Here is a 72,089-nt window from a genome sequence, read left to right on the forward strand (position 1 = left end):
CTATAGTGCATATTATATAGTGAAATATTATTCATCAATAAAGCTAAGTGAGCTTAAATGCATATTGCTAAGGGAGAGAGGTCAATCTTCAAAGGCTACATATCGTATGTTTCCAACTTTCTAACATTATTGGAAAGGAAAGATGATGGTAACAATGAAAAGGTCAGTCATTGCCAGAGTTTAGAAGGGAAGGAGGCAGAAACACATGGAATATAGGGTATATTTAGAGCAATGATGCTATCCTGTATTATACTGTAATTGCGGGTGGCTATCATACCATTGTGTTTTTGTCAAGATCCATAGAATATACAACACTAAGTGTGAACTCTAATGTAAACTATTGAATTTAGTTAATAATAAAGTATTAAAATTTCCACATTGATACAAGAAGTTAATAAAGGGACAACTGTGTGGCATGGGTGAGGAAGTATATGAGAACTCCCTGTACTTCTTGCTCAATTTTTAAATAAAACGAAAAACGTTCATAAATCAAAATGATCTTAAAAAGCAGTCTATTCATTTAAAGTATAACATAATGCAACGATTAAACTCACACAGCACATCTGCCATGATTTTAATGTGGCAAACTTACAAACAAGTGTTACTGATTACCCACTACAGTCATAGAAACTTCCACAAAGGGACTATGGAGCACTCAATTTGGAGTAAAAGCAAAACAGTATCATTTCTTGAAGAATCACTCTCTCTCTCTCTCTCTCTCTCTATATATATATATATACACATATATATATATATTCCAATCTAGCAAAATACACAGTTGTGCTGTATAAGGCTCTTATTCATAAAGCACTTAATTGTTGGAAGATGTCTAATAGAAATAATGGTTTGGGTTTGGAGGTAGCTGATCTAAAACCATTATCATTGACAGTAATTAGATAGTAGAGTCAGTGTCTATTGAAGCCATTCTGATTTTTCTGCGATGAAACCAAATCATCTGCATATAGAATGATGTTTGTTCTTCTCTTTTTATGACAGGGTTCATGAATCCAAATTTTCCGAAGTGGTATCCAGTTATTAAGATACAATATAAAAAGAAAGGAGAACCAAAACACATGTCACTACACTCTGCTCAAAATTATTATGTATCTGTGAAAAAAAACCTGTTTTTTCCTGACTCCTGACTTTGTCAGAGGTACTGCAGGAGAAGTTCAGTATAAAGATCTCTAGCCAGGGTTCCATACTGTGTTCAGACATTTTAATGCATGCAATTTACTTCTATGCATAACATACCAAATAATGATCAATAAGAGACACAAACACTTTGATACTTTCTCAATGCATAAATGCATGATAGGAATATAAAATTTGTTGTAAGTGTATTGCCATTCCGAGACCCTCTCTCTTGTGAAACATTTCCCTGAGAATTTCAGATGTGGATCTCGTCAAAAAGGAGGCTGGCATGCATTATTGATGAATTGTGAATAAGGCCCATCATTTCGGAGGAGTAATGAAGCTTCCCTTCTAAAATAATTTAATAGCTTATATAAGAATAGCTTATATTCTGCGTTCAAAGAAATGAGACTCTAGTGGTACAATTATAAGGGTAAACAAATTGCAAGTACTTGAAACCTTTATTTAACATAATATTTAGTTTGGAGTGAAGAATCTTTATTTAATCAGAGCAATAAAATTTTTATAGACATAAAATAATGTTGCTATATGGGGTGAATTAAGAGGATTCAAGAATCAAAAATCCAGGACAAATTTACAGCTATACACCAGAGCAAACTGAATGGGCTGTGAACAGGTTCTGCTCACTTTTTTAACCAACACAGGTAAAATTAGATAAGCAAATAATCAGCTGTTTTGTTTGCCTTTAAGGTGATGAGAACACACCATACCTCCCGGTTTCCTCCACTATAGACTCACAGATTCATCATGGGGATAATCTTGCTGTAAAAGACAGGTTTTACCTAGTTCGAGATGCTCCATTAAAAATTACTGACAGTTTTAACTCAATATGGCTAGGTATGGAAGTCTTTGCACTTCCCTATAGAGAAATAAATCCATAAGTTGATCACAGTAATGAAAATTATGGGACCCATAACTGTGATCAGGAAGCTGAGCTCAAGATCAGAAAGTCACAAATGCACAGGATGAAGCTACTAGCAAGAGGATGTCAGAAAAGAAGTTCACCACTTTGAACTTACAGAAGAGCTAAGATAGTGCACTTGATGTTGTTATTGAAACACACATTCTCTCCTGGGATCAAGTAGTCAGTAGTGAACAGAAAACTTAGTTACTGTGAGTGTGGGGTAGAGAATGAGTCACAAAATGACAGCATCATAATGATAGATCTTGGGGACAAAGGGCTAAAATTCTGTAGGAAAAAAACGAAAATATGCAAACAGAATTTTAGCACATATCAAAGCAGTGAGATAATCTTAAGTAGAAAAAAAATGCCTCCTGTCCTTCTTGGAAAAATTATGGAAGAATAATAGGAGTCTAGTAAGTGCAGGTAGGCAAGAAATGAGTATGTGGTAATGTGGAGTTTATGATTGTTGAAATCTTTACTTAATATATGCTAAACTGATCTTCTGTATACAAAGAGAATTGAAACCGAATCTTGATGTGAATGGAAGGGGAGAGGGAGCGGGAAAGGGGAGGGTTGCGGGTGGGAGGGAAGTTATGGGGGGGAAGCCATTGTAATCCATAAGCTGTACTTTGGAAATTTATATTCATTAAATAAAAGTTAAAAAAATGTGGAGTTTATGATTGACACCCATAGCAAAGATTAGTCTCTGAAAACACGTGGAAGAAAAGAAAAACAGGAGTTTCTACTGTTCAGGTACATTACAACAGAAATTCCTGAAAGCAGGAATTCACCAAAATTCTGTTACTACTTCCTATTAGATCAGGGTACTCTGTCAGATAGAAAATAATGTGGTTATCATTCTTACCAAAAACTATGAGATGAAAATTTAAGCTTTGAAATTTGCCAGGTGAAAATCTAATTCCTAGTTTTTGACCTTACAAGTGTGTGGCCAAGTTCAAAAATCTAAGTCATAGTTGTCTTATCCTCAGAATGAGATCATGTATGCAATGTTCTCTGAATATTGCCTGGCACATACTTGTTTCTCAATAATTGGTTGATAATCTCCTTAAGAGCAAGGCTGGACCCTATTAAAAAGGATGTGAGCTATCTTGCCTTCAGAGAGATTCCCAGAGAAGACACTCACATACCGATACACAAAATATTATAGATAAATGACACCAGAAATCACCATCAAGCACAATTTTACCAAGAATCCAGGTTGCAGCATAGTGAATCTTGCAAGGACTTTACGCTATGCAACTGGTGGTATTAACTACCCTGTGTTATTAGATCTTTAAGCCCTCTATGAACTTAAGAGGCAAAGTGCAATTGGAGACTCACAGAACAGCATTTAGAATCTCGGAGATTGTAGAACTGTTAAGTAATTGCTAACCCTAGGCAGTTAACTTCTCCACTGTGTTTATTCCATACCACTGGCTGTATCTACTGATTTCAAAAAATATTTTGATAAATGCATGTTGATATCTAGAGGGTCTCCCTGTGGTAATAGAGTAGCTCATCTCCCCTACTCCTATTGATTTGCATTCATACTGTGTTCAAGAAATATCTATTTTTTAAAGATTTGCTTATTTATTTGAAAAGCAGAGTTACAGAGAGGCAGAGGCAGAGGTAGAGAGATCTTTCACCCACTGATTCACTCCCCAAATGGCCACAACAGTTGGAGCTGAGCCAATCTGAAGCCAAGAGCCAGGAGCTTCTTCCAGATCTCCCACCTGGGTGCAGGGGCCAAAGCAATTGGACCATCTTCTACTGCTTTCCCAAGCCATAGCAGAGAGCTGGATCAGAAGAGGAGCAGCCGGGTTGAGAACCGGCACCCATATGGGATGCTGGCGCTGCAAGTGGCAGCTTTACCCACTACACCACAGCGCCGGTCCCATGACCATCTACTTTTATAAAGCACTTCTCCAGACATTGAGGTAAGTTCTAGGAAGAACAAGAAACTCTTCCCGCCTTCAAAGACCTGAGAACTAATCAGGAGAAGGGAAGACTTAAGTGCAAAGCTCACCAAGGCATAGTATAGAGTGGGGATGTTCTTTCTAAAAATGCTACAAAAGTGCAGAAGCTCAGCAGAGGTGAGAAAGGAAAAGGAAGGGATTAGGAAGGCTTTGAAGGGAGATAATGTTTGCATTGGTGATGATTTTAGAGGGGGCATTTCAGACATGAACAAAATCACAGCAGCAGCAAATTAGGGGACGTGTGTAGGGGGAAAAAAGGAAATCATCAGATAAGGCTGAACGATCAGGTGGGAAGAGATTCTACATGACAACTTGCCAGAGTTTTCTTATTATCATTTGTAAAAACATCATGGAGGGTCCCGAATAGCACATTGAAGGATTTGGACATGTGTTTGTAGGCAACAAGCAGCCAGTGAATATTTCCGGACAGAAAATGACAGAGATCTGTTTCACCAATGCTAGCAGAGTAAGGACATGTAGAGTGGCACAGGAGCCAGAAAGTCTGGAAGAAATAATAAACCAGAAAAACAAAATTGAAATGACCCGGCTGCTTCACTAGCCTGAAGACAGTTTACTAGACTGTGAACGAGGAGAACAGAAGTGAACAGAGAAAGGAGATGACAATATCAAGCAATGTTGAAGATGTATAATTGGCAGGCTTTGGCAATGGATGGGATGTGAGAAACATGAGAGATGATGGTGACAAATATGACTGACAATTTCAGCCTGGCTACCTGGGAAGATTGCACTGTCATTAACGGCAGCAAGGCACACAAAAAAAGAAGACAAGGTATGAGAGGTGTTAATGATGTGTTTGATTTTGCAGAGTAGCTCTGGAGCAGAGCACTTCTCAAACTTTTAGTACATGCGAATCATCCAAGGATTTTGCTAAAATGAAGATTGATTTTGTAGTTCAGGAGCTGGACATGAGATTCTACATTTGTAAGAAACTCAACAGAAAAGTCAATGGCACTGGCCCTCAGGCCACACTTTACAGCAGCAACACTGCAGAGGATGACAAGCCCAGCAGACAGAGAATTTGGGGAGAAAAAAAGCCAGCTCAGTACATGTATCAAGAACTAAGTTTGAGGACAGTATTAATTCAAAGATCTATGTAAAAGGAAAAACAACACAACTCAAGTTGACTGTGTTTTAAAATTAGCACATTTGCTTTTTAAAGTACTTTTAATATTTTTGTACTTATTAAAAGTGTCCAAATACACATACACATATGCACAGTTACACACAAACATATACAATTTTTGCTCATAACATTAATTGATTTTGGTCCAAAGTGAAACTTCTGTTAAACCACTTAAGTGTCCTGGCATTTATCAATATCTACAGTGTCATGGTAAGATGCAGAACTGAGAGATTCAAGTTCCTTCTAAAAGATCTGTAAACAAAGGATGTACATAATTAACTCCAAGTTGCTCTTTCTCCACCCTTGTCAGCTTCATGACGAATTTGATCATATAGACAAATAACTCTCCTTGTGATTCTCAGAGAGAATATGGAACCTTGTTACTAGTCAGTAAATGACCATTTCTATCATATGTATTGTAATGTAATCCAAATTAATTGTTCACCACTTTGCATCTACTCTAAATGATGTGGTGAATCTGATCCATGTGTGAATAGAGACAGATCTTATTAATGGGCTGGAAATATACAATGATACAACATGAACCCATGACCATGCACAACTTCTCAGGGAATGTATAAATTTTCTCTGAACCAAAAAGTTGTCTTCTCTGCTTTCCAAAAAAAGGACAACAAAACAGCCCAAACACCTGCTGCGGCAAAGTCTTTTTCATTGGCCTCTGAAATCTCTGCTTCACGCTGACTTTCATACGAAGTATCAAATCTTCCCTACTCCGTTGCCTGGGCAGTTAACATCGTAACTGCCCAGCACCCGCGTGACAAAAAAGCTGAAATCCAAGGACAAGAAGAGGCTGCATGTGGATAAGCCAGCAAGGGCAGTGGCAGCCTCATCGCAGACATGCATTGTGAGTGCGCAAGAAGAGTGCAGGGACTGGCAGGTGGCATTTCTCCTGGCCCTTAGTTTGCAGAAGGCTCCCTGCAAACTCACAGCAGAGAAAATGGCAGCAGTGATGAGCCAATTTCCAAAGCCCTTTCCAGCAACCCTCCAATTTCACCATTCAGATTGCACTTAAAAATATCAGTCAACTCACCAGTCTTTTCAGGAGCCTTCCAAATGGGTCACCTTTCAAAGACATAATTGGGGGCAGGCTGAGAAAACAGCAGGCCCTTGACAATGTTTCTATGAATGAATGAGTGAAGTGAATGAACGTGTGAGGAGGTGAATGAAAAACCTACAAACTTCTAGAGTCTAAATCTGTAAATGACCAGAAAAGTGCATTTCCTGAGGGACCCATTTCATCTCAGTTTGGGAATACTAATTGCTGATCTCAGAGAGTGCATATAGTATATTTTCTCATTCAGTCAATTCACATTTATAAAAGGAGAATTTTTAAGACAAAGCCCATTACAGTAAAAGGAGAAAAAACCGATAACATTTTCACATCCTACTCCTGAGATTTTGATTCTCATTGTTCAAATGAGATGCTTGGTCTTGCTGTCTTTTGTCAGCTGTTGGAGCTCCTGAAGGAAGTTCTAGCTGAATTAGACTTGTTCTCAGACCATTAAAACCCACAAAGCCTAAGGGTGCAGGAGGGGTACCCAAAATAGGAGAGACAACAAGTCCTCTTCTGCTGGTATCCAATCCCATTTTCCATGGTCAGTATAATTTTATAATAAGCCAATCATTCTCCTCTTTTTAACCTTTTCAGTGGGGAATATTATTTTATTTATGTTTTGAATACATTTAAGCTGTTCAACATGATACTTATATTTTATATGTGCTTATATAAAATAGGTAAAAAGTGAAATGATTACTATATGGACAAATTTACATAACCATCACTTGTTTAGTTATCCTTTTTGTGTGTGCACTACAAGCACCTAAAATCTACTCTCTCAGCAAATATTCTGTATACAACACAGTATGACTAAGTATATTCTCATGCTGCATATTAGGTTGCTACATGTATCCATCTTAGGTAATGGCAAATTCGAACCCTTTCACCTGCAACTTCTGGTTTCTATCCTCTCCTCCTCCTGGGGACCATCACTTGCTACTCTGTATCTATCCATTTGACTTTTTATATTCTGTGTCCCGAACTGTACATCTCCTCCGTTTCTTATTCCCACTCTTATATTTAACAGGGATCACTTTTCAGTTAAATTTAAACACCTAAGAATAATTGTGTGTTAATTAAAGAGTTCAACCAATAGTATTAAGTAGAACAAAAACTACTAAAAGAGATAAAGTTGTTCCTCGACAGTCAGGACAAGGGCTGATCAAGTCATTGTTTCTCATAGAGTCCATTTCACTTCAACAGGTTTCCTTTTTGGTACTCGGTTAGTTGTCACTGATCAGGGAGAACATATGATATTTGTCCCTTTGGGACTGGCTTATTTCACTCAGCACGATGTTTTCCAGATTCCTCCATTTGGTTGCAAATGACCAGATTTCATTGTATGTCATGAATTTTAATGTATTCAAATGCAAATGAGGAAGTTCCTAAGAAGACATTGGAAGTCCTCTATAATAATCATTTTTAATGATCTAGCTAGAACATCTGAAGCTGGAAAATAAAATAAACTGAAAATTTATATTTGTTGATGACATTTGAAAAATATGAAATGTGGGCTCAGATATGTCTTTGTTGAAAAATTGTTCATATTAACTTTTTAGGACAATAAATTGCAGCTAACTCCATAAGAAAGCATTACTGGAAAAAGTATATGAGATGAACAATTACCTCAAAATTAATGGAAATGCAGTGAATCAAAACATGTTAAGGTGCAAAGACCCTAAAGTGCAGAAACTACATAAACACTTATGAAAAGAATCCTAAGTAAAGGAACAGTTAAAATATATCATCCTAATATGAGATGCTAGTAACAGGAGTATAGGATAACTACATACTACTACTTCACAATTAAAATTATTATGATATGATGTGTTAAAAATTCCTAGAACATTCATTAAAAGTGATTATCTCCTAAATGCATGGAATGTGAGCCAGAGAGAAGGTTAAGGACAGCTTCCATCTTGTTATAAAGAGAAAGGCAGGAATTCCAGCTTAAAAAGCAGCACAAATGTACAGTGACAGTTGAAAAAAACAACAGGGTGTCCATGAAGGAAAATAAGGCCCTTAAGGGAGAAGGAGTTGGAAAAAGGATCCAAGGAAAGAAAATCCAAGTGATCAGCACCCCACAAGGGAGCCTTCTGACTCTGGGCAGGTGGCCATTGTCAGCTGGCTACCCACTGACCCCTGACCTGTCTCCCTGTCCATAGGCACAGGGTCTCTCTCTAGGGAAGCCTGCTCATGGTGGACAGTCTCCAGATGACATTCACTGCAGGGTAGACTCACGCCAGAGAGCTGGGACGCCTCGGAGTGGCTGGAGGAGGGGAGGGCAGGGATGAGGGGCTGAAGAGGAGGCAGTGGCTGGTGCGCATTGAGCAAGATCACAGCCGTGGACTCAGTTGATGGCGCTGGTACCTCCAGAAGAGGTGGAGGCAGGATGTCTGCCCTCAGTGCCTGCAGCCGGGTGGGGCTGTGCCTGGTGATGGCCGCTCTCAGAAAAATGTCTGGGTGCGAACAAGCGCCAATTTCCTTGCTGTGATAACAAGAGGGAAGTGACGCCGTGGACCCAGCAAGGAGGCTGTTTCTGTTCAATGTCTCTCTTCGACAACGGTAATTTGCCACATCAACTTACCTTCCCAGACACGAAGCAGCAGAGGATTAGCTATTAAAAGAAAGACATTTGCTCGCTCATTACAGCCTGCAATGTAAAACGTCCAGAGATGCAAGGAGCCCTGTTTTCACCATTAAAATAGAAATTATTTCCGGCGGCTTTGGGAGAAAATGCAATTATTGTCCTTCCTGTCACCGTGTTTCCACACTCACCTAGAGATGAGAGCACCCCATTAAAACGGACTTGTCTTCCTTGGAATGGTGCCAACGAGTGATCTGGCCCGTCCTGAGGGTGGGGGCTGGCCCCTGAGGCCTCAGCCCTTGGGACTCATGGTCAGCAAGGACAGAGGTAATTAGACAGCACTGAGTCACTGCCACTCTCATGCTCTCCACAGGAAGAGGAAACACTTTGCAGACAAGCAAGTGAAGGGCTGGGGCATTCATTGCCCAGCCCCTTTGGCCAAGGGCCAGACCCATTCCTGCCAAGTGGCTGCCTCTCGAGCCCGGCCATCTTTGAACACCCAGCCAGGGGTGGGCGTATGGCCTAGAGGTGAAATCACTCATTAGGATAGGCACTTGAGTCCCAGCCCCAGCGTCTATTCCAGCTTCCTGCTGAGGTGCATCCTGGGAGGCTGTGGTGATGGTTCACATAGTTGGGCCCCTGCTCTGTCCCCAGGAAACCTCACCTTTGCATCTGTCTGCACACAGGTCTTTTGCCACTTGCCTGCCCCCTCAGGGAAGGAGACACACCTGCAGTGCGCCTACACTGCTACTGGCCTCCTGGCTTTTGGAGGATCACTTAGCCCATGTGGCTGTTAAGCAACGTTGGGCAGGGTGGCGAGTGGCCTCCCTGCACTATGACCGAGGCTTTGTTCTGGCCACTGGGCTGGTTGCAGTCTCAGCTGCTCTCCCAGGCCCTCTTCGTCTCTGTCAACAAAGAGGAGCCCAGGGAGGTGGTGTCTACCTCTCAGTGCAATCTCATCCCTACAAATTCAGGATCAACCTCGTGATTGTGATTCATGCAGACCATCTGGCATCACAAACAATCATATCACCACCCAAGATGAGTGTCCAGAAGACATCCGTAAGCAGAGCCCATACGCATACATCTCACACTCTGATTTCGCTTTATTTTTATACTATAGTGCAAGGACACAATGTAACATTATAAGCATAGCAATAATTTTTCCTATTTCATATACTTAAAATAAAACTTCTGTATATTGTGGATATCATTTTAAAATATATAATGAAGATATTCAAAAATTTTATGGAAAATATGCATTTTGACAAATATGTTCTTAGATTCAAAAATTTTGTAGCAAAATGAGCTTTTATTTAATTCCATTTCCCCAAACACCTTGTGAAGTGTCCTTTTAGTAATGTTTATTTTTCTGTGGTTCTGTTTGGTTGCTTTGTATAATGTGCCATAGGTGCAACCACCGGTGGGAAAGCCTAGCAAATGAAATGGAAGTTAATAGTAAAGGAATGAATTCTGTGTTTTCATTATTTTTACTAAGTGTGCTTTTTTAAAATATGGTTGTTTCATATTGTATCTAATTTATAGCATTAGGTAGTTGTGTAATCTTTTTAAAATTATTTATTTATTAATTTGAGAGAAGGAGAGCTCCCATCCTCTGGTTCATTATCCAAATGTCTGCAATGCCAGAGGGGGCCAAAGTCAGAAGTTTGAACTCTATCCAGGTCCCTTGTGGGCACCAGGGAATCAACTACACGCATGCCACTATCATTCCCAGGGTGTACAGTAGCCAGAATTCCAATTAGGAGCTGGAAACAGGATTCAAACAGAGGCGCTTGAATGTGGTGGGCAGGCATCTTACCCAGTGACTTAACCTTTATGGCAAACATTCACCCCTGAGAGAGTGTTCAAAGGCAGTCATTATTCCGATGTATAAGAGTATTCCATGGATGAAATTTTGTGGCATAACCAGTTTCATAATTTTTAAGGTATGTTTCTAAAACCAATCCCTTCCCAAAGAAAAACTAGGAGGGAACAATGGGAACAAGAAAGGAAGAAGACTTTGGAAAAGATTATTTTAGGACTACTACTGTAAGAATGCTAACTTTTGGGCTAAGAACATGAGGGGAGAAATAAGCCGAGGGCTCACTAATTGAGCTGAGAACCTTGCCAGGGCCTACCATGACTCATGGAAAATGATATACCACAAACACCAACAATAAGAGAAGCAAGTATGATATTAAGTTTTGGAACATGTAGTTCTCACAAAATTAGATAACAAAGTGAGTTCAAAATCAAACATGACCAAATATGAGACAAGATCACACTCTGAGTAAGAGTTCGCAAACATTGGAAATAGACACTTAAGGACTGAAAATCCTGCCATCGATATCTTTTCCAATGTTTACTACTGTTGAGAACAATCACACTAACAGCTGACTTTGTAACAGATATAATGAAAGGCAGGGGATATCAAATGTTGGAAAAGCATAACTGTCAATATCAAATTATTACTCAGAAAAGTAATTTTTATTTATTTATTTATTTATTTGAGAGATAGTGTTGTAGAGAGAGGTAGAGCCAGAGAGAGAGAAAGGTCTTCCATCTACTGGTTCACTCCTCAAATAGCCACAACAGCCAAAGCTGGGCTTATCTGAAGCCAGGAGCCAGGAGCTTTTGGGTCTCCCACATAGGTGCAGGGGACCAAACACTTGGGCCATCTTCTACTGCTTTCCCAGGCCATAGCGGAGAGCTGGATTGGAAGAGGAGCAACCAGGACTAGAACTGACACCCATATGGGACACCAGTGCCACAGGTGCAGAATTAACCTACTGCACCACGGTGCCAGCCCCAAGAAAAGCAATTTTTTTAAATACAATGATAGGAGATTCCTAGATGGTGGGTTACAGAATGACATACTGAACTAGGCTAGGGATGAACAGTAAAAAGAACTTCAAAAAAGTGTAGGACGTGCACTCTGAGGGGAGAATAGGAGAGAAAACCATGCCAGAATTACTACAATAGGAATAGGAATGTCAAGGACCTGCATGGAAGGTGCGGACATGCAGCACGAACACGAACACAAGCGCAACTGCAGTAGGTGAGAGCCGGAGCAGGAGGCAGCATGGAGACAGAGGCGAGACTGGACGGTAGCACCCATGGTGATACAGCTGAGGGAGAGCGTGGTGTGAGCCCTACTGGAGCCCTGGGGGCTAGCAATTGCTAGTGGTTGCCCACGGACCAAGTGGAAGTAGAGGAGGCACGTCTATCTCACCCCGACTTTCCACACAACAGTGCCTGCTGCCTGGCTGAGAAAGGGCAGGTGCCATTTCCAATTAGGACAGGAGCTGCAGAAACTTTATGTCCCTGCACAGTAACTGGCTGAGTCAGGATACCATCTTCTCAGCAGGACTGGCAGTAGCTGCAGGGAGAAAACATCATTTGGCCAATGTTTCTTGTATACATGTCTGATCCAGAGAGTCTAGCAGAGGGAACAATCTGCCGTCCCCACTGACTTTGAGCTTGGCTGGGAGGTGGCTGGGCAACCATGTAGGATGGTGCAGCACCTGCAGCCTTCCAGGAGCAAGACATCTAGCTGTCTCTTGGAACATCTGCCTCTCTATTAACCAGACAGGCTGGTGGGGCAGAGAGAAACCTGTGCACACAGTGACTATGGGAGCCTTGTGTCCTGCGACAGTGGGGACTCTTTAGTTATGTAAGAATGAGCAGGGTGTAGCAGGGTCTCTGGGAAATCAGTGGGTGCAGCTCCACACACTCAGAGCTCCTTGGTTGCCTACAGCAGGTCATTAGAGTGGGAAATATGCTCACAGTCAAGACTGCACAAATCATTTGCACAGTTCATACAATGTTGCCAAACATACTGGGGGTTAACACTCTGGCGTTGAAGTCTACCATGCCCAACTTGGGTGTCAGCCTGGATGCTCATCCAAACCCTGACAACTGACCAGAGATCCCTGGACACACCTACCGACACACCACTTGGTATTCACTGAAAGTGCAGGCATTACACTAAGCCAAAGAGGCATAGCTCAAAATTGAGGTATAAAGACATAGAAAACCTAGACAGACGAATATCAAGACAGAAATTGAATCAGTAATAAAGATGCTCCCAACAAATAAAAACCCATGACTGAATGGCTTCACTGCTGAATTCTACCAGAATTTAAGGAATAAGTAATTCCAATTCTCCTCAAGCTATTCAAAACAATTGAAAGAGAGGGAATCTACCCAAACTCTTTCTATGAACCCTGTATCACCTTAATTCCTAAGCCAGAAAAAGATACCACAGAGAAGGAGAACTATAGATCAATATCATTCATGAACATAGATGCAGAAATCCTCAACAAAATATTAGCTAATCAAAGCCAGCAATACATCAGAAAGATCATTCACTTGGACCAAGTGGGATTTAAGCCTGGTATGTAGGCATGGTTCAACATTCAGGAATCAATCAATGTGACACATCACATTAACAAACTGAAGAACAAAAACCATTTGGTTATCTCAATAATTGAAGAGAGAGCATTTGATAAAATAGAACATCCTTTCATTATGAAAACCTTAAGCAAATTGGGTGCAAAATGAGCATTCCTCAACATATTCAAGGCTATTTATGACAAACCCATTGCAGGCATCCTATTGAATGGGGAAAATCTGGAATCTTTCTCCTTAAGATCTAGAACCAGACAAGGATGCCCACTCTGACCATTGCTAATTAATATACTCCTGAAGTATTAGCCAGAGCCATTAGGCATGAAAAAGAAATCAAAAGGATACAAATTGGAAAGGAGGAATTCAAGGTACCCCTATTTGTAAATGACATGATCCTATATGTAGGTGATCCAAAAGTCTCAACTAATAGACTATTGGAACTCATAGAAAAGTTTGGTAATGTGGCAGGGTATTAAATCAACACAGAAAAATCAATAGCCTTGATCATGGTTACAAAGGAACTGTCAAGATTGGTCCCATTCAAAATAGCTTCATAAATAATTAAATACCAAGGAATAAATCTAACTAAGGATGTCAAAGACCTTTATGATGAAAATTATAAAACACTAAAGAAAGAAATAGCAGAAGACATTGGAAAATGGAAAAATCGGGCCGGCGCCGCAGCTCACTAGGCTAAACCTCCACCTTGCGGCGCTGGCACACCAGGTTCTAGTCCCAGTCGGGTGCCGGATTCTGTCCTGGTTGCCCCTCTTCCAGGCCAGCTCTCTGCTGTGGCCAGGGAGTGCAGTGGAGGATGACCCAAGTGCTTGGGCCCTGCACCCCATGGGAAACCATGAGAAGTACCTGGCTCCTGCCATCAGATCAGCGTGGTGCGCCGGCTGCAGCACTCTGGCCACGGCAGCCATTGGAGGGTGAACCAACGGCAAAGGAAAACCTTTCTCTCAGTCTCTCTCTCTCACTGTCCACTATGCCTGTCAAAAAAATCTTCCATGTTCATGATTTGGAAGAATCAACATCATCAAAATGTTCTTACTTCTTCTCAGAGCTAGAAAAATGATGCTAACATTCATACAAAAACGCCAGAGACTGCCAAATAGCTAAAGCCATCTTACACAACAAAAACAAAGCCAGAACAATCACATTACCTGATTTCCAGAGATACTACAGGGCAGTTATAATCAAAAGAGCCTGGGACTGGCACAAAAAGAGACTTGTAGACCAATGGAGCAGAATAGAGAGTCCAGAAATCAATCCATTCATCTATCTATAACCAACTTATCTTTGATAAAGGAGCTAAAATCAATCCCCAGAGCAATGACAATCTCTTTAACAAATAGTGCTGGGGAAACTGAATCTCCATGTGCAGAAGTATGAAATTAGACCCATACCTTACACCTTACACAAAAAAATCACTCAAAATTAATCAAAGACCTAAATCTATGACTCAATACCCTCAAATTACTAGAGAACATTGGCATAGGCAAATTACTAGAAGACATTGAATAGGCAAAGACTTCTTGGAAAAGACCCCGGAAGCACAGGCAATCAAAACCAAAACTGATAAATGGGATTACGTCAAGCAGAGAAGCTTCTGCACTGCAAAAGAAACACAATTCAAAGTGAAGAGGAAACTGAATGAATGGGAGAACGTATTTTATTTTAACTTTTATTTAATGAATATAAATTTACAAAGTACAGCTTATGGAATACAATGGCTTCCCCACCCCCATAAATTCCCTCCCACCCGCAACCCTCCCCTTTCCCTCTCCCTCCCCCCTACCATTCACATCAAGATTCATTTTCAATTCTCTCTATATACAGATCAGTTTAGCATATATTAAGTAAAGACTTCAACAGTTTGCACCCACATAGAAACACAAAGTGAAAAATACTGTTTGAGAACTAGTTACAGCATTAAATCACAATGTACAGCACACTAAGGACAAAGCTCCTACATGAGGAGTAAGTGCACACTGACTCCTGTTGTTGACTTAACAAATTGACACTCTTGTTTATGGCATCAGTAATCAACCTAGGCTCTTGTCATGAGTTGCCAAGGCTATGGAAGCCTTTTGAGTTCACCGACTCTGATCATATTTAGACAAGGTTGTAGTCAAAGTGTGGAAGTTCTCTCCTCCCTTCAGAGAAAGGTACCTCCTTCTTTGATGACCTGTTCTTTCCACTGGGATCTCACTCGCGGAGATATTTCATTTGGATTTTTTTTTTTGCCAAAGTGTTTTGGCTTTCCATGCCTGTAATACTCTCATGGGCTTTTCAGCCAGATCCGCGTGCCTTAAGGGCTGATTCTGAGGCCAGAATGCTTGGGAGAACGTATTTATAAACTACACAACTGATAAAGGGTTAACATCCAGAATCTAGAAAGAGCTCACGAAATTCAACAACAACAAAACAAACAATGTATTGAAATACATTATTTCTCATATCAAAATTCAATTTCACACAGATATGACTTCGGAATGAAGAGCAAAGCTCATAAAATTTTAGATAAAATATAAGATAATATCTTTCTGATATAGAGGTAGAAAGAATTTAACATGTCAAAAACATTAACCATGCTATAATATATTAACACAAAAAGCTATAGCAAAAGTAAGAACTAAGGCTTATCTATAGATGACATAAAGATAAATCATAACTACAGAAGAGATATTTTAACACATCCAACCAATACAACATTGGTGTTAAAAATACACAAAAAGTCCCTCAAAATCATTAAGAAGAGACTAACAACCCAATAGTAAATGGACAAAAATTTTGGAAAAACATTTTATAGAAAATGAAATTGCCAAAAATATATAAAATTAGTTTTACACTTTAGATATATAAAATGTTTAAGGAAATGCAAATTGTGATCACAGTGACATATTATTTTGAACTGAAAATTTTAACAGTATGAGAATAATAAGTGTTAGAGAAAATATGATTGTAAATTGGCACAAATACTTTGGAAAACAGTTTGGCACTGTCACCTAAAGTTAAACATCCTTCTCTATGACTTAGCAATTGTATTTCTGAATGTACACCACAGAAAACACTTACACATCTACATGAGGATACATATATTACAACCGTTTATAAAATCAAAACTCTGCCACTTGCACATTGTATTAGCAGCAAATAGATAATTCACATAATCAGATAACAGAATATTATACAGTATCAAAAATGATTAAGAACACGTAATAATATGAATAAACCTTAAATGCATCATGTCAATGAAAAAAGAAAGTCACAAAAGATTATTTAGTGTGACATCAATTTTAGAAAACCTAGAAAGTAAGTTGAAGGTATGTCATTGTGAAAATTAGTGAAAAATAAGAAGAGGGGTGGGAGTTGAGGGAGGGAGGGTAGGGTGGGAAGTATGATTATGCTCTTAAAACTGTTGGTATGAAATTTGTTGTCTTTATATAATGTTTTTCCAGAAATCTTTTATTTAAGGTATACAAACATCATGCATTTCATAAATACAACTTTAGGGACATGGTGATTCTTCCCACCCTACCTACCCTCCCACCCTTTTTCCTCCTCCCACTCTTATTCCCATTCTTATTTTTTACTTCGTATACATAAGATTAACTCTATACTTAGAAAAGAGTTCAATAAATTATATGAAAAAAAACCTGTCCCTCAACAGTCGAGATAATGGCTGTTTAAAGTTATCACACCTCAAAGAGTGAATTTCACTTCTATAATTTATGAAGTAAAAAAGAAAGAACAAAGGGAAATAAAATGCCTATTTAGACATAGATTTATATGTGATAAAACTAAGTTTCAAAAAATCAAGGGGAATGATAATCATGTAATCTGAATACTGAAAAAATGAACTATCATAATCACTTTCCAAGCTACCATGAGCAAAATATTGTACTTTGTGAGTCAAATAATTTGATAACCTACTTTACCAGGACCTCAGACATCTGAACGCATAATTATACTTTTGTACATCAAGGAAAATGTGTTGATACTGTCATTCATGAAGAAATGCACATAAAAATCATATTCTGATTCCCGCTTAAGTGAGAAACGAAACTTAATTGCGATTGAAAGAGTTAAGGCAAAATATGCTGAATTTGTTTATTGATTATTTGAATTTAAAATCCTTTGAGGAACTGTCACTGCAGAGAGGGTCATTTGGCCTGCCTTTTCCTATATGCAGCAAGCCCATCATGATTCTGTGGAAGGGATGTCCTTCACTTGCCAAGGCTAGACACAAACCTTGATCAGTAGGGAATGGATAATGAGACTGCAGTGAACCCGAATAAACAAACTCTGTGAAGTAACACTTACCTCTTACTAGCTTCTGCATTTCTCTGACTTCCCATGCATCTCTTAGCAATATCTCTAGAATGTAGTACACTAGTCCAGAAATACATGTGCCCCAGCATTTCTACACAAATGGATTGTTCCTCATTTCAAAAGTTAAGAGAACCATGCTTTTGTCATTTCTTCAAATGTCACTTTCTTGTAGCGAACTCTAGAAATGATCCCTGAAAGTATAGTCTTAAACCTCACTTTCTTGTAAAGGTCCCTATGTATATGTAAAATTAATGAAACTTTTATGTGCTTCTCTTGTTAATCAACTATTAATTGGGCTCCTAGATCCAACCAAAGAGCACATATAAGAACTATGTGGGGCACAGGGGTATTCCTCTGTGTCTTGCACTATGATACCAAATAATTTAATAAAAAGTGGAAATCAATCAAATAATCGATTCTTTCATTTCCAGAATTATCAAGTAATGTATTAAAAGCAATGTGACTATTTTTGCTAGTGAGATACAATCAAACACAATTCAGTAACTCTTGTATAACAGTAAAAATAATTGTTATCACCAAGCCTTATCATTTAACTGGGTATTTAAACCAAAAGTGTTCATGTCAGTTGAACTGATTTGATAAACGTCCCCAAATCCTCACATCAGTTTTTAAAATTTTGGTAAATCAGGTCGCCTTTGTGTTGTATAGAAGTTGCTTTTTCCCATTCTGCTCACATTTATTTATGTGCTTAAATGACTTATTTCTCAACAGGCACAGGAGTAAAGTGTACAACATACCATAACCACCAGATGGAAAATGAAAATTCCATTACTAACACGCATGTAGCCCCATGTGGAACCAATCTGTTTCCTATTGACATTCAATCATTCAACATTCAAATATATTTAATGCATACAGTTTCTATTCTAGGGACTGTGCTTTGAATGTAATGGTGAATTGTGACCTGCAATCAGTTTTTTGAGGAGACCTTCACAAAAATATAACATTGCAGTACACTGTGTTATATATATAATGTTAGAGATGTGCAGAGAACAGAGGATAGCCAGCTCAGTTTGCAAGTAAAAGCTTAGAGTTAGAGAAACACATTTAAGTTGGTGGTACTTAAACTCAGTTTAGCGTGTGCATGGAGGAAGAAACAATATAAAAGAACACATTGGAATGAGATAACATACATTGTATGTGAGGGATGGGTGATAAAAATCGTTCAGTTTGTTGGAGTTCAAAGTGTGACACACTGACAGATAAAATTTGTGTCTGCAGGAGCCGGCGATGTGGCGCAGTGAGTTAAAGCCCAGGCCTGCAGTGCCGGCATCCCATATGGGCGCCAGTTCTAGTACCGGCTGCTCCTCTTCTGATCCAGCTCTCTGCTATGGCCTGGGAAAGCAGTAGAAGATGACCCAAGTTCTTGGGCCCCTGCACCTGTGTGGGAGACCCAGAGGAAGCTCCTGGCTCCTGCCTTCAGATCAGCTCATCTCTGGCTGTTTTGGTCATTTGGGGAGTGAACCAGCAATGGGAGACCTCTCTCTCGCTCTCTGACTCTACTTCTCTCTTTAACTCCATATTTCAAATAAATACAAATAAGTCTTTTTTAAAATGTGTGCCTGCAGAAATAATTAGAAGTATCTCTTGGAAGGCCTGGTGGGTAATATTGAGGAATTTAAAATTCATTTTGCTAATATTATGAATTATATTAATAGATTTCCTAATACTAAAGCAGAATTGTTTTCTGAGAATGAGCTCCACATGTGTTGATTCATTGTATTTGCTAAAAATTTTTGTAGGCTATTCACATTGATATTCATGGGTAAGATTGATCTAGTGGCTCATTATTTTTATATTGCAACATCTATGTCAGGCATTGATATTGGTGGTATGCCCACTTAGTAAGACACTGCAAATTTTCTTTTCCCATCTATGTCAGTAGTTCTCCAACTTGCACACCCATAAAGACTCATTTGTGAAGCTTATAAGAATGTAGATTCCCAGACCTTACTTTTAGAAGCTATAGGTTAACAATTCTGAATATAAAAAGCAATTTCAAATACCCCAGGTGCTCGTGAATTAGATGGTTTAGGAGTCAGACTTATTGAATAACAACATTATAAGCCCTTGACCAGTATAAATAACGTTGGAGTTACCTTTTTCTTATGTATTTCATAGAAATTTTTTGTCAAAGCAATCAGACATTTTAAGAGGTGAGCACTTTGATGGCTCAATGTTTTTCCAGGGTAATTTTTCTGTTTACATATCCCATGTCTTCTGGGATTAATTTTATTAATATATGTATTCCCCCAAATCATTCATTGCATTCAGGTTTCCTTCCTTCCTTCCTCCCTCTGTCTCTCCCTTTCTCCCTTTCTCCCTCCCTCCCTCCCTCTCTCTCCCTCTCTCTCTTTTCCTTCCTTCCTTCCTTCCTTCCTTCCTTCCTTCATTCCTTCCTTCCTTCCTTTTCTTCCTTCCTTCCCTTCCTTCCCTTCCTTCCTTCCTTCTTTCCTTCCTTTCATTTGATTCTCAACATCAAGCTGTATGACACACTACCATTTTTAGGTTTAGAAGCCAGCATTCTTTGTAGCTCTTATTTTGTGGTTAGGTGCTAACAATTTTTTAAAAGATTAATTTGTTTATTTGAAAGGCAGAGTGAGAGAGAGAGAGAGAGATTTTCCATCTGCTGGTTTACTCCCCAAATGGTTGCAATGCCAGTACCGGGCCAGGATGAAGCTAAGAGCCAGGAGTTCTTCCAGGTCTACCACATAGGCTCAAACACTTTGACCATCCTCCAGTGTTTTCACAGGTGCATTAGCACGGAGCTGGATTAGAAGTGGAACAGTTGGTCTCAGTGCCTACACTGGATGCCACTGCTGCAGGCCATGGCTTTAACCCTCTATGCAGCAGCACCAGCACCTGTTTTATTTTTCTAAAAATGAGTGTTAATAAAGAATTTAGATTTCATGAATTTCATAGGTACAATTCGAAGAAGTTAATCATATTTCCCCCACTTCCTCTCTTTGTCCCTCAATCCCCCTCCTTTCTTTTTTTAAAAATTTTTACAAAAATATAATTTGAATTCACTCTATAATCACATACTTAAAGCACCACTAATCATAATATTCAACATGAAAAACTAGAAAGATCACAGTTTCATAGGAGTATAAACAAGGGCTAAAAACAATCAAATCACAAGATGTCCATTTCATTCCTGTACATTTTTTTGCATCCTGTATTAGCTACCACATATCAGAGAAAACGTATGATGTTTGCCTTTTGGGGACTAGCTTATTTCACTAAGCATAATGGCTTCCAGTTGCACCAAATGTGTTTTCTGAGAGTTGAGCTAAGCATTGTTATTATTTGAATTTCATCTGTATTTGTTGTTACTTCTGCAGACTAGTTCCTAACTTGGTGTAATTTTATTACCATCTACTTCCAGATTTTATAAGATTTTGGTTTTTCTGCTTGAAGATATTTAAGAAGTTTATTTTTAAAGCTTGCTTACACTTTATAATTAAAAATGTTTACAAAGAGAAAAATTAAACACTTGTAAGTATACATTTTGATGAATTTTCACAAAGTGAATACACTTATTAACCTATTCTAGATCATGAAGTAGAATATTTGCATATCATAAAGGTTCATTTGTATACCTCCCCAAAGGTAATCACTGTTCTGACCTCAAACACCATATATGTGTCTACTCTTTTGTGACTGCCTTCTTGAAATTAACATTATACCTTAGATACTTATCCATATCCTCAAATATAGAAGTATTTCAATTCCCACTGCTATATATTATTTTATGAAATGTATCTTATTTCTGGGGCTGGTGCTGTGGAACAGTGGGTTAATGCCCTGGCCTGAAGTGCAGGCATCCCATGTGGGCGCCGGTTGGAGTCCTGGCTGCTCCTCTTCTGGTCCAGCTCTCTGCTATGGCCTGGGAGGGCAGTGGAGGATGGCCCAAGTCCTTGGGCCCTTGCACCCACATGGGAGACCCGGAAGAAGCTCCTGGCTCCTGGCTTCGGATCGATGCAGCTCCAGCCTTTGTGGCCATCTGGGGAGTGAACCATCAGACAGAAGACCTCTCTCTCTCTGCCTCTCCTCTCTCTCTCTGTGCAACTCTGACTTTCAAATAAATAAATAAATCTTTAAAAAAAAAAGAAATGCATCTTATTTCTATTGTCCAACTGAACATTTTTGCTTTTTGTTTTACTTTTAATGTTATCTTTCTCCAGTCAGAATAAGATTTGTATTTTTTCTACTATTTTGAATTTATTGACCTTTTCTTTGAAATGAGTTATTATAAATTTACCAAGCTGCCCAAAGGAAGTTATATTTTCTGTTTTCAGGATATGTACTTCAATGATTATTTTATTAAATTTGTTGAAAATATGTAAGTCCTCTGCATTATTACCTATTTTATATGTGATTTTTCCTAGGCTGAGGGAAATATGTTAAAAATTCCTAGAAATTAATATATTTCTATTTTACTTTATGTCTCATATAATTTTTGCTTTGTATATTCTGGAAGGGGGAATTAAAGGTTTGTGGGAAGGAGGGAAGTGTGGTTATCTTCTTAGAACTGTATCTAAAAAAAAGAATTGTGTTTATGAAATATGTGAAATCTGTTCTCTTTATATTAATAATTTTTTAAAGATTCATGAGAATTAGACCCACCTAGTCTTATTTATAGATTTCTGTCCTGAATTCAAACTTCTTTTTTTTATTTAGTAAATATAAATTTCCAAAGTACAGTTTATGGATTACAATGGCTTCCCCCCCATAACTTCCCTCCCACTCGCACCCCTCCCGAATTCAAACTTCTATGTTATTATGAAGATCCTCCCTTTTAAATTTACATTTGACTACTGTATTTTAGATCATCACTTTTAGTTTCTTTGTCATTTCTATCAGCTGTATTGAGGAATAATTGACATACTATAAACTGAATGTATTGAAGGAATTTAGGACATAATTTACTACACTAGTCCAGATATCCATTTATCCAACCATTCCACCACAAATGTGCTGTTCTTTGTTTAAAAAGTAAGTATAGTGCTTTGATCATTTCTTTGAACTTCACCCTGTGAGGATTTCTATGTATGTGTAAATTTAATAAAATCTGTGTGCTTTTCTCTAATTATTCAGATCACACATTAATTGAGTTCTCTGATCCAACCAAACACCCAAATATCAAGTAAGGAATGTAAGAGTTGAAATTTCTATCCCCTATAGTATTTCAAGTGTATCATTTCATAGTTTTGAAATAAATTTAAATGTGTATAAATGTATTTTTTACTGTCTGTGAAACCAGACAGGCAATGAAGATAATGCACATACCCATCATCCACAAAAGTTTTCTCACTTTAAGACATTTCCTCACAACAGCTTATGCACAGGAATAATTTTATGCAAATTGCAATGCAAATAATCACACATTAAATTTTTTGTACTCTATTGGTTAACACAGATCAGGGAAAACATGGTATTTCTCTTTTAGAGATTGCTTTATTTCACAAAGTATAATAGTTTATCTTATAACCACACAGAAAATATATAGATGTTACAATGTCTTTGGTTCTACTTCATTGAAAGAAATTATGAATGACTAATTGACCAAAAAACTGTATATGGGTGAAATGGTTATTTTTCCATTCAAATATTGTTTATAGCCATAGTGTTAAATAGGGTCCTATTCCTTTTTACCTGTTAAACTTCTACCCTTGATCTTAGCCAGAAGACCGAGAAGCAATTTCTTGTTAAATTTCTTATTTGGTGAAGTATTAAGCTTTTTTACTGTAATATAAATTTAAAATACATTGTCTCAAAATCCAAAAAAAAGGTAGAAGGAAGTAGGGCGTAAGGGAGGGAAAGAGGAATGGAGTATCATTATGTTCTTAGACTTGTATCCATATAGCATATTGAATCTGGTAAAATTTAATTAAAATTCGGGCCAGCCCTGAGGCATAGTAGGAAAAGTTGCCACCTGCAAAGCCACCATCCCATATAGGTGCTGGTTCATACCCCAGTTGTTCCATTTCTGATCCAGTTCCCTGCTAATGCACCTGGAAAAACAGCAGAGGCTAGCCCAAACATGTGGGCCCCGATACCCACGTAGGAGACCCAGAAGAAACTCCTGGCTCCTGGCTGCAGTTGTGGCCATTTGGGAAGTGAACCAGAGGATGGAGAACCTTTCTCTCTTGTCTCTCTGCCTCTGCTTCTCTGTAACTCTGCCTTTCAAATAAATAAATCAATTTTTTTAGAAAAGAAGTTTGTCTTGTAAAAATGAATTAAAATAAAAATAAAAATGAAAATGAAATAAAAAAGTTTTCTTCTACCCATTCACAATCTCTCCCTCTATTCTTAAGCCTTCCCTGACCTGTTTATTATTTATTATTCAGTAAAGAATAATATTTTGTAGAATTTTATGTAAATAGAATCATACACTATAGTTGACCCTCCATACCCATGTGCATGCTGATTTAACCAACTGTAAATCAAACCACTGGAAAAGAATTGCGTCAGTACTGAACACGTGCAGACTTTTACTTTTCCATAAACAATACAATGTGACAGCTATTTACATAGCACTTACATTGTGTTAGATGTTATACTTAACCTAAAGTTGATTTAAAATATACCAAAGAATGTGTATGATACATGCAAATAAATACTATACTATTTTATATAAGGAAAATGAGCACCCACACTTTCCGTGTCCCGGAGGTCCTGGAACCAGCCCTCATGGATACCTAGGACAACTGTGTGAATTCCTGGTTGTCTGGCTTCTTTCATTTAGTGTAATTATTGAGATTCATCCATGGTATTGCAAGCATCATTAGCTGCTTCCTTCATTCCTTTTGTATCGTTGAGTAACATTCCATTATGTAAATCCAACGTATTTTCTCCATGGATTCACTTGTTTATTGGACATTTATGTGTCTCTACCTTTTGTCCATTACAAAGGTGCTATATTAGTGTATGAGTATTCATATAGATATATGTTGTCATCCTTTCAGATAAATGTCTAGCAGTGAACAAATTTGCCAAAAGGAGTGCATTTACCTTAAAAAAAAAAAAAACACAAAAATCTGCCGAAGGTGACATTGTAGTGTAGTGGGTAAAGCCACTGCCTGCAGTGCCAGCATCCTATATGGGTGTGGGTTCAAGACCTAGCTGCTCCACTTCTGATTCAGCTCCCAGCTAATGAGCCTGGGAACACAATGATTGATGGCCCAAGTGCTTGAGCCCCTGCATCCACGTAGGAGACCAGGAAGAAGCACCTGGCTCCTGGCTTCGGATCAGTGCAGCGCTGGCTGCAGCAGCCATTTGGGGAGTGAACCAACTGAAGGAAGACTTTTCTCTCTCTCTGTCTCTCTCTCTCACTGTCTAACTCTGTCAAATAAATTAAAAAAAAAAAAGATCAAGTGTAAAAAAACTGCCAAACTCTTTTTCCAAATTTGCAAAGCATTGTACATCCCCAGCAGCAGTGGATATTACATTGCTTGAGGGGGGTGAATACTCTTGTACTACTGTAAATATTGTTTTGTACAGCTCAATATTTTATTTGCTATTTTTGAGATAATATATTTTTTAATTTTTATTACAATCAAACGCTCCACTAAATGAAGAGTTCAACAAATAAAAAGTAATATTTTGGGATATGGATAAGTTGCTTGGAAAGCTTAATCCTTTTCAGTCTTGCTTGTAAGTTTTGTAAGGCAAGGCAAGGACTGTAATTATGCTAGGTATTTATGCTAGGGCTAATTTTGCCACATGACGGAAGCAATTCCATTCTGAGTGCTCTACTCAAGGTCCTGTGAAATATGAGATTTTCCACTTTGGGCAAAGGGAACAGGAGTGGTTCCCAGCTCTGTCTGAACTCCAGATGTGATTTTCCCTTTCAGATGATTCTTTGCCTCCACCTGAGGACTTTCTTTATGGTCATGTGCCAATTAGTTCTCTTCTGAATATTCGAGAAAGACCTTGTGCGGTTCTCTGGAGTTCTCTCTGGGCAGCTAGCTCTCTCTTCTGTACTCTGTCCTCACTGTGGCTGTTTGGGTCTCCTAGGAGTACCAAGTCTATTCCCAGGGCAAGCGTCTGCAAGGTTCTGACTGAGTTCTACCCTCAAGGCAGAAAGCTAGGACAATTAGAGTTTATCTCATTTGTTTCTCATTTTTCAGAGATCACTGTCATTTGTGACCTGCTTTGGTCTGAAAAGTCGAATGTTTGTGATTCCCGCTGAATTCACATGATGAAACCTAATCCTCAATGTGAAGGTTTTTGGAAGTGACATCTTTAGGAAGGGATTTTTGTTGCGAGGGCAGAGCCTTCAAGAATGTAATTAGTGCCATCATAAAATGGTCTGAGTGATTGTTTGTTCTTATGAGAGAGACCCATAGGCTGCCTTGCACCTTCCACAACATGAGGACTCAGAGAGGGGGGGTGCTGTTTATGAACCACAATGGGCCCTCACCATACACTGAATGTGCTCCTGCCTTCATTTTGGACTTTCTAGCTTCCAGAACAACTGTGAAAAATAATTTTCTATTGTTTAACTATCATCCAAAATAAACTAAGACACTGCCCAAGATCCAATTCTAAAGAATCTTTAGAATCTAAAGATCTTTCTTTCCTTGGGAAAATTCTTATTCACATTTATTGATATGCTAATTTTAGCTTTATTTCCTTGATTTCAAGTTATGTTTTGTTCATAATGGTTGCTTTGTATTTTGTCTTTTCCTCTTTTATCCACTTTTTCTTTGTTTTAGCTCAATTGTGCTCTGCGAAGTTTATACAGGTTTAATTCCAAATATTACTCTAATAACTTGTTTTATACAGTAAATTTAAATCATGATTTTTTAAATTATCAACTGTAATAACACATTAGTGACTACCCACTATGGTAGATGAGAAAACTACTACATAATACTTTTTCCCACTTTAAAACCACACTCAGTTTCTGATTTTAGGGCTTATGTTCATATTCTTAGCCATTCTAATGGTTGCTTTTGTGTATATAAATATACAAAATAAAGTTATTTATGCAGCTTTTTAAGTAGCTCCTATGAAAGGTAAGAGAATCACATGCTTAAATATTGTCCCCACTTCTCTCCCTGTTTACACCCGCTGATTTAGATCAGAAAGAGTATCAACATTATTATTTCTGTATTTTGTGGCAGAAAGTGAATATGCATCAAATTCTTGCCCTCTCCTAGACAAATAGAAAGTGTACAGTGATTAAGTTACCTCTTGTGAGCAATTAAGCTAAAGGATTATGAACAGAAATGATGCATACAACTTCAAGATCTGGCCCTTGTGAAAGTTTCTCTCTCTCTCTCTCCCTCCCACTTCCCTCCATGCTTATTTGAAAATGAAGGATTTGTAATAAGCCATTGTAATCCATAAGTCGTACTTCGGAAATTTATATGCATTAAATAAAAGTTTAAAAAAAAAGTAATATAGCAGACTTGAAGCAACTAGAACTTTAAAGAAGCAATAAAAGGAATCCAGTGAGTGCTATTAATAGTAGATTGAACACAGCTTAAGGGAGGACTAATTGGGTTATATACAAGGGGACTTCAAAAAGTAAACAGAAAATGAAATTTAGAAGTTTATGTTGATGCAAAAATTTTTATTTCCATGCCTATGCAAAGTTTTCAAAAAGTTCACAGAAAATACACTGAAAAACTATGCACGGATTTCAAATTTATTTCACACCAGAATAAACTTTACAGTCCATGTTCCCATGATTTTTAAAAATCCACTTATACAAGAAGAAATGATAATAATTTATCATATAGAGATGCAAATATGGAAAATGTGGAGAGGAGGTAAAAAAAAAAAAAATGAAGGATTCCAAGACCGTGCAAGCACACACTGGACAGAGCCCTGCATTCTTGAGGCACTATGTGGATGTGGAGAGTATACAGACAGAGCAGCCACTTAAGGCAAGCATTTCACCTGCAGCAGACAGTGAGATGAGAAAGAAACAACGCTTTGGTTAGTTGAACTTCTGACTTTCTGATGTTGCCCCTTGTAGGAACAACCATTCTTCTAAATGACATAACTGTTTTTATATTTCGGTATGTAACCACATTCTATTTCTTTTTTTTTTTTTTTTTTTTTTTTTGACAGGCAGAGTGGACAGTGAGAGAAAGAGAGACAGAGAGAAAGGTCTTCCTTACCCCTCAATGGCTGCTAAGGCCGGCGTGCTGCCGCTGGCAGGCTGCGCCAATCTGAAGCCAGGAGCCAGGTGCTTCTCCTGGTCTCCCATGAGGGTGAAGGGCCCAAGCACTTGGGCCATCCTCCACTGCACTCCCGGGCCACAGCAGAGAGCTGGACTGGAAGAGGGGCAACTGGAACAGAATCCAGCGCCCCAACCGGGACTAGAACCCGGGGTGCTAGTGCCGCAAGCAGAGGATTAGCCAAGTGAGCCACGGCGCTGGCCCACCACATTCTATTTCAAAATGTATTGCATGTTTTTCACCCATATTTCTATTGATTTCTTCATGTGTATCTGAGTTTTCATAAAGAACACCTTAGAGATTTTTACTGCATACTTTAATAATGCAAACAATGTCCATTCCCAAAAAGTGTCCACCACCTAAGCCTTTTGTCCTTAGAATATGCTATATGAAATTGCAGGAGACACTCTCCTAATGAAGTTAAGGTTATTAATCAGCTGACATTAAGATAAGTAAGTTATCCTAGGTTATCCAGGAATGTCAAATGTAATCACATGAGTCTTGTGAGACTCTAAGTGAAAAACCAAGCCAAGATATGCTGCATCTAGACTTTGGCAGTATAGAAACTGGGATCATATATGTATTTGTTTCAAGGCTTAGAGTGTGTGGTAATTTGTTACAACAACAAAAAAAACAACTGTCATGTCTACACTCTCACACATACCTGTGATCATCATACTTGAATGAAAGTTTGGCTATTTTCAATTTCTATTTGGTCTCATTTTCTCTCTCTCTTAAGACATTTAAGACATTCAATCACTGTTTCCTAGCTTTTGCTATTATAGTGTAGAAGTCTGATGCTAGGTTGATATATTTGTCTTTATAATTAATTTGATGGGAGTAGGAGTCAATAAGGATGGTCTAGGAACTCATGACAACTTTTAAGTCTATAATTGAAAAGCAGTAGCTAGTAGACTATGCCTTGGTACGTATACATTATATGACACAAAAGCCCAAACCAAAGGGAAGATGAGGTTTTGTATGACTAAGAAACAATGAGCAGTTTGTACTCCATCCCAGGTGTATGTTATGAATTTGTGAAAGAAAGAGTGGAATTTGCAGACAGCATTTTTGCTGGACCTTAATTTTCAAGAAGCCTTCTGAAAATTCTCAGCCAAGACAGGCTTTTTACCTCATACACACAGGTTTTTATCTTCCTTTATTACTACTTTTTTTGTTTTTTTTTCTATTCTCTTCTTCAGAAGAGAATATTGATATTCAGAAATATCAATTAATCATGAGTTTCATGTCTATTTTCCATATTTATGACTTGCTGCCAAGGGTTTTTCAGTTTGCTGCTCTTTCATTTCTTTTTTTTTTTTTTTTTTTTTTTTTTTTTTTGCCAGAGTGTCTTGGCTTTCCATGCCTAAAATACTCTCATGGGCTTTTCAGCCAGATCCGTGTGCCTTAAGGGCTGATTCCGAGGCCACTGATGTGCATGAGTATACCATGACTCTTATGATATTGTCAGCAGTGCCTAGCTGCTCATTTCTGTTCTTCTTGTACTTTTGATTTCTTCCATATATTTTTATAATTCTCTCTTCTTCAATATCTTTCCAGAGCTCTACCAGTTCATTGGCTATTTCTGGTGTTTTTATTGGAATTTCTTCTTTGAATTTGTATAGGTCATCTTTGAAGTTCTATTTGAGAAATCTCATATTTTCTTTTAATTTATTTAATTTTATGGAAAAGTCTGTGTTCAATATTTTCTTCTGATTCATGCAATAGTACTTGTTAAAAATTCTCCACCTATCTCTCATTTATTATATTTCATTCTTCATATCCATTGTACTATCTTGACATACGTTACCTGCCTATTACTTTTTGCTTGTTATGCATCTGTTAATTGGGACTGATCTTTGGTTAAGAAAATACTTTGAAGACAGGTGCTTGAATAATGAACTTTGACAACTGGAAACTTGTTTATTTTTGAAAGAGAATGTTAATTTTATTTTAACAACCATTTATTGCAAACCCTATTTTGCATTACTTTGCCAGGGAACCAGTTGTTAAGAGGAATTGTTATATAAAATCAAATATTTATTCCCTGCTGATGATGGGCAGGTAATAGATGATGGCACAAGTGCTTGAGCCCTTGCCCCCACATGGGTGAACAGGTTGGTGTTTCTGGCTCTTGCCTTTGGTTTGGCTCAGACCTAGCTGTTGTGGCCATTCACGGAGAGAACCAGTAGATGGAAGTTTCTCTCTCTCTCTCTCTCTCTCTACCTTTCAGATAAAAAAAAGTTTATGGAAAAAGAATGAAATATTTGTACATGAGTTTTCCCTGTGATACACTGTGTCTTCTATTAAATTGCCTTAGAATTATGCAATCATGTGCCTAGACATGAGGGCAAGGGTTGTCTCTTCACATTAGACATGAGGATCCCAAAGCCTAAACATGTTACATGTTGTGTTCAGAATCAGTTTTAATGGCATGATTTGAATCAAATATCAAGACGCTTATTCTTTTTCCATTCTCAACCCATTATATTCTTTATAAATCCAAGGGATTTTCAAAAAATTCATGGAAAGTGCATATTATGAAAAGATTTCATGGATTTCAAAGATTTTTGTACCAAAATAAACTTATCATTTGATTCTATTTGCTTATAAATTTTTTAAAAAATTATTTGTTTATTCTATCTTACTGTATGATTATTTTAAGGAATTTATTAATACATAAAGAAGAACATAGAAAGAAAGGAAGAAAGAAGAAAAGTGAGAAAGAGAAGTATCATTACATTATTAGAATTGTATCCATGAACTACACTGAATCTGTTCTTTTTGTGTTACTATCACATTTACATGAGAATTGTGTTGTAGTAATTATGGATTCACTGAGACTTTGGGAATCTAATATATGGACTATGTTTTCTAAGAAATCTTTCTAATAGTCTGTATTGATGGGAAAATACCTGTTCTGAGGAAGCAGTGAATCTCCATAGTTCACATATTCTACATGTGATGATTTCATATACACTTTGTTTTCCATTGGCTTAGATGAAAAGCAACAGGGTAGATTGCAAACAAATCAATAAATGCATGCCATGTCCATCCTCTGCCCTGTGGTCCTTTCTGAATCCAAGGCTCTGGTAGTTCTGAGCATGAAGTTTTTCCAGGAATTTGCGAAAATACTTTTTTTCAATTTCCTTGTCCTTTCATTTTTGTTTTAAAAGATTTTATGTATTTGAATGGCAGCATGACAGAGAGTGAGAGGGAGAGACAAAGAGAAGGAGATCTTCCTTCTAATGGTTCACTCCCCAAAATGGCCACAATAGGAGGAGTTTGTCCAGGGTGAAGCCAGGAACCTGGAAATCCATCCAAGCCTCCCACATAGATGGCAGAAGCTCAAGTATTTGGGCTATCTTCTGCTGGTTTCCCAGGTGTATTATCAAGGAGCTGAATGAAAAGTAGAACAGCTGGAATTCCAAATCTGCACTCATGTGGGATACAGACATCAGAGGCAGGAACTTAACCTTCTGTGCCACAATGCCGCCCCTCAAATCTCTAAATAATACACGAAGATCCTTACCTCTTTTCACTTTCTTCATTAACACCAGCCCAGATATGGTATTTTCTGAAATGATCTTGAAATCATTTATTCTCTTAACACGTTTACTTCTAAAAAGCTTTATTCTCTTTCCCTTTGGTTAATGCAGATTTATTTCATTTACACAATTATGACTTTTGGACAGTATTTTTTTTTATCTTTTATTTAATGAATATAAATTTCCAAAGTACGACTCATGTGTTACAATGGCTTCCCCCCCCATACCGTCCCTCCCACCCACAACCCTCCCCTTTCCCACTCCCTCTCCCCTTCCATTCACATCAAGATTCATTTTCGATTATCTTAATATACAGAAGATCAGCTTAGTATACCTTAAGTAAGTATTTCAACAGTTTGCTCCCACACAGAAACATAAAGTGAAAAATAATAGATGATTTTTTTTAAATGATGATGAAATCAGATCAGACCTATTTGGACAGTATTTTTAAAATATAGTGAGGTTGGGGCCGGTGCTGTGGCGCAGCAGGTTAATGTCCTGGCCTGAAGTGCCGGCATCCCATATGGGCTCTGGGTTCTAGTCCCGGATGCTCCTGTAACAATCCAGCTCTCTGCTATGGCCTGGGAAAGCAGTAGAAGATGGCCCAAGTCTTTAGGCCCCTGCACCCACGTGGGAGACCTGGAAGAAGCTCCTGGCCCCTGGCTTTGGATCGGCCTAGCTCTGGCCATTGTGGCCTTCTGGGGAATCAACCATCAGATGGAAGACCTCTCTCTCGCCTCTCCTCTCTCTATGTGACTCTGAATTTCAAATAAATAAACAAATCTTAAAAAATATATAGTGAGGTATCATCAAGGACTCTATTTGGCTTTCTAATAGCAAAGATTCTTTATACATTTTTAAATAGATTCATTTATTTACTTGAAAGTAAGAGTTGCACAGAAAAAGAGACAGAGAGCTAGATCTTTCATCTGCTGCAATGGCTGGGACTGGGCCAATCTGAAGTCAGGAGCCAGGAGCTTCTTCTGGGTCTCCATGCGGGTGCAGAGACCCAAGCACTTGGGCCATCTTCCACTGCTTTCCCAGGCACGTTAGTAGGGAGCTGGATCAGAAATGGAGCAGCTGGGCCTCAAATCGGCACCCATACAGGATGCCAGCAACACAGGTGGTGATTTTACCCATGACGCCACAACACTGGCCCCTGTTCCTACATTTTTGAAATCATTTAGCTTACCTGACCCAGAGAAGTCTGTTAATACAGAGACAGAACTTTTTAATGGGATGGAAAGAGACATGACCACTCACAACTCCTCAGGAAACATAGATTTTCTCTGAACCAAAAAGTTGTCTTCTCTGCTTTCCAAAAAAAAAGGGACAACAAAACGGCCCAAACACCTGCTGCGGCAAAGTCTTTTTCATTGGCCTCTGAAATCTCTGCTTCAAGCAGACTTTCATACGAAGTATCAAATCTTCCCTACTCCGTTGCCTGGGCAGTTAATATCGTAACTGCCCAGCACCCGCGTGACAAAAAAGCTGAAATCCAAGGACAAGAAGAGGCTGCATGTGGATAAGCCAGCAAGGGCAGTGGCAGCCTCATCGCAGGCATGCATTGTGAGTTCGCAAGAAGAGTGCAGGGACTGGCAGGTGGCATTTCTCCTGGCCCTTAGTTTGCAGAAGGCTCCCTGCAAACTCACAGCAGAGAAAATGGCAGCAGTGATGAGCCAATTTCCAAAGCCCTTTCCAGCAACCCTCCAATTTCACGCATTCAGATTGCACTTAAAAATATCAGTCAACTCACCAGTCTTTTCAGGAGCCTTCCAAATGGGTCACCTTTCAAAGACATAATTGGGGGCAGGCTGAGAAAACAGCAGGCCCTTGACAATGTTTCTATGAATGAATGAGTGAGGTGAATGAACGTGTGAGGAGGTGAATGAAAAACCTACAAACTTCTAGAGTCTAAATCTGGAAATGACCAGAAAAGTGCATTTCCTGAGGGACCCATTTCATCTCAGTTTGGGAATACTAATTTCTGTTTTTAAGATTTATTTATTTGAGGGGCCGGCATTGTTGGCACAGCAGATAAACCCATCTCCTGCAACACCAGCACCCCATATGGCTGCTGGTTGCAGTTCCTGCTGCTCAACTTCTTATTTCGCTCCCTGTTCATGTCCTGGGAAAGCAGCAGATGATGGCCCATGTGCTTGGACCCGTGATACCCACGTGGAAGACCCAGAGGAAGGTCCTGGCTCCTGGCTCCTGGCTTCAGCCTGGCCTAGCGCTGGCCATTGCGGCCATTTGGGGAATGAACATCAAATGGAAGATCTCTCTGTCTCCCCTTCTTTCCTTGTCACTCTGCCTTTCAAATAAATGAATATATCTTTTAAAAAAAAGTCTTATTTTTTTGAAAGCCAGCATGTTAGAGAGAGAGAGAGAGAGAGAGAGAGAGAAATGAATTCATCTGCTCAGTACCCAAATGGCCTCAATTGCCAGGATTGAAGCCACGAGCGTGGAATCCCATCCAGATCTCCCACATGAGTTACAGGAGCCCATGACTTGGGTTATCTTTTTCTGCATTCCCAAGCACATGAGCAGGGAGTTGTATTTGAAATGGGCAGCCAGGACTCAAACTAGTGTACCTATATGAAATGCTGGCAATTACAGGCACTGGCTTAGCCTACTGGACCAAAATGTCGGCCCCAGGACACACTAATTGTGGACCTCAGAGCGTCTATGTAGTATATTGTCCCATCTCATCAGCTTATATTCTTTTTTTTTTAAGATTTCTTTATTTGAAAGTCAGATACACAGAGAAGGAGAGGCAGAGAGAGAGAGAGGTCTTCCAAACACTGGTTCACTCCCCAGATGACCGCAACAGCCAGAACTGCGCCGATCTGAAGCCAGGAGCCAGGAGCTTCTTCCCAGTCTCCCACATGGGTGCAGGGGTCCGAGGACTTGGGCCATCTTCTCCTGCTTTCGCAGGAGAGCTGGATTGGAAGTGGAGAAGCCAGGACTAGAACCAGTGTCCATATGGGATGCCAGCACTGCAGGTTGCAGCTTTACCCTCTATGCCACAGTGCCGGCCCCATAAGCTTATATTCTTAAAAATATCTTTACAGATAAAACTCATTATTGGAAAAGGTAAGAATTTGTAACTTTCCATGTTTGTGCCATATTGATGTTCAGTCTTTTGGGTAGAGCTTATATTCTTTTGTTTGTCTAGAAGAATTGTTTATACTGTTTCATAAGTTCCAAGTAGTGTTCTAGCCTGTTTAATCCTCACAAAAGCCTATGAACTACTATTTTTCCCTTTAACTTACAATGACACGACTGAAGCATAGAGAAGTTAAGGAGTATGTCCAAGATCACAAAGCTAATTCTCTCCTGATGATCTCATCTATCTCATTGCTTCAGTTAGCTTTTATGTAGCAATGGACCCTGCATTCATATAATCAGACCACCACTTGCTTTTGTACTCAAAATGTATGTATCTGAATCAGAGTTTCTATTAGACATGTTCACCCAACTATCTCTCAAAGTGAATACCTGCAAAACTGAAACATTATCTCTTCCTCCAAACTCCTTTTCCACTTACATTGTCTACTTTAGTGAACATAACCAGTCCCTTTCTCCTTCTATTTCACACTCCTTCCTCTATCTTTCTACCACTATTGTCACTCAAATCCATTGAATGACAAAGTTTGCCAGTTTTGTCTGGAAATATTTTTATCTGCTTCCTCATTTCTATCTTTACTGATATGTCTCGATTCAAGCCTCCTCTGAACTCCCTCAGAAGCTTTCCAATGAACCTCACTGTCTCCAAACGTAGCCCTCCCATTCCACCTTCCATATGCTTCCAGGGTGACCATTCTAAAACAAAAACTAACCTAATTAGTCTTCATCTTTAAACTGTGCCATGGTTTTTCATTACTTTTAAAACCATGTCCAAATAATCCTTAGTCTGGGAAACAAGGCTTTTCAATTCCTGACCCCTGCCTAACTCTGCAACCTAAGAACTTAAGTCAGTTTCTCTTACAGGGTAGGCTTAAGCTACACTGAGCTGCTTATGGTTTTCCAAACTAGGAACGAAGTCTCATATCTCTGGGCCTTAATACTCATTTCTCTGTAATATTCTTTTCTACTTCCCAAAATTCTTGCTGCTGAGCACCCTCTTACCTTAAAGACTGAACTCAAGTATTGCCTCCTCTATTACACTTGCCTGGCATCTTCTCAACCCCAGTAGAACTGACTGGTTCCCTTGTGTCTCTCACTATAGCTCATATTCCTATAAAAGCATCTCTTATACTTTTTTGCATTAACTTTTAAAAATGCCTGTATCTTCTTACTAAATGATAAGAACATTGATGTTAGGGATCTGGACTTGTTTATTTCTGAACATTGAACTCCTGTTATATTTCTGAAATCATAGTAGAGTCTATATCTGCTTGTGTATTTATTAACTGAACATATGACCAAATTAATAAATCAGTGTATCAAGTAATTTGAGTATTCATGAATAAATCAGTTGACAAATTAATCAACAGATTTAGTAACTTGAATTTTCTAAAAAGTTGACTTCTGCATGAAGTTCAATATCCCACCTTTCTATTAATTTTACTGAGTCCATAGGCTTTCCTCCTCAAGAGATTTTATTCTTAATTACCTGAATATATAAATTGCAATATAAAAAAGAATGTGCACAATATTAGCTATCATTTGTTGAATGTTCATTAAGCTACAGGCACATTGCCTATGACTTGCATATAAGTTACTTCCTTTCTTAAACCTGCTTCTTAATGTATAAAAGATGTTATTATCTATTCTATAGGTCCATTGTGAAATGAAGTTAGTTGGTGTACATAGATGCTATCCCCTACCCCAAGTCAGAGCAGGCACAGTGGGTCATATGTTCAACCCAAAATTTAGGCCTAATCCTAACTTCTATTGACCTTCTTTGTTTCCATCCGGACCCTGAGTTTAAAATAATCCCACGAACTGTATGAGAGTACTTCAAAAAGTTCAAGGGAAATGAAATTGAAAGATGAATAAAATTTTGAAATTCATGCACACAGAGGATGCTCAAAAAGTTCATGAAAATATATATTATGAAAAACTATGCTTGGATTTCAAAAATTTTGACCAAAATACATTTATCTTTTAATTACATTGTCCACTAAATTTATGTAGTACCCTCATCTCTTCAAGTGTCTCTTGCACTAAGTCTGTGACTGACTCCTCACAACAGCCATGTGCAGTATCTAAAACAAGGGTCCCTGCTACCTGCTTCTCAAATAGGAAGATGACTACTATAGGCACTCATATATTTGTGACAGAGTCCAAGACTAGAACTCCCCATAGGCCATATGTATTTTTATGTTTGAGGTCATCTGTGATAGACCCATATTCTAAATATGTATCATTTAGATGAGCACATGTGTTGCAATTCCCTTGTGTCAAACTCATACAAAGTTTTTGAAGTTAATTCCCACAGCTTGGCTTCTGTTTGCTTAAAACAATTTTTTTTTCATTGTTTTCGAGTCTTCAACGTTTATCTACTCTAACCTTAAGGAAGCATTCTACATTTCCCCTACTGTTTATAATTAGTGTGTCATTATGGGACTGGAAGTTTCAGGTAAAGTTCACTGCCAAGTTTGCCAACTTCTTAACAATGCCCAGTGTGGTATCTTTGGAGGTTTGCAAGAAATAGTTTTTAATTGCTCAACTTTGAGCACTACACTGAGGCTAATCATGTCCCTAGAGCCTAGAAGAATCTCTGAGATACAAAGCTATTAGAAGTATTCTGTTTATCTGAGACCCACCCAAAAGAACACAAGCAAGAAGAATGTTTATTCCAGCTCAGGCTGGGAACATCATTTTTGAATGTTGAGACAAAGTGCCTTAGACCTCTGTTTAAAGGCTAACAGGACATGTTTGACTGGTCATTCCTGTCTAGTACCTGATTTTCTTTTTTTTCATCTGGTCCATGCCTCCTAATCCATGGCTCAGGCCTATTTCATAACATAAGAGAGAGATGTCAGAGTCGCCACTTTCTATATTAGAATTAAGAATTCATACGTAACTCCAGACAAATACTCAAAGACAATGACAATGAATTGCCCCAGCTACAGTTAGACTTTTGGAATAGACTTCACATTGTTTCTTTTGCACATCTCTTTTGACTAAGCATTTTTGAGTGCATCAGAAACAGAGTTGATGAAGGGGGAGAGGACTTTCATTGGTCACAGTTTTTCCTAAGAAGCTAAAGATATTTCCATACACTTGGTCCCCAACTCCTACTTCTTTCCCTTTGCTCTCAATAACTCTTGTAATTCAGTGTCCTAAGGCATTTGCTTGACTTTTAGGATACCTCCCTACACCAAGCTACAGAACTCATTAGTATTCACTCCTCCTTTTATCTTAAGCCAGATCTTCCCTGGCACCTTTTTACTAGGCCTTAATGATAACTTCCTTAGTTGTCTTCCGTATGTAAGAAAAAATATTTATGACCTAATCTCAAAAGGAGTGCTTTGAATTGGAACCGGTTTTTTAGAACCAAGAATGTCATAAATGAAATCAGGTTCAAAGACAGTCTGTATAGTGAAACAAGCTAAGGCCCAGAAATTTGAAGTCACTCACCCAAAGCCAGATAGTTTGTGAGCTCTTCATTCTCCTTAGGTCTTTCCTTCTGGCCAACTTGAGAAATTACATATTAGGGATTCATTCAATAGCCACAAGGCTGACCAAAGATGAATTATTCTCAAAGGAACTCATGTGTTAATCTAAATATTACCATGCTATGATTGGCAATGAAACTAACCTCAGCTAAAGACGTATGTATTAACATGGTATACATTTGGTGTCACACTGTGTTATCCAAGGATCCAGACAAAATCTTGCTGAATACAAAGTCTGAGACATTTCTCTCAAAGCACACATCAAGCAAAAGACCACATGAGTAATTTCTCAAAAGGCACTGGTTTGAAAGTAAGAAAACCTGAGTTTTCTATCTCTTTTCTAATTGTGTGACCTTTCACCAAAAACTTGATTGCTCTAAGCCTCAGTTGTATCATCTACAAATTGAAAGTATCAATTTATATGAATCCATATGGAAAAGTAAATGCAGCTAACATGTTGGCACTGTTGACACCTATATGTGCTGGGCACTGTTCTAAACATTTTACATTCACAATTTACATACATATATATGGATATTTACTCATTACATAAACAAGCAAAATTAGGCTCAAATTCTTTGGATTACTTGGAAAAGTTCAAAACACAGCTAATAAAACCTGAGTACATAGCCTTAACCACCACCCCAACTACCTCCCACTGCCTTGTATTGTAGCTTCTACCAGAATCATCTGTCTTCAGGTGAAGAATCACATAACACAGAAACACACACACACACACACACACACAAACTGGTTGAGCCTTGAAACATACATTAAATAGATTTTGGATTTCCAAAATTAGCACTGTTGAAGGAGTGGGAGAAGACATGAGGGTATTTGTGGAGCAACAGGGAAACTAACCCGGGTGGAGAGGTTATTATTGTTATTGAGAAGGCATGGGGCACACAGGTGGCTGTGGCATCAATATCACATCCTATATTGAGGTCTATTCTGCTTGTATAGAACCTATCATAGGCCCACACTTATCTTTGGTTAGTATCAGTTTTCCACACAAAACTGCAAGATCCCTGAAAGTAGGAACACTATGTCTGGAGTTTTCGTGTGTGCCATTGTATCCTCAGTGCCACACATGTTGCCTGATGCACTGTGGACATTCATTAAATATTTGTGGAATCGATGTAGTCATGTATGAATAAATGAATGAGAAATAACTCAGTGGTTGACCTTTCATGTCAGATGAGGGCATACAGGCTTGAAAAGTTGAAAAAGGAGCCCACGGAGGCTGTTTGAACAGGCTGCAGTGCCAGCAGTGGGACTGGAAAAGCAAGCACAAGGGCTATTTCAACGTGCGGATCAATAACACACACATTGTCTGTTGTGCACTCTCCATCCCAGGTGTCCCCTAATAGACATTTCTCTACTAGCTGAAGGCTCGGTCAGGACACCAATTTTATACAGAAAAAATGTGAGGAAACTATGGACCAAACTAAAGAAAAATTATTTGTTAGTTCTCCGTAACCCAGCAGTGGTACACGAAAGTCCCATGGTCCCAGATGTCTCCTTTCGTTTTTCTTTCTTTGTTTTCCCTACACAAAATGCCACTTTGTTTTTTTTTTTCTTTCATCAAACAGCTCTGGTTTGGCAATATTTAATTGCATGTTTTGGATGAGGTCCCTGAAGCTCTTAGAAGTTAATTATTTCTTTCTGGTGAAGATCAGAAACTTTGAACTCTACTCGTGAGACAAATGGTCTGGTAGCACTTGGAACTTCAACTTATTTAAATTACTGAACAGCTCATCAGCTTACTCCCTGCATTTGCAATTGAATCTGGAAGAGAATCGGACCCCAGACACCATGTACAGGCCAAGGATGTGGGATTTATAGATTAAGTTCAGAGTAAAGCAATCTCCCAGAGATAGAGACTTGGTGATAGCTTCCAGATAAACTTGTAGATCAGTGGGGTTAAGCTTAGATGGAGAAGTGATATGGCACATTTACTGTAAACCAAACTGCTCAGTGAAAGGCAGATTCTGGTTAGTCATATTTTCTCCATTTTCTGGTTCTGGCAGGTACAATCAATACCATTAGACATTTTTGCTAACCAAGGCATGCGCAGGACCTTGGAGGTATCGGATTGTATGGCATTATTCTCCAGCAGTGAGAACAGATGATAGAGAAAGAGCCAGAAACCAAGTAAGCTATGTAGAGAGCACCTCTCCTGAAAGTCATTCAGTTTAATTTAGAATTCAGGATGAAGTATATTTTGTTAGTGTGTTATCATTTCCTGTTTTTAAAAATTAAGTGACACTTTGGTTTAGCAGGATTCTAGTTCATTGAGATAAGATAATAGATGGATAAATATTAACAGGCAAAAGATGGCTAAACCAGCAGGTTGCACATTGAAATAACCTAAAGGGAAGGTCTTGATGCAGAGCATTCAAATGACTCTTCTACATGTTGTAGCTTTTGCAGAGGAGACTGAATGAGGACATATGTGCATCAAACGTCAGTGCAAAAAATGTTTGCCTAAAAATATGAAAGGCTTTAATTAGCTCTCATCACCCAGGGTTGTAGATCAAAGGGTTTGTCAATTGAGATTTGACCTAACCTAAAATAATTTTCTTTCTTCAGAGATTTCCAGGATTTGGGGAGTTTGCTAAGCTGTAAAGGTTTTTGAAATCCTGTCAGGAGAGTTTGCAAGAAGATCACAGTTCTAAACCTGGAAATACTTGGAGACTTGTTCTTTTGGACAGTCCCATTCTGCTCCATCTACTAGTACTTGGAAAGGACTTCCAATGGTAAGTAGGTAACAAGAAAAAGCTCTAATTTATTTTCTTTTCCCCTGTTCTCCATTTTTGTGGGGGGGCGGGGTCGCTCTGCAGTCATCTAGTTGGCATGGAAAATCTCCAGAAAGGTGAGGGGGCAGCCATTAGGTAAAAGAAAGTTAGGCTTTGTCAGGATACTTCCAAAAGTTTGTGGGAAAAATGAATGAAAGTGTGAGTTTATTTTGGTGCAAATTTTTTGATAATGTGAAGAAAATATGTATTATGCAAAAGCCATGCATGGATTTCCAAAAAAAAAAAAAGATGCACCAAAATAAACTCACATTTGTACTTCTGTTTTTCAGCCAACTTTTTGAAGTGCCCTTGTATAAATAATTTCAGGTAACAGGACTGAGATGGAAAACATGCTGGACACAGTTTGCCAGGAATCTCTTAATGGTAATTCTGGGATGACACAATCAGCACTGTCGTTGGAGGGCGGGGCCCAGGCTAAATGCAAAACAAGTCTCTCAGTTTAAAAGCTCAGTAGCCTTTAAATGTGAGAAGGAAAATGTCATCAATTTTAGTTCTATGGAACCCAACAGTACTAATGGAAGCAAGGTCATGGGTTCAATCCCAATCTCTACCAGTGAACTTAACATAACTTCAAAACAAGTCTGTCTTATGGCCATAAACTGGTCACCAATTATTAGTCAAATGGCACAGCAATTTATTTTTCTAGGCTTGTGAGGGACTGAGTGATAGACTATAAACTTTCCCTCAGTACTGGAGGAACAAAATAGTTTGGGGCTCATTATGGAGAATATCCTAGAAGGAGGAGAAACATCTATTTATCGATACTGAATATTTAACATCAGAAACAGTGTGTTTCATAGAGTACTAGGAGCAACATAGACATTTAAATGGTGCATTAATCATCTACCCACTTCTTTGCATAACCAGTTTATCCTCTCATCTAAAGTTTGTCCATCACAGTTTTAGATAAGGTGCGTGCGTAGGTAATTGGCAACTAAGCATACTTTCAATTAGTCAAAATATTTTAAGGTATGACTATGATAATTTCAAATATAACAGGTTTTTTTTTCATGCAGCCATTTGACTCTTCTCTTTGTCCATTATCTCTCTGTGGGGATGATTGTCTCAATTTTCACTGGAAAAGGTGCAGGCAGACCAAGGCAAAACCTCTTTTTCAGGGTCTCAAGATAATTGAAAGCAGAAGCAGCATTAAGCCTCTCCAGCTCTGAGGACACTCTTATGAAGGCAAGTCACCACCTTTACATCCCTTATATTTGTCTGCCTCATCACAAATGACAAATACTTTCAGCTCCAAGGACTTACCTTTTTTTGTGTACTTTGCCTGTTTTAGAGGCTGAGAAAAGCAGAGAGTGACACACAGGGACAGGACACAGGAGGCCAGGGCAGGGAAGGGGAAAGTAATGAAACCTTCTTTAGTGCAAACTTGTAAAGACAAGTGAGTATCCGATCTCAGAGGTGGTTAGAGAAATGTCATGCCTTAGCCAGACCCCTTCTCTCACCCAGATACTTTCCAACAAAAGAGCAAAATGTAATCGAATCCCTATCCTCGGAGTAGTAGGGTTGCTTTCTTTTCATTTTATCTGAAGGAAATCAGAGAATCCTAGGATGTTAGAACTAGATGGGCTCTAAAATATTATTTGGTTTAACGAGATTGCAAAGGAAAATTCAGGGCAATTGAAGGGAAGAAGGCTGTCTAAGAGAACTATCCAACAAGTGACAGAAGCTTTGAAGAAGAGATTACAGAAGAAGTGTGAGAATTAGTTTCCTGAAGGAGCACCTATAGATTAAAAAGTATTTGACCTATGAAGAACCAGGTTTGGGGAAGAGGCAGATGGGAACAACAAAAAAGTTGCTTTTCAATATGGAGCAGCTAGAATGGTTCATTCACACCTTCACTCAACAAATAATTGTTGAGCACTTATACCAGACACTCTTCTAGGTTTGGGGTATACAACAAGGAACAAAAAAGATAAAACTCCCTGACTTGATTGAGTGTACATTCTAGTTGAGAGAGACAATGAATAAGCTGCATTAATAGAAAAGGTAAACAGTATGCTAAAAATGGTTCTAAGAAGAAAGCACGCAGAAAAAGAGGATATCTAATGTCAGGGGATAGAAATGAACTTCTAGACAGGGTGACCATGGAAGGACTCACTGAACAAACACCCTGTGAATGAAGACCTGAAGGAACTGAGAAGGTAAACTAGGCAAGGGTGTGGGTCCTGTAACTATGGAGCAACAGGATCAAAGGCTCTGACACAAGGTTGTGGTTTGTGTGTTTGGGGAATAATTAGGAGGTTAGTGTGACCAGAGTGGAGTGAGCAAGGGAATGGGTAGTACGGAGTAAACAGAGAAACAAGCTATGCAGGACCTTAAAAGGCATAGTAAGAAGACTGGTGCTTAATGAGGCTGAAATGAGAAGCTATAGTTAGCCAATGTGGTATTATATACCTAAAAATATGAGGGTAGATATGATGTTAAATTTTCTTTTGTAAAATTTTTAGTTAGATAAGATGAACAAATTTCATGTATTTCATACATACAGATTTGGTGTTAAACTTTATCATAAAATAAAAGAAGGAGGGAGAAAACTTTTGGACAAAACAGTTGTATTTGTGACTGTTTTGTGGATGTATGCTTACCTTCAAACTCATCAAGATTTATCCATTAAGTACATATACATTTGGTATGTCAATTACCTTAATGAAAGAAAGAAAATTTTTAATTGAAGATTTGTGACCCGATCTAACTTAAAATTTAACGGGATCATTTGAAATGAATGAGGACAAGCCCAAACACAAAGAAACCAATTAAGATACTACAAAATCTAGATGAGTAATGACTGTCTTGGATTAAAAAAAATAGAAGTTCAAGTGGCAAAAGGAATATTTAGATTCAGGATAACACCTATGAATGCTTCAAACTTGATATATTCATTTAATAGCTATTGGTTCCTATGATGCTCCAGGCACTAGGTGCTAGGAATACACCTGGAAACAAAGAAGACAAGTCCCTGTCCTCAATAAATTTACATTTGATCGGGAGACCAAAAATAAATGAGGAATCAAGTTGTTGATCTAGTTTCAGGTATTGAAATGTGCTGTAAAAAATAAAGCAAGGTGAGGGAAAAGAGTGATGAGGGTGGGAAGAGAAAGCCTTTTCAGATAAGCTGTTCACTCATGTCCTCCCCTAACCAGTGACACATTCAGAAGCATCAGATTGGGTTGACACACTCCTAACTGGGGCTCAGCAACCACAGCACAGCAAACACAGGAGAAACTAGAAATGTTAATTCTACTGGGGACATTGGCAGAGGGTTCTCATAGACTTCAAGGGCTTCACCTACTACTCCATTCACATATTGGGTCAGGTTGAAGAGGTGCTATGGGCACAGTGTCAGACACAGTGATAAATCCTGGCATTATGGAAAGATAAAAGCATTCACAGATTAGGAGTGAGTCACAGCCACAAAAGTAGACAGTATTTTATCCAAGACAACTCATCTGTCACAAAATATCCTCTTGATGAAGAATGGTAACTCATGTTACACACACCAGATAGGTCTTGAAAAAAAAAGCAGAACAAGTGAGAGTCAGGAAGATGATCTCCCTTTCTTCTCTTAGTTGGGAAAAAATAATCTAAGAAGGAACTTGGTGGGATAAGGCTAAAGAGCTTTTCATGTAACTATTTTCAAAAGGGTGGGGAATTTTCCATTTTTTCAGTCAAAAAACAGGGTTTTTTTTTTTAGGTTTGTCTCTGACCCCATGACAGATATCCCCTTTGTGTTCAGGGTCTTTTGGAAGGGATAAAAATAATGATCGTGCATGCTAATTCTTTCCAATTTTTTCACACCCTCCATCTCTACTTCTACTCTTTCAGATAGAATTTGAAAGTTGCAGTGGCACACATTCCATCAATAGTGACAAGAGGGAAGGGTTGTCATGGGCAATGCCACAGCAGTGCTTGAGTTTCTCCTTATTGGCATCTCTAACTACCCTGAGTTGAGAGGTACATTTTTCACATTGGTTCTGATAACTTACCTCAGCACGTTGTTGGGAAATGGACTTATCATCTTTCTGATACACTTTGACCACCACCTCCACACGCCAATGTACTTCTTCCTCAGTCACCTGTCTTTCTTAGACCTTTGCTATGGAACAGCTTCCATGCCCCAGGCCTTGGTGCATTGTTTTTCCACCCATCCCTACCTATCTTATTCACAATGTTTGATCCAAATGAGTGTCTCCCTGGCTTTGGCTACAGCAGAGTGTTTCCTGCTGGCCATCATGGCCTATGATCGTGTGGTTGCTATCAGCAATCCTCTGCGCTATACTGTAGTCATGAATGGACCAATGTGTGTCTGGTTGGCAGCTGCGTCCTGGGGGGCAGCACTTGTGCTCACTGCCATGCTTGTTTTATCTCTAAGGCTTCATTTCTGTGGAGCTAATGTCATCAACCATTTTGTCTGTGAAATTCTCTCCCTCATTAAGCTGGCCTGTTCTGACACCCGCCTCAATGAACTCATGATCTACATCACTGGCATCTTCACCCTGCTCCTACCCTTTGGGTTTGTTCTCCTCTCCTATATCCAGATTGCTGCTGCTGTCCTTAGGATTCGCTCAGCCCAGGGCAGGTTCAAGGCCTTTTCCACTTGTGGTTCTCATCTGATGGTGGTGACAATCTTTTATGGAGCAGCCATATCCATGTACATGAAACCTCAGTCCAAGTCCTCCCCTGACCAGGACAAGTTTGTCTCAGTGTTTTATGGAGCCTTGACACCCATGCTGAACCCCCTGATATATAGCCTAAGAAACAAAGATGTTAAAGGGGCAATGAGGAAAGTTATGGCTAAAAGGGCATAAGCCTCCTTTGTTTCTAAACTTGTAAAACAACACTCAGCTAGCTACATCTTTAATTCTGATGAAAATAGTTTAAAGATTCTGGCTTTAACCTTGGAAGATCAGGTGACTGATTTATAAGAAGCTTCCCATCCAAAAATATTATCATTTACTGAGGCTTGAATTTCCATTAGAAGTTTTGTATTATTTTTTGCTCTTTCAAAACATAACACTGTTAGTGGTCATCCATTAGGTTAATCACCTTCAGGAAAACGAGCTTATTCAAATCATTGCCTCACTGACATAAAGGACCTAAGCAAAAAAGAATCTCCTATGATCATTGGTGCCAGGTAAGGCATAACTGAAATTGCAAAATAGGACAAAGAGTGGGGTAATAAAAGGCTTGAAGACAAATGTCAGAAACTTCACAATTCACTATGTTTCTAAATCTGTATATATGAAATACATGAAACTTGTATAACTTAAATAAAATTTTAAAAAAGGAAACTTCACAATTTTGATAAGAGCAAATCTTGTTGTGTATACACAATCTCCTTTGTTCCACTTAACCTCAGAATCATGAGAAAATTGTATCATTGCTATTTCCTATAATGATGTAGACTTTTCTTTCTGTTTTCCCAAACTTCTTTCTAATCCGTTAGCTTATTATGTTTTCCTAACAACTCAGTTCATAAGAAAGCTCCCCAAATGCCCCATCTGTATTAACAATAAGGAAAGGGAAGCTGAGAGAACGAGTTGAGGTACACAACTGGTAGGGACTCAACACTAGAATTTAGAAAGCAGTTGTTTGACACAGTGTTTAAGACATCAGTTGGGATGCCTGTGTCCCATATCAGAGTGTATGGATTAGAGTTACGTCTCTGCTTCCAATTCCAGATTCCTGCTAATGTAGACCTTGAGAGACAGCACGTATGGGCTCAATTGCTTGAGTTCCTGCCACCCATATGTAAGTCCTGGATTGAGTTCTGGGCTCCTGGCTTCAGCCTAAGCCAGCCCCAGCTGTGTGGGCATTTGGAGAGTAAACCAGCAGATGGAAGATCTCTCTCTCTTTCTCTCTCTCTCACTTTCAAATTAAAAATAAGTAAAATTATTAAAAAATAGAATTCATGGCCAGCACCATGGCTCAATAGGCTAATCCTCCACCTGCAGCGCTGGCACCAATGGTTCTAGTCCCAGTTGGGGCCCCGGATTCTGTCCCGGTTGCTCCTCTTCCAGTCCAGCTCTCTGCTATGGCCCGAGAGTGCAGTGGAGGATGGCCCAAGTGCTTGGGCCCTGCACCCACAAGGGAGACCAGGAGAAACACCTGGCTACTGGCTATGGATCATCGTGGTGCAGCAGCAGCAGCGCACCGGCTGCAGCTGCCATTGGGGGTTGAACCAACGGAAAAAGAAAGACCTTTCTCTCTCTCTCTCTCTCTCTCTCTCTCTCTCACTATCCACTCTGCCTGTCAAAAAATAATAAAAAAATAGAATTCAGACCACATACATGCCACTTCTTGGTTTATTTCAACTAGGTCTATAAAATTATTTGGAATTTAAAATTATAAATGCAGTTAACATTTGCTGGGCACCTGCTATAAGCCAGACACTGAGCTAAGGTCTCAACAACCACTATCACATAGAATTCTCACAACAGCTCAATAGAGTATTGCTATTTTCAACTCATATGAGAAACGAAGAAACTGGAACAGGCATTTGGTGCAGCAGTTAAAATGCCACTTCGGATGCTTGCATCCCGTATTTCAGTGTCTGGTTAGAATCCCGGCTACTCTGCTTCTGATCCAGCTACCTGTTAGTGTACATCCTAGGAGACAGTGAATAAACAGCTCAAGTGTTTGGGCTTCTGCCACCCAAATGGGAGACACAGATTAAGTTTCAGGCTTCTGAGTTTAGCCTGGCCCAGTGCTGGCTATTTCAGGCACACGGTTTACTCTCTCTCTCATCCCTCTTTCAAATAAAATGAAAATGTAATAGAAAGGAATGAGGGGCCGGCGCCGTGGCTCACTTGGTTAATCCTCTGCCTGCGGCACCGGCATCTCATATGGGCGCCAGGTTCTAGTCTTGGTTGCTCTTCTTCCAGTCCAGCTCTCTGCTGTGGCCCAGGAAGGCAGTGGAGGATGGCCCAAGTGCTTGGGCCCTGCACCTGCATGGGAGACCAGGAAGAAGCACCTGGCTCCTGGTTTCGGATCAGTGCATCACGGCAGCCGTAGCGGCCATTTTGGGGGTGAACCAATGGAAAAGGAAGACCTTTCTCTCTGTCTCTCTCTCTAACTCTGGCTGTCAAAAATAAAAAAGGAATGAGGAGACCAAGGCTCATAGAAAGTTCCATGATTTGCACAGAGCCACACAGATGGTAAATATCAAAACCAGTGTTTAAATCTATGTCTGCTTGATTCCTAATTGCACTTACTGTTTCTGAACCATAAGAGAATCTGGCTGTGATTAAATGCTATTTTTAAAATCATCTTTATTGTGATGTACCTTACGTACAATAAACTTTATCCAATACAGTGAGTTTTGTGGGATGCCCACAGAATCTCCACATGATCAAACAACTTCATTACAACAATTTCATTACACCCAAAAGTTTACTTGTACAGCTTTGTAGTCCATATCACCCTGGACAGCAAGCCCTGGCAACCACTGAACTGATTTCCTTCATTACATGTTAATTTTCATTTTCTAAAATGGCCTAGAAATGGAATCATACAGCATGTACTGATTTGTATCTGGATTTAGTCAAATTGCTTTTGAGATTTATATATTTTATATATTTATATATAATATATACAAATATAATATATATTATAATATAATATATAATAATATGTACAATATATACAAATATATATACAATATATATTGTATATATATACAATATATAGAAATATAAAATATTTGTATATATTTATCTAATTACTGTATGTAGCAGTAATTAGATCTGTTTTTTAAAAAAAAGAAAGAAGGTAAAGGAAGGAAACCTCACAGGAAAGTCAAAGCATATATTAGAAAATATCTTTGGGAAATGGCAGGGTAAAGTTACTATTTATCAATAGTCACATTGAAAGTTAATGGCCTCAATTCTCCAGTTAAAAGATACAGATTGGCTTAATGCATTAAAAAAGAAAACCCATCTATTTTCTGCTTACAAGAAACACATCTTTCCAACAAAGATGCATGCAGAATGAAAGTGAAAGGTTGGAAAAAGATATACCATGCCAACAGAAATGAAAAAAGAGCAGGCATAGCCATCTTAATATCAGACAAAATAAACCTTACCACAAAAACTGTTGAGAGACAAAGAGGGACACTATATAATGATTAAGGGATCAATTCAACAGCAAGATATAACAATTATCAATGTATATACACTTATTACAGGGCACCGGTTTATTTAAAAGATTTGTTAAGGGACTTAAAGGGATACTTAGACTCCAATACAATGCTTTTCAGGGAATTCAATACTCCACTTTCAGAAATAGACAGATCAACCAGACAGAAGATCAACAAGGAAACAGCAGATAAAATCGAAACTATGGCCCAAATGGATCTAACAGATCTCCACAGAACTTTTCATCCTACAGTTAAAGAATTCACATTCTTCTCAGCAGGACATGGAACCTTCTCTAGGATTGACCACTACTAGGCCATAAAGCAAGTGTTAGCAAATTCAAAAGAATTAGAATCATACCATGTAGCTTCTCTAACCATAGAGGAATGAAGTTGGAAATAAGCAACTCAGGAATCCCTAGAGCATATGCAAACACAAGCAGATTGAACAACATGCTCCTGAATGAACAACGGGTCATAGAAGAAATCAAAAGAGAAATCAAAAACTTTCTGCAAGTAAATGAGGATAACAGCACAACATACCAAATCTTATGGAATACAGTAAAAGCAGCGTTAAGAGGCAAGTTTATAGCAATAGGTGCCTACATCAAGAAATTGGAAAGGCACCAAATAGATGAGCTATCAATGCACCTCAAGGATCTAGAAAATCTGCAGCAAACCAGACCCAAATCTAGTAGGAGACGAGAAATAATTAAAATCAGAGAAGAAATCAACAGGATTGAATCCAAAAAAACATTGCAAAAAAATCAGCCAAATGAGGAGCTGGTTTTTTGAAAAAATAAACAAAATTGACACCCCATTGGCCCAACTAACTAAAAAAAGAAAAGACCCAAATCAATAAAATCAGAAAAAGGAAACGTAACAACAGACACCGCAGAAATAAAAAGAATCATCAGAAATTACTACAAGGACTTGTATGCCAGCAAACAGGGAAATCTATCAAAAATGGATAGATTCCTGGACACATGCAACCTACCTAAATTGAACCAGGAAGACATCGAAAATCTAAACAGACCCATTACTGAGACAGAAATTGAAACAGTAATAAAGGCCCTCCCAACAAAGAAAAGCCCAGGACCAGATGGATTCACTGCTGAATTCTACCAGACATTTAAAGAAGAACTAACCCCAACTCTTCTCAAACTATTCAGAACAATCGAAAAAGAGGGAATCCTCCCAAATTCTTTCTATGAAGCCAGCATCACCTTAATTCCTAAGCCGGAAAAAGATGCAGCATTGAAAGAGAATTACAGACCAATATCCCTGATGAACATAGATGCAAAAATCCTCAATAAAACTCTGACCAATAAAATGCAACAACATATCAGAAAGATCACCCACTCAGACCAAGTGGGATTTATCCCTGGTATGGAGGGATGGTTCAGTGTGCACAAATAAATAAACGTGATACACCACATTAACAGACTGCAGAAGAAAAACCATATGATTATCTCAATAGATGCAGAGAAAGCATTTGATAAAATACAACACCCTTTCATGATGAAAACTCTAAGCAAACTGGGTACAGAAGGAACATTCCTCAATACAATCAAAGCAATTTATGAAAAACCCATGGCCAACATCCTCTTGAATGGGGAAATGTTGGAAGCATGTCCCTGTGTGCTGGTGCCGCAGCTCACTAGTCTAATCCTCCACCTGCCGTGCCAGCACACAGGGTTGTAGTCCCAGTCAGTGCGCCGGATTCTGTCCCGGTTGCTCCTCTTCCTGTCCAGCTCTCTACTGTGGCCTGGGAGTGCAGTGGATTATGTCCCAAGTCCTTGGGCCCTGCACCTGCATGGGAGACCAGGAGAAGCACCTGGCTCCTGGCTTCGGATCAGCACAGTGCGCCAGCCACAGTGCGCCAGCCACAGCGGCCATTAAGGGGTGAACCAACAGCAAAAGGAAGACTTTTCTCTCTGTCTCTCTCTCTCACTGTCCACTCTGCCTGTTAAAAAAAAAAACCATTGTAATCCATAAGCTGTACTTTGGAAATTTATATTTACTAAATAAAAGTTTAAAAAAAAGTAAAAATTAAAAAAAAGATTTATTTATTTATTTGAAAGTCAGAGTTACACAGAGAGATAAAGAGAGGCAGAGAGAGAGAGAGAGAGAGAGAGAGAGATCTCATATGCTGGTTCACTCCCCAAATGGCCACAATGGCCGGAGCTGCGCGGATCCAAAGCCAGGAGCCAGGCACTTCTTCCTGGACTCTCATGTGGGCGCAGGGGCCTAAGGACTTGGGCCATCTTCCACTGCTTTCTCAGGCCATAGCAGAGATTGGAGCATAAGTGGAGCAGCTGGTACTCGAACCTGTGCCCATATGGGATGCCGGCAATGCAGCCAGTGGCTTTACACACTATTGCTAGATAATATTCTATATAAAAGTTTCCAGATATTTAAAAATTCATTCCTTATTGATGGACAGAATGTAGTGTTTTTGAAAATGTTTAAGGTTTTTAACAGGTTCAATTTAGTTCATATATACAATTCTAAGAATATAACGATAGTCCTATTCTCCCTCCTTCTCTCCCTTGCTATCCCTTCCACCCTCCCTCCCTCTGTCTTTCCCCCTTTCCTTCTTCACTTTTGAAATAACATATCTTTAATTTATATCACAGTTAAGGGCTTAATGCTCCAATAAATAAATAGTTAAACAAGTAAAAAGCAAAAAGACCCTAGTTAAGAGAAAATATAGGCAAGGGCTGTAGACAATAACCAAATGGAAGAAAGACTATTTCACTCATAAATAGTAAATTTCAAAGTAACACATAGATCATAAAAAACTGTAGTAGGATAACATTGTTAATCATTAGTTTGACAAAAGTATAAATCCAGGTTTGGTAAAAGTATATTTGCAGCAATACTGATACACACAGGCATTTCTTTAGTTTTTGTTTTTGCTTTCCATTTTTCTAAATTTTAGCTCCCACATTTAAGGCGGGACATATGATATTTGTCTCTCGGTGTCTGGCTTATTGCATTCTACATGATGCCTTCCAGTTTAATCAATTTTACTGCAGATTATGGAATTTCATTCTTTCTAATACCTGAATAAAACTCCTTTGTGTCTATGTGCCACGTTTTCTTTACCCATTCAACTGATGATGGACACCTTGGCTGATTCCATATTTTGGCTATTGTGAACACTGCTGCTATAAACATTGTGGTGCAGTTATTTCTTTGATATAATGTATTCAAGTTTTTTTGGGTATATTCCCAGTAGTGGGATTGCTGGCTCATATAGCACGTCTATTTTTAGCTTTTTAAGAAATCTCCACACTATTTTTCACAGTGGCTACGCTAATTTACAATCCCACCAATGGTGCTTAAGTGTTCCTCTTTCTTCACATCCTTGTCAGCATTTGTTATTCTCTGTGTTTTGGATTTCAGCCACAGAATACAGTGGTTTTCAAACCTTAAGGCACATAGTCTTATGAAAAGGGAGCTCTAAAATTAGAAGAAAACATTTCATGAAACTGTGATATACTACAGATATTTCATTTCTAGATGAGAAATTTGAGTCTGTGAATAAGGCGTAAATTTCCCCAAAGTCATGAAAGTATTTGGAGATAGATCTAGTACCAAGATACAGGGATTCTGTCTGCCTCTTTTTTTTTTAAGATTTGTGTATTTATTTGAGAGGCAGAATTACAGACAGAGAGGGGGAGAGACAGAGAGAGAGGTCTTCCCCCCGCTGGTTCACTCCTCAAGTGGCCGCAATGGTCGGGGCTGGGCCGATCTGAAGCCAGAAGCCAGGAGCTTTCCCGGGTCTCCCACGTGGGTGCAGGGGCCCAAGGACTTGGTCCATCTTCTACTGCTTTCCCAGGCCATAGCAGAGAGCTGGATCAGAAGATGAGCAACCAAAACTCGAACCAGTGTCCATATGGGATGTCAGCGCCGCAGGCATAGGCTTAGCCTACTATGCCACAGCGCCAGCTGCAGGTTCTGACTTCCGATTTCACCTTATCTTGGACAATTCCAGCAAACGTGATGAAATCATCTCTCAAGCAGTGTAATGGGGAACCTGAGATAAATAGGTAGGAAAAATTACAATGCACAGCATCTACATCAGAAGCAAGGCACTGCTGAGAAGTGGATAGTAGATGTGTTCCTCATCCCCTGACTGTTGGAGGTTGATGTGACCTTGCGTGGTGCTGCAAAGAGAGTTCCAGGCATATAAAGGGACTTTCTTACTCATTACATGAAAACAACAACAACAACAAAAACCTGAGCATGAATAAGCCACTTATCAAGAGAGCTCAATTTTAAAATAATGCAACATTTATTCAAATTTCACTTATTATACATTTTTAAAGGAACAGTCATTCCTTGGTGTCCATGAGGGACTGGTTCCAGGAGCCCTCACAGGTACCAAGATCTGTAGATGTTCAAGTCTCTTATATATGATGGTATAATGTTTGCATACAATCCACACACCTCCTCCTCCCTGTGTACTTTAAATCATCTCTAGATGAGTTACAAGACATATTGCAGCAGAATTGCTATATAAACAATTGCTAGACTGTGTTTTGCGGGGCAATGATGACAAGAAAAGTCTGTACATGTTCAGTCAGATGCATTTTTAAAATAGTTTTGATCCTCAGTTGGTTGAATCCAGGAACACAAAGTCAACTTTATGTGGTATTCATAGCCACCAAAACTATGCTACAATATCAAAAAGAAAAAATAATGCTTGGTAAAAAGGCAAATGAATTCAATCTTTAATTTATTCATCCAACAAATACAAAATTTCTATTTTCAACCAGACATTATGCTAGATGCTGAGGTAAGTTTCCTACTTTGTGCAAAATGTTCCTTGCTATTGAGAGAAACATTTCACATTGACACTGTGAAATAAACATAAATGGGTGAAATCAATAAAATATTAAAAGAAAAATCAAGAGAGCATTCAGGCAGAGAGAAATGCAGAAATTAGAAGGAATGTTAAGGGTACTCGTTTTAATGATGCTACTTTTGGAAAGGAGAAATAATCTACTCTCTGTTACAGGTCAGTTTACAGCTTAAAATGAGAAGCATATTTTAATAATGCCCCTACCACAAAATGGTAGCTGTGTCAACTACGTTCTTTTATCTCTTTATTGATTTGGTTCAGACACAGCCTGCATAGTGACATAGCGGAGTCTGGAGACAGGGGTTGTAGAATTGATTCTGATACTAACTAGTTGTTTGACCTTCGTTATATCACTCGCTGACCTTCAGATTTGCTCATCAATGTAACAAGGTTGTATTTAGTTATCCAAAGGCCTCTCTATTTCTGGCATTCTGCATCCAGGTGTTATTTTACAGAGGCTTTTTCTTAAAAGAAATGGGATCACATCATCAATTTACTCCGCAACTTACTTTTTCCATTTCACAATATATCATGAACATTTCTCCAGATCAATATATATAGATCAATCTCCCTGACTTTAAATGTTAGCTTTGACTGAAAAAAAGAAAAAAGTGGGTGAGCTAGTTAACATGGCTCTGGCCCTTCCAGCACTAATGTTTTGTTTGTATACATTTAAATGTTAAAAGCTATCTAATTCAACATTAATATTTTTAAATTTTTAAATATAAAAATGAACTCCATGTGGATGTTCTGAAGTTAAATCAATGCTGGATTTTTGACAACCCCAAAGGTTAAATACTGTTCTCCACTTGATCAATTACAAACATCCCAAGAAGCCTTACATTGGGCTCCTCCCCTTATCCCCCGCCCCACCCCACCTCCCATTCAAGCATATGAGTCCTGAAGCTTACCTTGTTTCATCCTGAAAACTAAGATTGGAAGATTGGATTAAACTAAGATAACTCTGTCGGAAATTGAGGAGAATGTTCGCAGACTGACAAACAGGCTCCAAATTGTATTTCCCATTGAAATATTCAAGGGGATTTAAGGGAAAGAGTGGCCCATGCATAGGAGTTGGGTTTTCAGTTGAAGAGATCAGTTGAGCATAACTAGAACACAAGCCCTGGAGAGAAATGTGTGGGATTCAGTCCTTCAATCTGCCACTTCTTTGCTCAAGTTCCTCTCTGGGCTTTGGTCTCTTCGGCTATAATGTGGGGCTAATAATAAGATCTACCTGTAGTATGCAATTTGATCACGTAAACAGAAACTATTCCAGTTATCTGAGGCAGGAACACATTGACTGCAGAGAGTTGCAAGAATTGTAGTAAGTTTAGGAACTGCTGCCAGTTACATCACTGAAACAGGTGTTTCACAGGTGTTCAGAAGACACTTAAAGCAGAGATAGAAAAGCAATGGTGGTGTCTATTTCTGTAACTCTGCCTTTCAAATAAATAAAAAATAAATCTTCAAAACAGTTCAAGAAATGTTAGCCATTATTATGGAGTCTGAGTCACATGGGCCTACTGTGCTAAGAAATGAAGTGCCTACTTCATAAGTAGAGAATCACGGGGCTGTTCATTGACTTGTGCATTCTAGCACACATGGGTGCAGGGGCCTATGCATCTGGACCATCCTCCACTGCTTTCCTAGGCCACGAGCAGAGGGCTGGATCAGCAGTGGCGCAACCAGGTCAAGAACCAGGGCCCTTATGGGAAGCCGGCCCTGCAGATGGAGGCTTAACCTACTGTGCCATAGCTGTAGCCCCAGATTGTTTATATTCTACAACTATGACCCTGAAACTAGCTATATAACCTTGGGCAAATTTCTGCCTGTTTCCTCATTTATGATGCAAAAACAATCATAAGAATGATCTCATAAGTTTGCAAAGAAAATCAGTAAATACGTATAAAATTATGATTACTATGGTTGGCATATAGTAAGTCCTCAATTAATATTACCTATTTTTAATGTTATTACAGAACTGATTTTTTTAATTGAATTCTCACTTAACTAAAAAGTAATTGGTGTTCATCTGACTGGGTGCCTTCTCTTTCTTCTCTTTTTCACCACTAATAATATGACCAGTAACTGTTTCTAGTTAAGTGTGAGCAGCAGGTCAAGCAATTGTACAGGACAACATCATGATGGAGTGGAAAAAACACATGCTTCGGAGTCAGGAAGTCTGGATTCTAGTCTGGGTCCTGCCATTAATGAGCTATGAAACTCTGGGCCAATCACTTAACCTCTCTGGACCGCATCTGTCAAACAGGGGGAAATATATTCCTTAACCTGCCCCACAGAATGGTTGAAAGATCAAATGAGATCATAGATGTTAGATGTTAAAAAGTTAAAAGCACATCACAAATGCTACACGATGGTATTGTCATTATCCTGAGAGTTAGCCTCTACATCTCCTTCTCTCTTACCCTTGTCAACCATTCACTCAGTGAACTTTATTGAAACTTCCTCTGAAATGTCTCCCAAATCCTTCCCCTCTCCTTTGTCCTCAATGCATCTGTCCTAGCTCTCAGCCTCATCAAGCCTTACCAGGATACCTATAACATGTTCCTAACCAGTTTTCTTTGATCCAATCTTACTTCCCTCTAAACTAGCCATTTGATCAATGTATCCAAAGTGAATTTTTCTGAAGGGAAACTCTCATCCTGTTACTTCCTTTCTCTATCATACTACCCCCAAACAGGAAACTTCCAGTGCCTGTTTGCTGCCTGTAAGACATGTAACATTATTTAAGGCCCCTGCTGACCACTCCATCATCTTCATCCACCTCATCTTCACAGATCTCATGCTCCAGAAAAACAGTGCTTTTTTTTCTGTGAACCTTTTATGTAATTATGTTCCTGTGTACCCTGTTCCCTCTAGCACAGTTCCTGGCACAGAGTACAAAAACAATAAGAACTGACTACATTAATAAGTACCAGAGGAATGCTTTTAAGACTATCAATGCTAAATAAATGCTTTTTTTTAAATTTCCAAGCTGCTGAGGAGTGATATTTTATAAAATACAATAGAAATATCACAGCAGCGTCAAAGCACTTTAAAAGTTACAAAATGTTGGGGCTGGCACTGTGGCGTAGCAGGTAAAGCTGCCGCCTGCAGTGCCAGCATCCCATATGGGCAGAGGTTCGAGACCCAGATGCTCCACTTATGATCCAGCTCTCTGCTATGGCCTAGGAAAGCAGTAGAAGATGGCCCAAGTCCTTGGGTGCCTACACCCACGTGGGAGACCTGGAGGAAGCTCCTGGCTCCTGGCTCCTGGCTTCGGATCGGCGCAGCTCTGGCCGTTGCAACAATTGGGGAGTGAGCCAGTGGATGGAAGGCCTCTCTCTCTCTCTCTCTGTCTCTCCCTCTTTCAAATAAATAAATAAATCTTTTAAAAAGTGTTACCAAATGTTTACCTCCATTTCTGTACATATTTCACTGGAAACTTCTTAAGTAACCCTCAGCTAGAGTGGAAAGATGCTTTATTCTGTCTCCTAAAATTTGAATATTTAAGTTAGAATTTTCAACAAAGATACATGTAAAAATGATAAACAACTGCATCATGTATTCAGAGCACAACTGGGCAAGAAATAAGTAAACTAAAACTGTGGTAATTAGGTACATGTACAGATGAAGTATATTATTGGGGCAGTGGATGAGAGGGCGCAGGATAATATGTAGACAGTGACAGTTTGTATGACACCTCAGAACTGATCTATGAAGGCTTTAGGGACAAGGGCAATTTGCAGAAATATTCAAATCAATGATGGCTGAGATAGAGTGGGGGAACGTAAAGAAAGAGAAATCTCCAGTAAACTCTTTTTATAGAATTGCACTTATATGAATGCTTAATTGAAAGCTTTCATATCATCACTATAGATTGTGGCCACTCATGCCTCATTCACTCATTATTGTCTTGAGTGACTGTGTTGGAAACTCTCCCAAGAACTGGGGACTCAGAGTAATTATCCTGGAAATGGCTCTAAACCCTGGTAACTTAAGAGCAGAAATGGAGTTCACAATCATAGTCAATGTTTTATCACATTGTCACTAATGGACTCTTGGAATTAGTGGGCAAAAGCTACATGCATTTTAATGACTTAGAAATAACATTCTTAAATGGATAAACAACTTCAACTCAGTCATGGTATTTAAACTCCTTTTAGAGAGCTGTTCTCTAAAATCACTGCTTTGGAACCACAGTGAATAAATGCAGAAGGTAGCAGAAAAGAATGTTTAAAATTTTCCTCTTCTGCTGTTCATATGTTGGAACATTTGGATCCGATTCCTAAAATGGTGTACAGAGTCAAAGCATAATCCACTGTCAGAAGAATCATACATTTCAGCAAGAAGAGAAGAAGCCATGTTATCTGTTGCAACAAACCAACTGAATATGTAGAATGGTCAGTGTTGATACAAATCTTCCTACATACATCTGCAACTCACTCCCAATTTAAAAACTCCAACACTTCAGTGAGCTGAAGATGCTGCAATACACAAGGAGTTACACTGTCGCTCCCCCTCTTCGCGGAGGAACGACACAGGACCCTGCACTGTTCTTTCGTCTGCTCGGCCCTCCCCGGGTTTGCTGCTGGTTCTTCCCGGGTTGGCTACCGTCCTTCCACCTCCGTGGAAGGGCGGTTCCCCCTGCCACTTTCCCCACTTCCGCGGGGGAGCGGCACACCGCCGGCCGGCTCTCTCGGGGGCTGCTCAGGTGTTCCCTTTAGATGTTCCTCGTGCATGTTGTCTCTCTCCTCCTTTATAGTCCTCTTCCACCAATCCCAACTCTGCTACCCACACGCCGAGTACGCTGTTCTCCTCCAATCAGGAGCAGGATCAGCTCCTGCAGGTCATCACTCAAGTTGGCAAGAGGCAGCTGCATAGAAGTTGTTACTCCCTTCTCAGCGCCATATTGTGGGAGAGCAGATGCATAGAATAAGTCTTAATTCCAGTAACAGTCTAGTCCGAGTTGCTCCCCACAATTCCCCCTTTCTTTTTATTTTTTGGCGTTGATACACACCTGTCTTCGGTGCCCCGCGGCACACACTCTGCTCTGCTTGCTGGAGTTGTCCACAGGTGCTTACAAGCCCTACCAATCAGGCAAACCGAATCCGGGTCCTCTCTTCGCCATGTTGTGAGGAGGTTTTTAGGCGCTGATGCGGGCCTGTGTTCGGTGCCCTGCAGCGCATGCTCTGCTCTGCTAGAACTGCCTGCAGGTGCTTACAAGCCCTACCAATCAGGCAAACCGAATCCAAGCCTTCTCATTGCCATATTGTGGGGAGACTTATTGGTGTTGATAACGTGCCTGTCTTCGGTGACCTGAGGCGGATAAGCTGCTAGCCGCCCGCAGGTGCTCATCGCCTTACTAATCAGGCAGACCGAATCCAAGCTCTCTCATTGCCATGGTGTGGGGAGGCCTTATTTTTCTCTATTTCTCTATCTCCGGGCATTCCTATTTCTCCTATTTTACTTCTATCTGCCAGCATTCCTATTTCTCTCATTTTACTTCTAAACTTCTGTTTCTCTTATCCCCGCGGCTTCCTGGCGCCCGCCCCGAGGCTGCTTCTGGGCGCCTCGCCCCGCGGCTGCTTCCCGGCTCTGCGTGGCTTCCCGGCTTGGTGCGCTCCGTGGTCTCCGCGCCCTTTGCGCCCGCACCACGGCCTTCGCGCCAGCCCCGAGTTCTCTCTCTACTCGCGCCTCATGCGCTCTCCCCGTTCATGCCCCTCGCGCTCTCTCTGCGCACGGCGGCTTCTGCGAGTCACACAGCCTAGCTCACGTTTCCGCCACTGGTATTCAGTCTAAGTTCCCTGGGCTAACCTGGCGAATTCAACCTAGCTCACGTCTCTGCTTCGGTTTGGCTTCCCGTCTTTTGCTCCCCGGGCTAATCTGACGGATTCCAACCTAGCTTACGCATCTCTGCCTCTGGTTTTAGCTTTTCACCTTTTGCTCCCCGGGCTGACTTGACGAATCCCAAGCTAGCTTATGTCTCTGCCTCAGCCTGCCCCCGCAGCCTCATTTTCCCTAACATTTTTCTCTACCCGGTATGTTTCCTAACTTGTCTTCCAACAATATTCCCCTCTCATTTCTCCTGGCTTCTCCCCACAGTCCGTATCCGAGTCTATGTTTCCTCCAGCTTTCATTTTCGCTTTCAATCCTAACTTCTTCCTGCAGTTCTTCCGTCTGGCTTTTCCCTAGGCTCTTTGCTAGTCTCTCTCTCCGGTATTTTCCCACTTCTTCCCACTTCTTCCCTCCTAGGTTTCCTATCCGAGTCACGGCACCATTATCCCTCCTAGGCTTCCTATCCGAGTCACGGCACCATTATCCCTCCTAGGCTTCCTATCCGAGTCACGGCACCATTATGTCGCTCCCCCTCTTCGTGGAGGAACGACACAGGACCCTGCACTGTTCTTTCGTCTGCTCGGCCCTCCCCGGGTTTGCTGCTGGTTCTTCCCGGGTTGGCTACCGTCCTTCCACCTCCGTGGAAGGGCGGTTCCCCCTGCCACTTTCCCCACTTCCGCGGGGGAGCGGCACACCGCCGGCCGGCTCTCTCGGGGGCTGCTCAGGTGTTCCCTTTAGATGTTCCTCGTGCATGTTGTCTCTCTCCTCCTTTATAGTCTTCTTCCACCAATCCCAACTCTGCTACCCACACGCCGAGTATGCTGTTCTCCTCCAATCAGGAGCAGGATCAGCTCCTGCAGGTCATCACTCAAGTTGGCAAGAGGCAGCTGCGTAGAAGTTGTTACTCCCTTCTCAGCGCCATATTGTGGGAGAGCAGATGCATAGAATAAGTCTTAATTCCAGTAACAGTCTAGTCCGAGTTGCTCCCCACATTACACCAGTGCAACTCATGGAGAGCTTAGTGATTTGTGTTTTTGCTTGCTTCCTTGTTGTTGTTCCTTGCTATTTAGGTGAATATAATAAATTCAATTCCAAAAACATTCAGTGTGTTCCTGCCATGTATCAGAAACTGAGCCACATAATGGAGTTAGAGAAATAAATATGATGTAAATTCTGCTTTCAGAGGGCTTATAGTTTAATCTGACCAGTGTCTTGTGTCTGCCCTCATTTCTTGAATTCTCCTTCCCACCTGCCAAAGAATAAAAACAACCAATCTGGCCACTTTGTCACAGGTGCTACATCTTGAGTGTTTAAATTTTATTTTAAAATAGTAGTTAATTACCTTGATCTGACCATCACACATGTTATACATGTATCAAAATATACTATGCCTTATAAATACAGATAATTATTTTGAGTCAAATAAAAATGCTTTTAAAAGATAAGAAAGTAAAATAATAATAGATAATACATACATAGCACTAAAACTCTGAGATTGTTGCTATAATTATCTCAATTTTATCTTTGAGAAAGCTAAAGGTGTTAGACAAGCTATGAATGCTAAATGGTGGATCAGAAACGCGTCCTGAATTCAAACATGCACTATAATATCTAATATAGATAATATAAATGCTTATCTTCAAGAACTGTCCATTAATCAAAGTATATTTTGAGCTCATGGGAACTTTCTGAACAACTTGGGGTACAGGGATAATGCACCAAGTGTCCCTTAATTTTAATATTGAAAAGGAAATGATTCCTCCTGGGATGTAGGATCTTCCATGATATGTGAGACTAGGAAAGCCTTCTTTAGGAAACCTGTGTGAAGAAAAGCTATGGAGTGTGACCAAAATATTTCTAAAAAGATAAAAATGCATGAATAAGTGTGTGGGTATTGTCACATATGTCTACTTAGTTTCTGAAGATTCTGGCCTATACAGTGTTAAGACACTGAATTATTCAATAAAAAAATACAGTTAGTCTGGTAAGACTCCCTCACATCATGTAAGCACAAAAATGTGCTTGTTTCCAGCTATTTACACTGGCATTTGTTTTGAGATCTTTAAGACTATAAGATAGTGAGGAATATCAGCCAATCTAGGACTTTATGATTAAACATGTTGTCACTTTAGCGTGAGCTTTTAGTAGCCCTTGGAACAGTGTGTGTTCTGAAAATTTCATTCTTGCAATACTACTAGGAAACTAAAGCTAGGCTGTCACCATTGCATAAAGGCCAGGTCAACTGGTCACTGCTTTAGAGTAAGTCTAACAACTCTACTCCAAGAACCTTCTTTCCCTTCATATTGATTCTGTTTTGTGATTCCAAACTTGAGGGTCTCTGTAGAACCAAAGGAAGCCTTCTAATTCTCATTAGAGGCGACCAAGTATCTTCTAAAAGGCTCACTCTCTGTAATAAGGGAAAGGCAATTCTAGAAGTTACAAGGCAGCTAAGTATTTGTTTCAGTTGTCTGCCCTTGGTTCTGATTCCTATTCAGAGCTATACTATTAAGCTTATCTTAATAAAGCATCAGGCTTTATTAAAGATCCTGTTATTATCTCTTACTCTATCTCCTACATTACTTGTCCATCAAGATCTTCCACCTTGCAAGATTCAGAGTGTGTTTTGGGTAGAGAATCCAGACATGTTACCCACATCATTACCCAGGATAATCCTTACTCCACCCAGCTCCTAAGACAAACCATCCATTTACAACCTGCTCTCACTAAGGCCTGATACCTGCTTCATGAATCTGTAGACATATACTATAAATGCTCCCAAATTCTGACTTGTTGCTGGGACTCAACAGAGATACTACAGAATATCCAGGAAAATATCTTGACTTTAATAATGAGCTTGACAGTGACAGCACTCTTAAGTGATGGAACTAGACCAAAAAAAGTAAATAAGCATTTAGATGAAGGACGAAAGATTAAACATATTTCCCATTCCCATTTCCTCTCTTCACCACAGCACTTTCTCTCAAAAGGGGGGGGGGTAAAAAAGTTAAGCTGTTGAATTTCATTTTTGAGTTACAAGGCATTATTAATAAGAATAAATCTCATATAATGCTATTTCTCATTATAGGATTTTTACCTTCAAATATCTATTGCTTTCAGCCAATTCAATACAGTTTCAATCAGATCAATTTCATGAGAAAAGACAGAAGATTGGCACAGCTGGCATTGATTCATTCAACCAAAATGTACTGAACCCATATAGTATCCCAGGCACTGTGTGAAGTAGATGAGAGACCAGTGCGTGAGACAGTCAAGGTCTCTCTTCTCTCACAGCTTCCAGGTTAATAAGGGTGCAGAAACTGAATAGTTAGTCAAATATATAAAAAGAATCTTTAATAAGGATCATAAAGGAAAAGCTTAGTGTGCTATCAACAATTGGAACAAAGAGATCTGATTTTCATTGCAGCAGGGGCAATGTTAGGGAAAATCTTTGTATAAGCTGGCCAGGAGTTTACCAAGCAAAGAACAGGCCGAGTATTTCCATCAGAAAGACTACAATGTGTGAAAGTCCTTAGGTGGAAACAAGTTTGGAGCACTTCAGAAAGACAATATGCTTGGGACAGGGTGAGTTCAAGAGCAGATAATACAAGATAAGTTTAGGGTAAGATTATTTAGAATCCTGTAGGTCATGATAAATCAGTTAGATTTTGTTCTTGTAGGTCATGGTAAATCAAGCCTAGGGAGCTCTAGGATGGTTTCTGAGCATGAGATGGATATGGTCTTAATTGTGTATGCTTGTTAAGTATGATTCTAGATGCCATGTGGAAAATAAATTATAGAGAAAGAATGGACGTAGGGAGCCCAATAAGGCAGCCAACATATGAGGCCAAATGAGAGAATGAGAGATGATGATGACTCTCATTAGATAAGATTTGTTAATAGATTTGAAATATAAGTAGTAAGAACAGACGATAAGACTTGGTGAGCCGGCGCCACGGTTCACTAGGCTAATCCTCCACCTGTGGCGCCAGCACACGGGGTTGTAGTCCCGGTCGGGGCGCCGGATTCTGTCCCAGTTGCCCCTCTTCCAATCCAGCTCTCTGCTGTGGCCCAGGAGTGCAGTGGAGGATGGCCCAGGTGCTTGGGCCCTGCACCCACATGGGAGACCAGGAGAAGCACCTGGCTCCTGGCTTCAGTTCAGCACGGTGCGCCGGCCGCAGCGTGCTGCCGGAGCGGCCACTGGGGGGGTGAACCAATGGAAAAAGGAAGACCTTTCTCTCTGTCTCTCTCTCTCTCACTGTCCACTCTGCCTGTCAAAAAAATTTTTTTTTAAATAAAAAATAAAAAAAGATTGATTTGCTGCTCGGGGCAAGGGAAAAGTAAGAATGAACTGGGAACACATTTTATGTCATAGAGGTGAACCAACTAAAGACGAATATCGCCAGCAGGACAGGACAATTAATAATTCCCTGACTCAGAGATCTGATTACATTTAGGCAGTAAAAGAACACATTTTCTCTAAGGGGAGTGTTCAAAGCACTTTTCAGGTGGAGTCCAACCCCCTCGTTTTATAGATGAAGGAATTAAGGTTCACAATAGATTGAACTAGTTTGCAAATTAATCTTGTGCTGAAAAGAATGCTTTATCTCCCAAATTAGAACATAAACCTTCAAGTGGCATCCCTTGTTTTGTCCACATGCTCTAATAGCACCTGATAAAGGGACTGAGAACACAGCAAATAATAAATATTTCCCAAATTAAAATGAATTAAATTTCTTCTTCTTTCTCAGCAGACAGAATAGAATGGATAAATGGATATTCTGATTGCTGATAATAATACCGAAGAGATAAGAGTTCATCCTGATGTGTTTGTCCAATCATCCAAAATCCCAGATTGCCTTTTATTGTGCCATGAGAGTGGTCTACCAGATCACATGGGGGTAACAGTCTCATTATCATTGGAGTTAGAATTGATTGGAGGCTTCACACCTCAGCATATGTTTTTCTAAAGCAATCTGTCCTTCTTTAACATCTACTCCAGCAGTTCAGTGGTTTGTGTTGTTCAATGGCTTAAGAGACTATCCTACCATTTCCTGTAATAGCTGTCATGTCTAGATGACCGTCACTCTTTTTCTGGGCATAACGAAATGTCTCCCCTGGCTGTCCTGGTTTATGGCAAATTTGGTGTCATCTCAAATCCCCTACATTATAGCATCTTTACAAACAACCAGGAAGGCATACAACTGACCATGATGAACTGGGCCCATGCCTTCTTTTTGTCAATAACACCAATCATAATTCCCACTCATTTTTAAAGGACCCAATGTCATCAGGCATTTGACTTATGAGATGCTGACTCTGATGGAACTCCTGCTTTGATAACCCAGGCAGACTTATTCTGGGTCTGGTAATCAACACAGTCACAATGCCCATGCCCTTCACCTCCATTCTTATCTCTTATCCTCACATCACAGTTGTTATGCTGTAGAGGCCAGGTTCAAAGCTTCCACCACCTATGAATCCCATCTGACTGTGGTCACCATATTTTATAGGACAGCCATCTACATATAATTAAAGCAGTAAACAGCGTCCAGGAGCAGTGTAATATTTCTATATTTTATGGATTTGTGATCCCTTGAGGAACTCTGCTATTTACACATTGAAGAACAACGTTGTGAAACATGTTCTAAGAAAATTATTAAGGGTGGAAGATTCCTAAAAGGATGAGGATATTCCATGCAGGCTCACCTAACCAGTAGTTTGATATTGATGTATAAAAATAACAAGGTAGAAATACTAAAGAATATGTTAGTAAGGTAATTAGCTTCAGGCATTTTTTTCCTATTTCCAACAGGCATGTAAAACAGATCATCCTTCCACTAAGAAAAGCATGATAAACTTTTATAATGCCACCCATTTAAGTAGTATATTACACAGGACAATCTCACCAGAGAGCTTTTAAAAAATGAAATAATAATTGATATGCTTTAAGCTTGAATATTTTGACTTTATTTTATAAAGTGGCAAATATTCCAATATTTTAAGATTCATTTTCATAGGTGATGGAGAAGAAAGTTGCAAAATGGACAATCCTCATTTTCATACTTTTTTTTGACAGGCAGAGTGGACAGTGAGAGAGACAGAGAGAAAGGTCTTCCTTTTGCCTTTGGTTCACCCTCCAATGGCCGCCGCAGCTGGCGCGCTGCAGCCGGCGCACCGCGCTGATCCGAAGGCAGGAGCCAGGTACTTCTCCTGGTCTCCCATGTGGCTGCAGGGCCCAAGCACTTGGGCCATCCTCCACTGCACTCTCGGGCCACAGCAGAGAGCTGGCCTGGAAGAGGGGCAACTGGGACAGAATCCGGCGCCCCGACCGGGACTAGAACCCAGGGTGCCAGCTCCGCAAGACGAAGGATTAGCCTAGTGAGCCGCAGCACCGACAATTTTCATGCTTTTGTACAAAGTATGCATGACCCAGGATTTTAAGTGATGAATGTGAATGAGTAGAGAGAGGAAATTACTCCACTGGTGAGAGTCTGCATAGAACATCCTTTGCTGAAGCAAGGTGTCCCTCTATACAAGTGTCCATACTGAGTGTCAGACCGGATGACTGTACGGAACCTGAAACTGCTTGCCTTGATCAGAAGATAGGAAGATATTTTCTCTCATTGTACACTACTCCTTCCAACTTTCAAAGATTTCCTGTAGGTGTTTTTCTTTAAAGATTTATTTTATTTATTTGAAAGACATAGTTACAGAGAGAGGTCTTCAATCCGCTGGTTCTCTCCCCAGATGGCCACAACGGCTAGAGCTGCACCGATCCAAAGCCAGGAGCCAGGAGCTTCTTCTGGGTCTTCCGTGCAGGTGCAGGGGTCCAAGGACTTGGGCCATCTTCTACTGCTTTCCCAGGCCATAGCAGAGAGCTGGATTGGAAAAGGAGCAGCCGGGACCAGAACCAGCGCCCATATGGGATGCCGGTGCTTCAGGCCAGGGCGTTAACCCACTGTGCCACAGCGCCAGCCCCTCCTATAGGTGTTGACCTTGCAAACATAGATCAAGTTGAACTCAAGGAGAACATCTTTAAAAACATGAAAATATTGAACTATATTTTTGGATTTTAAAAATTATAATGCGTATCATTTTAAAATAGAGGAATACAGAAAAAAACTAAAAATCAAAAAATCATCTGTAGCCCCAGAACTCAGTGAGGATTGCACAGGCTTTAAAATCAAGCAAATATCGGGGCCAGTGCTGTGGCAGAGCAGGTAAAGCCACTGCCTGCAAATAATTAAAAATTATTTCATTTTTCCAGTTTTACTTCAATGTAAAGCATTCCTTTGAACTGTTATTTGTTGACTTCTTCTCATGAATGTATTTGTTTTAAAACTGGGGTGTTCCCACTCCCACCAACCCACTCCAGCATGAAGGGGAACTATTCCATGATAAATTCAGAAACACAACTTGCAAAGTGTAACCTAGAATGACTTTAGATCATTTGTTGTGTGTGTGTGTATAGAGTGATTAATAGGTCATCTGGGATTTCATTCAGAAAGAGAGAAATTTAGCAGTTTGTACTTATGATTACAGTATTTTTATGAGAGACCAGTGTAGCTCTCAGTCATATGTCTAATGTTTAAAAATTCTGAATATATGACACCAAAAGGTTGTATTGCTAACAGCCTGCACAATTTGTTGTAAAGCCTGATTTGTTGTCAGAAAAATTGTGCAAATTAGCCAGTATGCAGATAGACCACAGGTCAAAATAAAACCCTAAGCTTTAGAGTACAAATTTGCCTAATGAACTAAAAAGTTAGGGTTTTAAAGACCATTACAATTTCACCTCCTGAGACAGTTGAATTTTGAGAATGGTAGTTCCATTTTCCAGTTGTCAGCCTTTGGCTTGCCAAATAATTTCCTGACTGAAGCCTACACAGCCACTTTTTCCCCCTCAGCCCAGTCAGTGCCCCCTGGGATATGAGGAAGCAGGGTCAGAGAGAATAGATGCAAATATTCTTAGAACTCAGGCCCTGGGGTCAACGCTGTGGCATAGAAGATAAAGCCGCCACCTGCAGTGCCAGCATCCCATATGGGCACAGGTTTGAGAGCCAGCTGCTCCACTTCCGATCCAGCTCTCTGCTATGGCTTGGGAAAGCAGTAGAAGATGGCCCACGCCCTTAGATCCCTGCACCCACATGGGAGACCTGGAAGAAGCTCCTGGCTCCTAGCTTCAGATTGGAACAGCTCCAACCATTGGGACCAATTGGGGAGTGAACCAAGAGATGGAAGACCTCTCTCTCTTTCTCTGCCTCTCCTCTCCCTGTGTAACTCTGACATTCAAATAAATAAATAAATCTTAAAAAAGTGATAGTCTCAATGTTACCCTAATTTGAATTTATCTCATTAGAAATGAGGTTGAATATGTTTCTCATGCTCATTGGTCATTTGTATTTCAAAAGTCAGTCTTTTGACCAAATGATGAGAACCAGCCCAATACTGGAAAAACAAAAATGTTGCTCTGAGTGATATATGACTAATAAAAAGCCTCCAAACTCATTTCAACCTTGATTGACTCCATCACTGCTTCCAGATACATCCTGACAGACAAACCCCCGATTCTATTTCACTCCACTAAACACACCTGCAATTAGTACTTTACTGGTCAACAGCAGAAGCTCACTTGAATCTACTGCAAGTGCAAACGGAAATGAGAAAACTATGAGAACCCCAACAGAGAAATCTTCAGAAAGGCGATCTGTGATGTTCTAAAAGTTTTGTCACAAAATTACTAATTTAACCTGGAACGTATTTTGGTGTCATTTTAATTTCTGATGATTTCTAATCCTCATTTACCCCTGAAGGCTTTCTGAAAATAGAGGGGACACGCTTGGGGTGGAGGTGGGGAAAAACCTGATTCCTCAAATTGAAAGGAAAAATGGAGTAAAACTGCAAGGCTAATACGTATTGGCGTTTGATCTTTTTCATTAGGGACTAAGAGGTGGTAAAGAAGAACAAGCAACAAGATGTGCCTGGTGCTAACTGAGAGAAATTTATTGGGGAGAGGCAGAGACCTTTTTAGCTGTGAGAAAATTAGCCAGGTAAACTAATGTCTTTCCTTTTGATTCCCTCTGGGAGAAGTTAGACAGGGCCCTCTCTTGAGAGAAATGTGTTACATCTGGAAGTGGAGAGCAAGCTGCAGGAAGCTTGCTGACATGAAGTCAAGACTCTGGATGAATAGAAAGCATAAGAGATTATAAGAACAACTAATCAGTCAGAGATGCAATGTGTTAGGTGCCTTTATGTTAAATATTTACTGTGAGAATTTCAGTCCTCAATCTTCCCTGTATTACTAAATAAGCAAGTCTGAAGTCTAATAAACAAGCAATACTTTGGAAGGACACCACACCTTGGAGACTTGCGTCAATGTCTTATCTCTGCCAAACAGCACTTATGACTTGCAGCTGATAATGGGCAACTCTGCCTCTCTGCCCATCATCTCCCCATAAGGTGTGCCAAAATCACAAGGCAGCATCTTAGAAGGTTGGAATGACCCCTTGAAAATCAACATCACTGGAAAAAAGAGCTTCTTGCTTTGTACTGGCAGCAGCAAAGAACATGCAATTGAGAGCCAGAACCACAACTTTTCTGAGATGTGTTTCACAGAGAGAAATTTAAAACTTGAAAAGGCTAAGATTATGTCATTAGTTTTTTAGTGACTTTGTCAACAATGCCAGGGCTAAGTAGTAAGAGAATAAAATTAATCACTATGGAATGCTCCTGGAGCTTTAACAAGTCATGAAAGCATAACGATTAAAACTATCATTTTCATCATATGGAAAGGAGCACACAGAAGTGCTCCTTTGTTCCTGCAATTTGTTGTTGTTGTTGTTGGCTCAATTAAAATCATCACCAAATACAGCTTTCCACTAGCACATTTGAGTCATGGCCCTGTATGCCCATAGCTGCCTGCCCACACATAGACATAGACAAGCACACACAGACTTTGTTGTCAGAATGACCTGGATTTGAATCCAGACGTTTATGGCATCAAAAAGGCCAGGGTTTTTTTTTTTTTTTTTTTTTTTTGGCTGTGCAATCTTGGGCAATTTACTTTAACCTCTCTGACACCCCCATCTTCATCTGCATAGCAAGGATATAATGGTCTCTACTTCATAGATTTTCTATGAGGATCGAAAGATAAACCATGTAAAATATCCAATATAGCACTGAATTGGTAAATAGGAGATGTCTTAAAACAGTAAAACATCACTACTATTCTCACCATCATCATCATTAATGCTACATAATCCTGATACTAGAGATACCTGTATATCAAAGGGTCTAGTTTATTCTGTGTGCAACAGGGTTATTATATTTATTTATTAACTTGTTTATTTTTCTGAAAGGCAGAGTTACATACAGAGTTAGTGAGAGAGAGAGAGAGAGAGAGAGAGAGATCTTCTATCTGCTGATTCACTCCCCCAGATGGCTGCAACTGGGGTTACTCTGGGCAAAAGCCAGGAAGCCAGAACTCCATCGGGTCTCCCAAATGGGTGACAGGAGCCCAAATACTTGGACCATCATCTACCCCTTTCCCAAGTACATTAGCAGAGATCTGGATAAGATATGAAATAGCCAGGACTGAAACCTAGGCTCTGATATGGGATGCCAGTGTCACAAGCATCAGCTTAACCCGCTGGATCACAGCACCAGGCCATATCCCACTTTCTTTTTTTATGGCTACAATGGCCAGGTCTCAGTCAAGTGGAAGCCAAGATCCCAGAGCTTCATCCAGCTCTCCCATATATCGCACTTTCCTTGACTGAAGTCTGTAACCAGAATTATGGACACACAGGCATTTGCATGGTGGAGGATATTTTGCACTTTGCCTTTATCTATTCCTTACTTTGTTTACTCAGCAATGTTTATTGAACATCTTCTATATGTTAGGCAGTTTTCCACCTTAGGAATCTACATTAGAAAAAGGAAAAGTTCCTGATCTTAGGGAATACAAATTTTAATAAAAAGGCAGATATTAAACAGGTTATCACATCAATCAAACACCAATTTAAAGAGTTTAAGTACTCTAAAGGAAACAAACAGGAACCTGGAACAAAGAGTAATAGGTATGATTTATTTTGGATATTATTATAAGGGAACAGTTCTCAAAATGAGTAATATTTAAAACTGGAATGAAGGATTCACTTTAAATACTTGGTGTTAAAATTGGATTTCCACATGAAGAAGAATGAAACAAGACCCTACCTTACACCTTACACAAAAATCCACTCAAAATGTATTGAAGACCTAAATCTACAAACTGATACCATCAAATTACTAAAGAATATTGAGGAAATTCTGCAAGACATTGGCATAGGCAAAGACTTCTTGGAAAAGATTCCAGAAGCAAAGGCAATCAAAGCCAAAATTGACAAATGGGATTACATCAATCTGAGAAACTTCTGCACTGCAAAAGAAACATCCAGCAAGGTGAAGTGGCAACTGATAGAATGGGGGGAAATATTTGCAAACTTCACAACTGAAAAAGGGTTAATAACCAGAATCTATAAGGAGCTCAAGAAATTCAACAACAACAACAAAATGAACAATCCAGTTAAGAAATGGGCAAAGGACTTGAACAGGCATTTTTCAAAAGAGGAAACTCAAATGGCCAATAGACACATGAATAAATGCTCAGAATAACTAGCTATCAGGGAAAAGGAGAAATGCAAATCAAAACCACAAGGAGATTTCACCTCACCCCAGTCAGAATGGTTCTCATACAGAAATCAACAAAGAACAAATGCTGGCAATGATGTGAGGAAAAAGGTACCCTGGTCCATTGTTGTTGGGAATGTAAACTGGTGCAGCCACTGTGGAAAACAGTATGGAGATACCTCAGAAATCTGAATATAGATCTACCACTGGGAATTTACCCACAGGAAAATAAATCAGCATCTGAAAGAATTATCTCTACCCCCATGTTTATTGAAGCTCAATTCATAATAGCTAAGATATGGAATCAACCCAGATGTCCAATAATTGAAGACTTGATAAAGAAATTATGATATAGGGGCCGACACTGTGGTGTAGTGGGCCAGAATCCCATATGGTTGCCGGTTCGTGTCCCAACTGCTCCATTTCCAATCCAGATCTCTGCTATGGCCTGAGAAAGCAGTAGAAGATAGCCTAGGTGTTTGGGCCCCTGCACCTGAATGGAAGACCCAGAAAAAGCTCCTGGCTCCTGGCTTCGGATCAGCCTTGCTCACGCTGCTGCAGCCATCTGGGGAGTCAACCAGCTGGCGGAAGACCTTTCTCTCTCTCTCTCTCTCTTCCCCCTGTCTCCCTCTCTCTCTTTCTGTCTCTGTAACTCTGCCTCTCAAATAAATAAAAAGCTTAAACAAAGAAATTATGGGCCGGCGCCGCGGCTCACTAGGCTAATCCTCTGCCTAGCGGCGCCGGCACACCGGGT

General features: G+C 39.6%; 1 protein-coding gene across 1 annotated transcript; it reads left to right on the forward strand.

Moving 5' to 3' along the window:
* Nucleotides 1-11,861: 11,861 nt before the first annotated feature.
* On the forward strand, nucleotides 11,862-45,628 carry OR13H1 (olfactory receptor family 13 subfamily H member 1). Its single transcript, XM_070066698.1, has 2 exons — nucleotides 11,862-11,899; nucleotides 44,701-45,628. Exons 1-2 carry the CDS (start codon nucleotides 11,862-11,864, stop codon nucleotides 45,626-45,628), a joined length of 966 nt encoding a protein of 321 aa, XP_069922799.1.
* The last annotated feature ends 26,461 nt before the right edge of the window (nucleotides 45,629-72,089 follow it).

Source organism: Oryctolagus cuniculus, chromosome X (genome assembly GCF_964237555.1).
Source record: "Oryctolagus cuniculus chromosome X, mOryCun1.1, whole genome shotgun sequence".
Classification (NCBI taxonomy): Eukaryota; Metazoa; Chordata; class Mammalia; order Lagomorpha; family Leporidae; genus Oryctolagus; species Oryctolagus cuniculus.

Excerpts from the sequence above, each read along its gene's own strand:
- OR13H1 (XM_070066698.1), top strand. The coding sequence starts at position 11,862 with ATGCAGCACGAACACGAACACAAGCGCAACTGCAGTAG. Across the intron at positions 11,900-44,700 it reads CACAAGCGCAACTGCAGTAG|GGTTGTCATGGGCAATGCCA; the intron begins GTGAGAGCCGGA and ends ACAAGAGGGAAG.